Here is a 54,713-nt window from a genome sequence, read left to right on the forward strand (position 1 = left end):
CTCTTCTTACTTCCTCTCCTTCTTCCCTCCTACTTCCCTCTCCATCAGTCGGCCATTGTCTTGACCTCACAACCCATTTTACACCTCATGTTACTCGTTTAGCTGATGCTTAGATTAGAATAGAATAGAATACACTTCATTGTCCCCGAGGGAAAATTTGTCTTGGGCATAGTGCTACAATCTGTTGCTTCACAATACAAATATGTAACAGAGAAACCATTCTAAAATCGACATGAAATCAACAGAAAATCTACATGAGATCAACATAAGACATCTTAGGACATGAAGGAAGAACACATGACTGTACAGACAATACTACCTCTTAAAAGGTGGCTGTAAGAATTAATAATTCATTGGGGAGTTCAGGCTACATCTACACTATTACGTTATCATTTTTTAGGCGGTGTTTTGAGAAAAAAACGATCCCGGCACACACAAGAGTTTTAGCTCCAGTAGTAGAACTAATCTCCGTCCATGTTAACAAGTCTGACAACGCATATCACATGACCATTCTCATACACTGCGTGTGATCGTGGCAGTGTACCCAGGAAGCAGATTGTCTGACATTCCACGCGGTTGAAAATTATGGATGTATAAGTTGAGAATACAAAAAATACTTTGGAGAAAGAACAACAATGGCGAAAAGTAAGACCAGGGATTTATTTGCTTTGCTTTGCTGAGATGGAGCGGTTAATGAAAGGTGTGTAAGCCTACCTAACCGATAAGACTGACTGACATCATTGTTTCCCCCAAAATGGGGGCAGCAGTGTTTTCAAATGTCTTCGTTTCAGGGGCTCAGAAATGCCGGGCTAGTGTGGATAAACGTTACAAAAGATAATCGTTTTTAAACCAAAATGTGTAGATGTAGCCCACACAAGCACAGTGCCCTCCAAAAACACACAAAATATTTTATGCTGCAGCTAAAAAGTTAGCCTAAATGAGGTTTAATGACGCCATTTTTTTTATTTTGGTATGAAAGTCTTTAGTACACAAAAACACAGTTGCACACAAGCACTCACACAAAACCCCTGGGTTCTCTCATAAGTATAGAGTGAGTAGATTTTGGTAGTAAAAGCCAGGATCTCATGTCCCAGTATTCAATCTTGCTTAGATATTTCTTTTATTTTGAAAAGGGTATCAGAAGTAACATTTTGTTCCATGTTCACAGACACGTTTATACTTTAACAAAAGCTTTTAGTTGTATTTTTTGCCCCTTTTACTACTATTACTTTTAAATGTTCTTCTGGTTGCCTACCAGCTGTGTGTGTGTGTGTGTGTGTGTGTGTGTGTGTGTGTGTGTGTGTGTGTGTGTGTGTGTGTATATGGCTATTCTTGTTTACCTATATTCGTGGGGTCCAAAAACCGGGAGTCTAGTATACTTGTGGGGTCCGGACAGCTTTAAAGGGCTGTTTGAGGGTTAAGACTTGGTTTTAGGATTAGGGTTAGAATTAGGTTATGGTTAAGGTGAGGGTAAGGGTTAAGGTTAGGCATTTAGTTGTGATGGTTAAGGTTAGGGTAAGAGGCTAAGGAATGCATTATGTCAATGACGGGTCCCCACAAAGATAGTGAAATGCACTATGTGTGTGTGTGTGTGTGTGTGTGTGTGTGTGTGTGTGTGTGTGTGTGTGTGTGTGTGTGTGTGTGTGTGTGTGTGTGTGTGTGTGAAATGACAGAATAAGACGCTGCTGTTCTCAACACTTTTTTTCCTGGAGTCTGGCCTATCAGTGAGATAACCAGCAGATCTCCTTCGGCAGGTCTGTAACAGGAAGTGCTGTTCACAGGCGTTACACAGCTTTATCATCCGGAGGAAAACTGATAACTGACTTCTGCAGACCAACTTAGTGTTAACAGTAATTAGCATTTAAAGAGCTATACGTTCCAACAGATAAGTCTGAAAAAGAGACACCTTCTTTGCTTAAATTTTATAAAATAACTGCATATTTGATCCCTTGCTTTTGTAAAGATCTTTGGAATTGTTCCTTGTGATCAGTGCTATACAAACTTGAAATGACCGCTAAATGGTGAACTTCTGAATTTACCAACACTTTAGTTCTAGCTTTAGTCCTTTGATGCATGCTTTCATAATGAAGTGCTTTATACAGATATATTCAGTATATGAATCTGATTTTACCTGACCTGAGAGTAGAATAGAATGGAATAAAAAAAAGAAAAGAATAGGCTAGAATAAACCTCAATAACACTGGATTTGTACAGAATAGAGTAGAGAAATAAAAGTTTGTTATTTGATTCACAGTTCGGGAATTTCTGCCATGAATCATCAGTAACAAATATGTGCAACTGCGTCAATAAATATAATTTTTCTTGATAAAAGTCAAGAAGGTACATAAAAATAACTACGACTTCCACGGTGCCCTTTGGTAAGAGATATCCAATCACCGAGCTTAACATTTTGTTGTATACGGCGCTAATGGAAGCTAAAGACTACTTTATTTAGCACACTGGAAACACAATCTGCATCTTAAAAAGCTTATTTTCAGATTTAGACCACTCTTAGATGAATTCAGTAACTATGTCAACATATTTAACTTTTGTTCACAACTGCAACAACAAAGTAGTTTGAATTAGCAGCTGTGATGGTGACCAAGGCACATGGGCATTGTAGTATTTAGGACCGTCCTCAATGCCAAACTGATGGGAAAAACATGATCGACATTGATATTAACATTGAATTCATTAAAACTTGTGGCTATGACATAAATCTATAGGATTACTTTAGAACATTGATTCCCAACCAGGGGTACTCACACCTCAGGGGGTACCGCTGCAGTTAGAGAGAAGAAGAAATAACTAGCTAAAAGTAACAAATAAACAGTTTAAATGAATAGCAAAGTAGCGGAGAAACGGTTAAAACATTCAGCTTCACTCCTAGAAGTAGCCTAGACTGACTTGTACGATTGCTGACCAAACCAACCTTAAAATTGACAGTTCAATTGTATAAAAATGATAAACAACATCCACTTTTATACAGGGAATTGTGTTATGCATTTAGAATTTTTTGCCTGAGAAGGACCCAGCAGGGTCGAAACGTTGCAGCACAATAAACGTATGGGAGAATTAGCAGAGTGCGGGCACCTCATTCTTTTAAGTTGTATCCAGCCCCTTTTTCCCTGCACCTCACCGGTGGGGATGTGCACACTACCACTGCTCTATGCATTTAGAACATACACTGGGAACTGATGAAGGGGTACATGAGTTCATCTGACAGGGCTGTGGGGGTGCCTCAGACTAAAAAGGTTGGGAACCACTGCTTTAGTAACACAGATAGAAGCTACTGTATCCTCTCTGTCTGCCTGTCCTGTCAGCTCTCAGTGAGGGGGCTGATATCCCCCACTCATGGTCTGTGGACCCCCTTATCAGTCCCCCCCTCTCCCCCACACCTCCTGTCCCACCACGGCTCCACCACCAACCACATCCCCCCACCAAAAAACACTGATGTCCTCCATGTCTCAATCCTGATAAGTGTGTGTGTGTGTGTGTGTGTGTGTGTGTGTGTGTGTGTGTGTGTGTGTGTGTGTGTGTGTGTGTGTGTGTGTGTGTATTTGCATCTTTGTGTCCCGCTGTGGCCGGCCGCCTGTCTCCATGCCTCGAATGACATCACTGGACCAAAAGGGGAAGTGTGTCTGGAGGTAGTGGGTTGTCTCAGGGTTGCCGTGACAACAGCATCATCATCCATCCATCCCATGGGAAGGAGAACTGGAGGCTTATCACTCTGAAAAGCTTTTAAAACAGGAACGGGGGGGGGGGGGGGGTTGAGGCTGTAGGAAGCAGAGCCTGATGGGTAAATAAGTTAACCAGGATCCATCTCCGCCATTTAAGACCAGTTCCCGTATTCCCTGATTGCTAACCGAAAACTGTGTGAGTGAGTGTTTGTGTGTCTTTGTGAGGTCCAGTTTAAATTGTTTCAACAAAGGTTTTCGCCAGTGTTTCATTCCCCTCGCTCAATGTCTGTTTTTAATTTAAAAACCCTGCACTTCCACTCAGGTGCTTCCAGTCATTAGTTGATTGGACCTCTAACAAAAATATCCCACTAAAGACAAAATAGATCAAAAATACTACATGTGTTTCCAAAGGCACTGTACAGTTCTGAGGTTCTGACAAGCAGAGATGAAGATTTTCTGCTGGAGCTCTATTTTCAGGAGTTGGGTTGGGAACCGGTGGGTCTCTGGTTCAAGTCCCCATGTGGACCAAAGTCTGGTGGTGGACTCGTAGCTGGAGAGGTGCCAGTTCACCTCCTGGGAACTGCCAAGGTGCTCTTGAGCAAGGCACCGAACTCCCAACTGCCCGGGGCGCCTGTCCATCGACAGCTGCAGCCCTCTCACTCTAATGTGTGTTCTAACAACAGAGTGAAAACATTGTAATTTCCCTTGCGGGATTAATAAAGTATAATTATTATTATTATTATTTAAAATCCATGCACAATTTCACAGGTGTTTCCGTTATTCTGGCTATTCTGCTCAGGTTTAACGTTGAAGCTCACCAAACATCATCAGCAATAAGACAAAGGACCGGATTTGACCTGGCGAAATGAGCTCACGTAGTGGTGTGGTGAAAAGCAGCATCCCTCCTGCTCTACTGCTTTTATCATTTCACCATGCAGTAAGAACATCATAATAAAAATATTAACAATCCATATTTTCCTGAAAGAGGTTAGTCCCACTCCGTCTCTCAAACCGGCTGGACAATGGAGGGCCCTTGTCCCTTGTTTCCCTTGTCCATGTTGCATGTTAGGTATCACAGCCAATCAATGACAGTCTAGACACACCGACATAGTTCTTAGAAAAGGTCTGCTTAGATAGTCAAAGAAAGAACGTGAAAACACCTGTGTGAGTGGACCATGGCTGTGTCCCCTCAAAAAATCAATTCAATTAACACTACAATCACATTTTGAGGTTTTCTGACTTTTGGGAAATTTTGTTAGCTTTCACTTCTTTCTGATGTATGAATTAACTTAGAGTAACTTGCTACATTACAGAGTTATTTTTAATTACTACCTTGCTGATTTCTCACTCACCGGCTGCATGTGTCAAACTAATTCCTCTATCATTTTCTACATAAACTCACACAACCTTGCTGTGGCAAGCATCGGCCTGTGACTGAGTGTCAACAGCACTGTCCGGATTTTCAGCATAATTTTTCAAACTCTGTCCCTGTGTAGCGCATTGTGGATTCTGTACACTTACTTTTTTCACAACTATCAAAATGGATCATTCAAGGTGTCTGTTTATTCCTTTATGAATACATTTGTTCTTTTGGTAAAAAAGAGTAACCTGATTCCGCCAGATGATTTTGCTTGGCATATCCATCTGGGAACTTTCCGTTGGAGAACTTTTGGGAAGGGGCGAAAATACTGGTTAGCTGATTGGATAAACCATCTGTCTATCACCACCTATGTTGGTGATAGACGGGCCAATTCAACCAATCAGATCAACGTAATATCAAACTCTTGCCGAAACCAGTCGGGAGAAGAGCAAAAACATCTTTTCCTCCGAGAAAAGCCTTCATTGCCGTTTTTTGCTCTTCTTTCAATGAAGGAATAATAATCTTCTTTCAATGAAGGAAGAATTTGGATAAAACTTGCGCGACAGCTACGCTCATCTCATCCATGGAAGCTGCCATGTTGTTTAGACTGAACAGTCGCTTCTCGTTGCGTCACACCTAAACCCGCCTCAAAACTAATGCTGATTGGTCGGTCGTTTGGCGAATGGCTCCAAATTTTCTCTGTATGGAAATAAAAACTAATGACACCCAGTATGCATGGTCCTTTCCTTTCTCTACGTCGCCTCATGTCTCTCATCCAGCCTGCTAATGAAATCAGGACTGACAGCACGCCATGACAATCTGCAGCTCTGTCGTGTCATTGGCTGATAAACATATTTTCTCATTGAGTTTTTATAGAAAGTATAAAACTCTGATTATGGTTCAATAGGCAAATGAGGGGGGGGAAGTAATACAGTAAAAAAATACACCTTGAGTATGTGAACACACACTCACACACACACACACACACACACACACACACACACACACACACACACACACACACACAGACACACACACACACAGTCTGTTAAAGACACACACCATCCAGACGTCCCTCCTTATCTCTCAGCTCCTTGGCTTCATCTTGACACACTAACCATGTACAAATATGGAGAGAGCAAAGCACTGTCAACACCATCCCAGTACGGACCAGAGCACTGCCATTCTCCAGCTAACACACACACACACACACACACACACACACACACACACACACAAAATGCAACCTAGGGTGTTTTTGTGAATGTACCCAAGTCAAACTTTCGTTTAAAAGCATATTTAGGACGGAAGCGCCACTTTTAAGATGTACTGTATTTTCGTTTTTCGGTCAACTGGCCTTTTGAATGGGAGTAATAAGGGGCACTTTTACGCTAGCCTCAAAATAGCTATTTTTAAAACACTAAGAAGGCTCGACACAACATCAAACTTTGCTCCAAGTATCACCAGGGGCTCTACACCTTAACTACACCGGTGCACAAGGTATATACTAAATCTGTGGCTACTTGTTTTGAGATTGACTCGTTTTGACTGCCGAGGTGGTAGCGGCCGGAAACAACAAGAGCTACTGTGAGTTGTTCAAAACCTCTCTTTTTAGTAAATTCTGGGTACACAAACAATGTTCTCAATGCTCGAGTTCATGTGTAGAGCCCCTGGTGATACTTGGAGCAAAGTTTGATGTTGTGTCGAGCCTTCTTAGTGTTTTAAAAATAGCTATTTTGAGGCTAGCATAAAAGTGCCCCTAGCACTCCCATTCAAAAGGCCAGTTGACGAAATACAGTACATCTTAAAAGTGGCGCTTCCGTCCTAAATATGCTTTTAAACGAAAGTTTGACTCGGGTACATTCACAAAAACACCCTAGGTTGCATTTTGGCGAGAGTTACGCTTTAAGTAAAAGTTCTGAATACTTCTACTACCACTGACAAAATATGAAAACCAGCACAGAGGCCCTCCCTGCGTGAAACAGACTCACTTGGGTTGACTCATACGCACTACTTTCTCCTTCATGCTCAGACACTTTCACTCTCACAGTCATAAACACACATACACACACACACAGACACACACACACACACATACACACACACATAGACACACAGTGATCCAGACCTGCCCCCACTCCCTGGGAAAGGGGTGAGAGGACAGCAGGCCATCACTGTTAGCGTTACATACCACTCAGAGCGTGCTCAGATAAGACAAGCAGAGGAGCCGAGTCCTTCAAAAGACCAAGACCAGATCCTGACTGAGCTGCTGACAAGACAGTTAAAAATATGAAATATACTGCACCTAAATATTGGTCCTAATTCCTGTTGTTATTGAACCTTTTGATGTATCAGTAAAATCAGGCTCTTTACTGTCCAATCACCTGAAGAAAGAAACATATAATTCCCCAAAAATGATGCAGCCACGACAATTGCTAAAAAAAAAAATTTGGTCTGGTGTAGCCATTATAATATGTTTTTTTACAGCACGCCTATCCAGCTAATTAGAGTAAACATTGTTGATTGTGATTTTACAAAATACACCCAACTTCGTTATGCTGATTAATGAGTTATTTATTTTAAAAAAGAGAATGTTGTCTGGAGAAAAATACTGAACCCATACAAGAAAGTATGCCATGACAGTTTCTCTCAAATCATTATTTTATTTTGAAATTGGGGCAGCTCTTCCTTGACAAGAGCAGCTTCTCCTGTTAAACTGCAGTCTGCAGGGAACTGACTGACTGGGTTACTAATGGCGGGGGTGGGGTGACCAGTGGTACACTGATACAGGAGGGGAGACGTGTTGCGTTCACTTGTTTACTAATTTGAGACGTTGTATAATTGTGGCTCACTGATGGGCTTTAGAGGATCTACTACTAGGATCTGTGAGCTGTATACACTGACCTGACACATTTGGTACTTTAAGTATATTTGAAGTGTTTTACTTTGAAGTAAGATTTTAAAAGCAGGACTTTTGCCTCTTTTACATATAATTTTACACTGTAGCATTTAAGTAAAATATCTGAATACTTCTTCCACCACTGCCAGGCGTAATAGGCAAATGGTAGGTCTAATAAGCAAATGCTTCAACCTACACTTTTTCGGTCAGTATTGATTAGAAACGAGTTAAGATGACATCATATGAATTAAGGTGACACTTTGTTTTTTACCATTTATGTTATGAATGTGATGTGTATCTAATATGTGATCGAAATAAGCTAACTAAACTAACAAAACCATTGTTTATTATTGCTCATTGAACATGTATTTTCATTGTCAATGCCATTTGAAAAAGGTGATGTCAGACTGAACAATGAGGTGCTAATGAAATGGCCATTCAGCCTGAACATCGGACTTTTAAATCAGCCTCCGTGGTGATCCAGCAGTGTGGATCTCCGAGGGTTTATCTGAGTCCAGATAGCTGTGGAGGGGGGTCAGCAGATCACAGTGGGAGGTTCAGGGACAGGCTGTCTGTCTGTCTGGGAGCTAATCCTTGAGCGCGCACACACGCACACACACACACACACACACACACACACACACACACACACACACACACTCACACCTTCAGACCTGACCCAGACCTCCCATAGACTGGACCAGGAAGCATAGTAGGTGTTTATATCTGTGTCTCGGTGTTTGCATAAATCTATCCTTGGTGTCTGTGTGCATGTGTTTGTCAAATATGAGCTTTAAGATATTATATTTCACTGTGTGTGTGTGTGTGTGTGTGTGTGTGTGTGTGTGTGTGTGTGTGTGTGTGTGTGTGTGTGTGTGTGTGCGTGATGGCGTCCATCATGCGTCGTCATGCTGCTGCTGAATGGCTACAGACAGGGAGGCAGGGTGGGGGTCAGAAGTCGCAGAAAAACAGAAGTCCCCGGCCACATCCATCTATCATCACTCCATCATTTTACACCTTCTTTTTCAGAGCAGTGCGGAGGAATTGTCAACAAAGCTATCAACACTTTATTTCTGGAAAAATTGGCCTCTTTTGATTAGTTTATATCGGATTTTACACAAATTGAACTGAGTACACTTCACAGTTTGTTGATTGTTGATTTTAGAGGCTCATTGTTGTGTTTTTAATAGTTTAGTTTGTTGTGTAGTATGGCACAGAGGAATATGATGTACTGTATCAGTCTATTTATTCTTGGTTTTGGTCTTTTCTATGGAATTTTTGGCAGTAAGAAAAAATATAAAATACCACCATCCTTAACTCGACACTGAAACACAATGTTAAAAAAAAAAACATTATTCATTTCAGAAAGCATGTGAAGTCATTTAAAAGCATGACTTACCAATTTGAGGGATTGATTTATCAAATATCTCCCGTCTTACACTCAGCTCTGTATCTTTGGAAGTGGAGCCGGAGAAATCAATTGTGCATGTTTTAAAACCTGATAAAACATGATTCTTATGTACAGGATTGATTTTCATTCCTCAGCTCTGAGAGAATATGTTGTATCGGCTGACGAAATGGACACAATTTTTATTTGTGTCGAGAGTTGGGCTGCAGGGATGTGTGACAGTGTGTATGCGTCATGTGACAGACTGGGTTACAGTGTGTGTGTGTGTGTGTGTGTGTGTGTGTGTGTGTGTGTTTGTGTGTTCAGATGGGCCACCATTCAGAGGTGATACTCTTTTAGCAGCACTGTGTCCACTGGGTATCGCTCAGTCCAGAGCAGTTAGTGTGTTTCTCTGGAGGGTTGGAGACAAAGTGTGTGTACATGCATGTAGAGTACAGTGTGTTCAGAGTGTGCACATGCAAGTCCCACTGGACTGTGAGGACTTTTTTTTTTAAATGTTTTTATGAACCTGTAGTAAGACACTTCACTCTCCAAAATGTTGGACCCAATCTAGAAAGGTGTAGAAAACCAACCCAAAGCCCCAGAGGGGACCAGAGCACAGTCAGACCCCCACACAAATAAACAGGAGGAGAATAGGACAGGACCGTTCACCAATCATACACATTCACACCCTGATGGTGCAACATTGGGAGCCATTAGGGGTGCAGTGTCTTGCCCAAGGACACTTTGACATGTAGACTGCAGGGGATCAAACCCCCGACCTTCCGATTGGTAGACAACTGCTCTACCATTATAGTCTATATCCACGACATTCCACTTCCGGGATTGCTCCGGTGCCTTCTTTTCGGCCGGATGTCTGTCACCTTCCGCTTTCTTTGTGTTGGAATTTTAAACTCCGGTGGATTGGCTATTTTGCAGAGGCACCGTGGCTCCGTCCGTCAACTTGTGATTGGTTTAAAGAAATGCCAATAAACAGAGGTGGTAAGAATGGGCTGATATATGTGCCACCAGAAACTGAATTTGAATCATTTATATTTGAATTTGAATTGCTAAACTTGAATAATTGCATTAAAAAACTGAATTTGAATCACATAATTTGAAAATGAATTGTTTAATTTGAATCACTGCATTGAAAAACTGAATCTGAATAGTATAATCGATCGATAGATAGAGTTCAGTGGCGCAGATACACACCACTCCTATTCGGCCAATCAGCACCTACATTTTGGAGCACAGTACCAGCCATGAAACGAGGAAGAAGTGCTTGCCTTGCCTTGACCCAGACTGGCGTAAGCAAATACGGTAATGACAATTTAACATATATCTACGATCTAACGTAGGTGCTGATTGGCCGAAGAGGAGTGCTGTGTATGTGCGCCACTGAACTCTATCTATCGATCTGCGCTCGATTGCTCTTCCTTCATCCTTCAACTACCCGGATGTCTGTCAAAGTAACTTGAAATTGAATTGTGAGAACTGAATGTGAAGATATATAGAGAGTTGAATTTTCAGTGAGGATCAAATTTTATTGGACTTTCTTTTTTTTTTGGAGTTCCAAACAAATAAATTCAATTTCAAATTATACTATTCAGATTCAGTTTTTCAATGCAATGATTCAAATTAAACAATTCAAATTCAAATATAAATGATTAAAATTCAGTTTCTGGTGGCACATATTTCAGCCCATAGGAAAGTAACGAAATACATTTACTCACGTTACTGTATTGAGTAGTTTTGTTGTGTATTGTGTATTTTTCAAGTCGTTTTTAAAATCGGTAATTTAAAATGTAGTATTATTGCATTTCGCAAAATGCAAATATATATATATTTATATTTATAAATCCCATCCATTACTGAGTAAAAAAAAAAAAACAACGAACTAACAACCAAAAGGAAGAAAAAAATAATCGCGCCCGGAACCACTACAGTGACGAATGATCAGCATCTAGGCTGCCTACCAGGTGCCAAGTCTTTCTGTAGGAGATTGAGAACGAGATGGAGGTGATCAGGCGAGCGACAACGGTTCAGAGACTGTTTCAGTAGAAATGCTAGCTGAAATTCTGCTGTCCGAAACGACGAAAATCCTTGGCCACATTTGAAAGACAATGCAATGCCAGATGGGCCTGCCAATGGTGACTGAACTGGCAGCATTCAATAACTCCACATCTAATCTGCGGAAGCATGTTTTGGTAAGTATTTGTGCATTGGTACTTCAAATGAAGTTTTCATGACTAATAGCAAATTGTCAATTATCAAAACATGTTTTCGTGGCATTGCTAATTTTTGTCTAGCACTAGCAATCCGTAGGACAACGTATGTAGGACACTGGTTAAATCCCAGCCCGTTTTACTTTTTTTTTTTATGTAACTAAGTAACTTTTACTTAAAGTACATTTAAGTGAACTACTTATTACTTTTACTTGAGTAATTTTTCAGACAGGTAATTTCACTTGTACTTGAGTAATATTTCATCAAAGTATTGGTACTTTTACTTGACTACAATATTTTAGTACTTTTTCCACCTCTGCCAATAAACCAGAGAACGTTTTTCTCCCATCCCGGAATGCTGTGTGGACTCGCCAGACCTTCCATCGCAGCGCTGTGGAGGAAGGAATTTGAAAATGGAGGGTGCCCACACGTGAGATTTACTTAAAACACATCACATAATTTAACAGTTAAATAAATAAAAAGCAGTGTGGAAATCAGCAATGCATTGATGTGCAGCATGTGTGGCTGTGGAGATGTTAGGCTGCAAAAACAAAAGAAGCTGATGCAGGGTGGATGTCAGCTGTAGGAAAGGGTAGCCAGTGTGTCTTTCATTATGCTAACTGTCTCCTGACTATCCACACAGGCCAGCTTTAATAGCCTTTAAGGGTCCAGGTGAACCAAATCAAGCTGATCCTCAGCCATTTACCTGCTGAGGTTGGCCAGGACAGCCTCTGTTGTTTGAGGCATACTCCATTTTATTCAACTCTTTCAATTTAAAGTTGTAATTATTTGTGCCGTTTATGTATTGTCTTTGTTGTTTTTATATATTGTCTCAATACCTTTTTTATGTCTTATGTACAGCACTTTGAATTGCCTTGCTGTTGAAAGATGCTACAGTTTAAACATGCCGTGTAGCTGCCACTGCTGCCCTTCAATCAGATGATGTTTTCTATTTTCTACATCCTAAAAAGAGGAGATAACTTGTTGACTTTTGGTAGGTTATCGTCAGACAGAAACATCTCCCTTTTGATAAAGAGTTTTAGTTTGCAGGCCTTTGACAGTGTGTGGGATTTCACTTTTTGGAGGTGTAGGGTGGAACCTCAAGGTGAAAGCTGAACATCAGCTCGCTCGTCAAAAAGCCCAGCAGAGGATGTGTGCAGAGTGCAGCGCATCATCCGCTCTGCTGAGAAGGTGATTGGCTGCAATCTACCGGCTCTCCAGAAGGATTGTAGCCGATCCCTCTTACCCCGGACATAAACTGTTTGAACCCCTCCCCTCTGGCAGGAGGCTACGGTCCATTAGGACCAAAACCTCACACCACAAAAACAGTTTTTCCCCTCAGCAGTAAGCCTCACCAACAAGGCCCCGGAACCCCACTGACACTGACTCTTAACCCCCCGCCCCCCAATCCCACTACACTATAGTCACTACACTTGCACTAGTCTCGCTTTGCCAGACCTTCCTCCACAGTGCCGCGGAGGAAGGTCTGGCTAGTCCACACAGCATTCCGGGATGGGAGAAAAACGTGCTCTGGTTTATTGCCATTTCTTTAAACCAATCACAATTGTCTTGGGTGGCGCTTAGCTCCGGACAGAGCCACATTGCCGCTGCAAAATAGCCTCGGGAAGGAACTTGTTTTGGTGGAACATAGTCCTCATAAATCCACCGGAGTTTAGAACGCCAACACAAAGAAAGCGGAAGGTAACAGCCAAAAAGAGTGAAATCTGACGGAATTTTCGGTGGCTATAGGGCAGTCCTGAAAGTGAAACGTCGTGGATATAGACTACACTTGCACTAACATTCATCTGCCCATTGCATATACTATAAATTCTTTGCAAATTTTGCACTCAACCCATTCAGCCTTTTTGCGTATGCAGCAGTTACTTCGTAAGTATATATTTGTTTTTCTGTATTTATTGTTTATTTCATATTAATGTTCAATATGTGTGTTTGTTTGTTTATGTATGCACCTTTCTCCAAGGTAAATTCCACATAAGTGTACTTATTGTAGCAAAAAAACCCTTTTCTGACTCTGATTCTGAACCTTTTATTTCAAGTTCACATTGTTTGTCATTGCATTTATGTGTGTTCTTTGCGTATTTGTACACACACACACACACACACACACACACACACACACACACACACACACACACAGGTCCACTCTCTTGGGTCTGCAGCAGTTCTTAGCAGCTGCCTGGTGTTTATGTAACACCTTTTCGGGGGTGCTAATGCTGGAGAGCCGTTTAACAGCCAAACAGACTGCCGAGCCCTCGGCTGCTCCCCGCGAGCCAGGAAACAGTAATGGATGGTTGGATAGTGACTGAAGAGGGGGGGGGGAAGATGTTGTTATGAGGGGGTGTTTCTTATCCCGATCCCATGGCGGCTCCCCTGCTGTGCTGGATGAAAGCTCCCCGACCAGCCGTCGTCGCGGTAACTAATTTGCTGAGATTTTCTGCTCGACTGGAGGCACGAGGAAGAAGCCCCCCCTCCCTCCCCTACCTCCTCCACCTCATCTCTCCCTCAACACTCACAATCTTTCCATCTCTGCTCCCCTGGCTCCTCAGCCAGAAACACCTTCAACTTCAGAAATCTTAATTGAAATGATCATAAAAATGCCTTAATAGCATTACCTTTAGAAGATTTTGAAAATAAATATCTGTTCTGCATATTCAGATCCATCACAGTAACACAAGTTCATGAAACTGTCCTCTTTCCTTATTAACATCATATCCGATTAACTAGAAATATGAGCTGCCATTAGAGAAAACGTCAGCCTCTTAGAGGAAATTGTATAATTTAATGGTGTCACATTAAATTCCCTTTGTTTAAATTTTTTTGCTTAATTTTGACGTTTCTTGTTACTTGTTATATCTAGATTTTTCTCAACTGCAACCGCCTCTGTATGTGCCGGCAGCCAGGCAGGAGGGCCTATATTATTGTGAACATGATTATTTATTCATAAAAAAATCTATTTAAATTGGAATGTGACTCTGACTCTGACTTTTATAAAATACATTAGTGGTCCCATAGGTTTTGCTCTGTAGTAAAGATGGTGAACTTTGAGAGCGAGCAGTGTCCAGTAGTTCCAAACTTAACTTTTTGAACGCTATGACGGCACCATCCTGGTACTCAGAGTGCAATGCATTGTGCGATATACTTCTCAGTGGGAATGCAGTATCCACTCAAAATAGCAAGTGTAAGTACACAAGTACGCAAATTGTGACACAGCACATGTTCAGCATCTTATTGAACTACTTTGCAATGAAAACAAAGTTCAGCTGAGGCTGATGGGAATCATCATTAGTCCTTACTTTAGCTGGTATTGAGTCGTAAACTAAACTATTGGACAATAGTTGTTGAGACCTTTCACTCAAAACTACAAATGTCAATCTCAAGGAGGCGCTAGAGAAAAGGTCGCAGGATCACCAAAATCATTAGGATTCATTGTTTGGGAATTATAAATGTCTGTACAAAATTTCATGGTAATCGGTTTAATAGTTTTTGAAATATTTCAGTCTGAAACAAATTGGTGGACCGACCAACATTGCCACCTTTTGAGCCACCAGCATGGCTAAAAATGTACATACAGCAACTCGTTCAACCTCTCTCTCCTCTCTCCCTGTTATGTCTCAGCCACGTCACCTTGATAATATTCCCTAATCACGGCTGTGGCACCCTTCAGGGTTCAAACGGGTCATTGGCAAGAAGCCATAATCCTCTTCTTGAACTTTGGCCCACGACGGCCATTTTAATGGGGTCGAAAGCGGATCACATCACATCCTGACCAGCGCCGCAAACTCTGACGTATCGGATGCCTGAGGCGGGAGGACGCCAGCTCTTTGTGTATTTCACACTTTCGGGAATTCAGCAATTATGTACCTGGAGCGGATAAACATGAGGATTAAAACGCAGGAGGATCGATAATATTGATGGGGACACTTGTCGGTGGTTCATGTACTGTGTGAAAACCCCAAGAGAGGCAACATCTGCATGTGTGTATCGATTATCAAGACATGCGTGGGAACTGTGTGAAAATTAACACTATGTCATGTTAGAGTCTTTACGTGTGTTTGTGTGCATGTGCGTGTTCATCTGTGTGTGTGCATTGTGGTGTAACTAAGCGCAGGTAATTCCAGGCAATAACAACACTTGGACAACAATAGACCTTTTCTTGGGGCTCTTTGGCTCTCCTCCAGTCTCCTCTGTGTTTTTTTAGCAGTGATGCTAATCCCACTTCTAGCAGCGTTCACGTCCGGACGAACACAGGCCATGAGACTGCAAGATTATGGATTATAAACCTTGTTTGTTTTTTTTATCCCACACATAGTCCATACGAGTGTGTGAGAGAGGGTCTAACAGAATGTGAGAGTGTTGTGGATTTGGATGTTTTTATTTCTGGATGTAGTTCATATAATAAAAATACAAAAATGTTCACATTCCAAACATTTTTAGCTTAACTAGGGCTTGCCTTGGTCTCGGCCACTTCATTTAACCCTCCTGTTCACCTCGGGTCAAATTTGACCCCTTATTAAAGTTTCCATATCAGAAATTTGGGTTTGCATCAACCAAATTGCCCCAAAATAACATGAACGCTATCCACAAGTAAAATGAATGACTACTTTCATTGAATTTTGGGTCTTTTATTCAGTTTTATAGGATTTTATAGAAATGCTTAAATGGTTTCAAAACAGTATCCTGACTAAACTTTCACATAAACCAGTCTGTGATGCATTCAGCATCCTCTGATCTTAACTAGTCAAAATAAATCATAATTTCTGCTTTTTATCAACTCAAAAATTAGATTTCATTTCATATAAATGAGGTTTATTGACCATGAATTCCACAAAATAGGTGTAAAACTTGTGTGAACAAGTTGGTATTAGTGGTTTATATAATGGTGGTAGTGGGGGGGAAAAGCATTAAGAAAAGGACAAAAACGTGGATAAAATCGTCAAAAAAAGTGTATAAATTTTGACCCGAGAGGACAACAAGTTCATAGTTGACGGGAAGACAACACAAGGGTTAACATTTTCCTGGTTATCTAAATTGTTTTTTTTTCTGGATCTTTGGTTAATTTATTTCCTTCTCCCACACTATACGTTCACACGTGGCCGGCTATTTTCATAAACGGACATTTCAACCTCTCCGTTTTCAAAATTAACATCGTGCATAGCTGTCAGTTTTCAGAAAAGTGTTCGTTTACACGTACCCGTGTATATATGCTGTCAATGTCGTTAAGAGCATGCCAGACCTGTCGGTGGCAGTGTAACGAGAAGCTCAAGCCCACGTTAGCCAATCAGAATCCCGAAAATAGCAACAACAGCAACAAATCACTTCTTCTCTCTTCTCTTCCTCACTTCCTCGGCTGCCTAAACCTCCGTTTGAGACAATTTACAACCTCTAACCAGGCCTGGATGCACGTACAAACGGAACATTTAGCTGAGAAATCAATTCATTTCAATGAACAAAGCAGAGACAAAGTAAATCTGTGGATATCTTTTGCGTTAACTGAAAGACTGAGCTCATCATTTAAAAAGATCAAAGAAAAAAATGGAAAAAGTAGGTGCGAACCTCAACAATTGGGGCATCAAAATCCATAGATAGATAGATAGATAGATAGATAGATAGATAGATAGATAGATAGTTTTTTTTATTGATCCCAAAAGAAAATGGGAAATTACGGTGTTGCAGCAGAAAAATATCAGACACACAGCACACATACAGAATATACATTAAATAATAGGATACAATATACATTAAATAATAATAGAATAGAATACAAAAACAAATATTAAAAATATATACCTATATATTGTAAGCACAGAATGTACATGTGTGGAATAAAAAGTCTCCTGAGCAACTTTGCAGAGCATGAACAGAGCCTGGGCCGGGTGGGAATGAGGAGTAGGTGGGGGGAGATTGTTGGGGTTCTGAAGTGAATGAAGGTTAAAGTCAGTTCTACAAATAGGGGCTCTTTGCACTTACAGCGCCTTTGCCTCCCCTTGCTTCGCCGGCTGTTAGCACCCTGCACAGCAGCCCCTGCATCCCTCTACTCTTCAGATCCGGACACACACACACACACACACACACACACACACACACACACACACGCAAGATTTATTGATACAAATTAAGATAATACCAAGAAGCAACTACTAGAAAATACTGTGCATCGACACCCAGAAAAATCTTGTGATGTCAACCGAGTAAAAGCAACATGATCATGAACAGTACCTCAACAGATCTTTCTTTATTTTAACAAATTAGAATTACATAGTGTTTAAGATACTCTTCTCTGCTGCAGCCAATACCTGAAATATATTTTGGTAAGAAATTAAAACCTGTCAACAATTTCTTGCAAAGCTAACAAATCAAATTATAATTTCTATCTCTAAATATGTAGGTCATAATCTTATATAAAAAGTGTTAAAAATATTTTGAATCATGGATTTTCTTTAACCATCAAAGACTGCAGTAATCTAACAAAGAGACATGCACTGAATGTACTTTTTAAATATGCAGGACCAAATGCTTACCCTTGAACAGAGTTCTTTTTTGTAGTTTATTTTGAACAAAATATATATATATATATATATATATATATATATATATATAATAAAATTAAAATAACAGATAAATAAGAACATGTACATCTCAGCACAATCTTCCAAAATTATTGTAAGTGATTCAAATAAGAAATAACCATGTTCAAAAAGTAACAAATTAATTACTTACGTTGCTGTAATTGAGTGTTTTTTGTAAGTAGATTTTAAAATCTGTAATTTGACTTGTACTAAAGTGTTGTTTTGTTTACAGTATTGTACTTACATTTTAAATCACATTCGTTACTGAGTAAAAACAATTCAATAAAAAAGGGCTTAACTTTGTTTTGTTAAAGACTGCAATTTAATTAAATAACTATAAAAAGTATAAAAAGGAAAATAAATAAGTTGCCATATATAGCAAAAAGTAGTCTATATCCACAACGTTCCACTTCCGGGATTGCTCCGGTGCTGCAGGAAATTCCGCCGGATGCATGTCTTTTCAGCGATGTCCGTTTCCCTCCGCTTTCTTTGTGTTGGAGTTTTAAACTCCGGTGAATTTATGAGGACTATGGTTAACTGCTCCTCAGATCTCTGCAGGGTAAATCCAGACAGCTAGCTAGACTATCTGTCCAATCTGAGTTTTCTGTTGCACGACTAAAACAACTTTTGAACGTACACGTTTCACCAAAACAAGTTCCTTCCCGAGGCTATTTTGCGGCGGCTCCATGCGGAGCTTAGCGCCGCCCATGATGATTGTGATTGGTTTAAAGAAATGCCAATAAACCAGAGCATGTTTTTCTCCCATCCCGGAATGCTGTGGACTAGCCAGACCCTCCTCTGCGGCGCTGTGGAGGAAGGTCTGGCAATGCGAGACTAAGCAAAAAGTAAGAAAGTAACTTTACTCTGAGTACATTTTTAATGAGCAACTTGTAAACAAAAACTTTACTTTTACTTGAGTAGATCAAGTTCATCAAAGTAATAGTACTTTCACTTCTATATAATATTGTTATACTCTTTCCACCTCTGCCCTTGAAGGTACAAAGAAAGTAAAGGCATAGTTAAAAGAAAAACTTCCTACAACTTTACAAGCTGACAATGACTTTGACTTGTCCGCCTCGGTGTGATGCTTCTTTCCTTCCTCCTTCTCTCCCCTTGCCAAAGTGAAAATCTGTGGAGCTGAAGTGTGGAGTTCTGAAGTTGAGGTCAAACTAATAGAAGGACACGTAGGTGAAGTCCACAGTCTAACATGCACAGATGAGCCCCCCGTCGCTTTGGCCATATTTAGAGATGTGACTCTTGGCACATCTCAGAAACAGCCTCCCCCCGAGGGCTCAACCAGGTCGATGCGGTCTGCAGACTCACAACACAATTACAGCACTCCTCCTTAAAGAGCTGTCCAAGGAGGCTGCACGATGGAGGGGTGTATTACTAAAAAAAATCCCTCTGTTAGCTTTTAGCACCACCCCCTGCCGCTAAAATCTTCTGGTTGTCCGTGTTATGCTGCAAAAAGGGTTTGGGTGTTGCAGCGAGCGTGTTGTTAGCCTCTCGCCGTCGGTGTCTGTCACGCTATCTCAGGACGCGCAGCAGAGAGCCTGTACATGTGCATTAATCTGCCTTTTTTTAACCACCGAGCTCCTCAATTATTCAGGAGCAGTGTGGAGTCAAACATTCCCATTTAAAGATCTAACACTTGTTTGACCAGCTGAATGTCCGATAGTCGTGTAGAGACAGACAGGCCAGATGGCTGGGTGAGGAGGTGAGGAGGACGCACACAAAACACTTTCAGGCTTAAGACACGCCAACAACAACAAAAAGCCTGTTTGAAAAGCCTGTTTGCAAAAGACTATAAACAGATTTTATTCCGGAAAAGCCAAATAGACTATATTTAGAGCATTTTAGCATTATTCTACTTTCCGTACTTTCACACTTTGGTGTGTACACCTGACTCACAGAACATAAACCCTAAGACGATTCTGCCAAACCCTGGATTAACTCCAATGCTGATTTTCACAATGTGTTGAGATCAATAGCTGCCTGGAAGGTCAGAGATTTATCTAAAATGTAGTTGGCAGTATGTTGTGTAGTTCCTCTAAATAAAGTAGTTGTGATGTTAAATGACGTCTCTTCTCTTGACTCTCTCCCAAAGCTCCATCTCACACTATCACAGTGTTTGTGGCTCATCAGTCCCCTGAGCCATCACATCCTCGTCCCCCCTCCTCCGCCTCTTCTTTCTTTTCATTTGACCTATCCTTCACCAAGGCCCAGTGTAATCCCATTGAGTTTGAGAAAAACAGAGTTTAAGGGGGAGGGAGGGAGGGAGGAGGGAATGAGAGGGAGGGAGGGAGGTTAAGGAAAAATGCTCTATAATCCAAAGGTCACAGACTTGATCCTGCAGCTACAGCTGTGTATTTGACAGTCTTGAATGGCACACAAGGAACTCTGAATATTTTGTATCCGTTCAAAAACGTAACATTCAGTCTTGATATTTTGATTCTTCATAGTTTTCAGTTATAGCAGTAACACTGTGATCTTTAGCTCTTTAGCACTGTGGTTTCAGCGAACATTCAGATGGAAAACAGCAAATGGCCCTGTGTTAAAACCACACAAGGGGCTGTGTTGGTGATGGCTTCAGGTACCCAACGAGACATGAAACACAATCCACGAAGTCCAGTTTTCAGAGTAACAGATCTTTGAAGGCGTTCATATTGTTGCACTTGTTTGTGCACATGAAAAGTGATAAAAGTAATTTGTTAAGAAAAATGTTTTCAGGCTACATTTACACTAGCCTTCTACATTTATTCAAAAACGAATATCTTTTGCTACATTCATGCCTTGCGTCCACACTACTCCGGCATTTCAGAGCCCCTAAAATGGAGACATTTGGAAACATCCTAACCCCTAACCCCAACCCTAATCCAAACCCCGTTTTAGTTTGAAAACTCTGGGGTTGCTTTGTAGTCTGGACGGGCGCAAACGGAGACCTTTAGAAACGACAGTTTAGTCTTATCGGTTAGGTAGGCTTACATACCTTTCAGTAACAGCAAGCAAATAAATCCCTGGACGGAGATTAGTTTGGCTACTGGAGCTAAAACTCTTGTGTGGATGGAGATCGTTTTTGTCTCAAAACGCTGCTAAAAAAATGAAAAACGTAGTAGTGTAGATGTAGCCTGAGCGAGAAGTTTAAACCCTGCCTGCTAACTCACCTAGCCAATGTCGGATTGTCAGTTTGAGAAAGTTACCGAAATAGTGGGTGAAATGTTAACAATGTAAGGAAGAAATAATGTAACATGCACTTGTGTTTTGCTCTTACTCAAGTGGTTTATTAACATTTCCGTCCTTACATTCTCTGTAAAGCATTTTGTGAGAAACTAGTTTGTTAAAGCTCTTCATGGGGGAGATGAGTAGAGGGGCGGGGAGGACTGTCAGGGGGGAGAGAGAGAGAGTGGGGGTGAGTGGAGACGTCGATCCTGCATTTGAACTTAACCTGGCTGTGGAACGGGTCTGACGCAGCAATTAGCACCAGGGATCAGCTTCAAAAGGAACGGCGCAGTGTGAAGCTGGTCTAATTAGTCATATGAACGGAGGCAACAGACCGATCACTGCATGCCTCAAGCTCTGGAGGGATGTGTGTGTGTGTGTGTGTGTGTGTGTGTGTGTGTGTGTGTGTGTGTGTGTGTGTGTGTGTGTGTGTGTGTGTGTGTGTGTGTGTGTGTGTGGACTCTGGTCAACAGCAGGTGAATAAGAGTCTACGTTGGTGAAGACATGCTTCAGATCAAAGCTTAGTCATATCCGCTAATGTGTGATCTGATATGATGTTGTTTTTGAAATAAAAGGAAAACATCACCACTGCTTCTCTGCATGAAGATTGTTGTATTGGCATACAACAGTGTTGTAGTGGATCCCATTAACAGCAAGATATCAGAAACTGTTTTAACGTTTGAGATGTATAAAAGATATAAACCTGATGAATCCATCAATACATCAGAAATCACATTTACTTTGAGACATATTTTAGGGCATGTTCACACTAAGAAGACTATGTACTGATCTTTTCCTTTTTATTAGAAGCTTTTTGAACACCAGCATACCAAATCACATTACATGTGTTGTTACTGATCTGTACTTATGTTTTCTGAAAATTCTCCAAAATGATTTACCACAGCGGCAGAGAGAACCAGGTCTTTATTTGGGCCAATATTATAGAGACAGAAAAAAAACACCCACGTAAGTTGTTTTTTCTATTACTACTCATGTTTACTTTTACAGTGGCAGCAACCTCTAGTGGCCGTAGTAGTTTTAACGGGAGAAAAGCAGGTGACGAAATGAGAGCGACAAATTTCTGTACATAGTTGGGGACCCTGAACAAACACTGGACTTTCACCCAGGAGACCGGAGTTCTTGTCCCGTTTTTTAACTTTATGGAACAAACGGAACAAATACGTCAAAGTCCCTGTAATCTCGCTTTGCCAGATCTTCCTACACAGCGCTGCGGAGGAGGGTCTGGCTAGTCCACACAGCATTCCGGGATGGGAGAAAAACGTGCTCTGGTTTATTGCCAATTCTTTAAACCAATCACAATCGTCTTTGGCGGTGTTAAGTGGAGCAACGGTGCCTCTGCAAAATAGCCTCAGGAAGGAACTTGTTTTGGTGGAACGTGTACAATCAAAGGTTGTTTTAGTCGTGCAACAGAAAACTCAGATTGGACAGATAGTCTAGCTATCTGTCTGGATTTACCTTGCAGAGATCTGAGGAGCAGTTAACCATAGTCCTCGGAAATCCACCAGAGTTTAGAACGCCAAAACCAGTGTTGCCACAGTTACTTTGAAAAAGTAACTTAGTTACTTTACAGATTACTTGATTTTAAAAGTAACTACGTTAGATTACAAGTTACTTTATTAGTTACATTCAGCAGCTGCTGACAACACCCCCACAGCCTCAACATAAAAATAACAACCGGTTTACTGTGAGGCAGCTCGGCATTGCCAGTAGTAGGGATCTTGTTTATTATCGCACGAAACGAAGGCGAGTCAACCGTGTTTAAGGGCAGCATTTCCGCTACAACATACTGCCCGACCAACTTCTTCAACTCTCCCCCACTTACTGGTTTTGCACCAAAGTCCAGCTTTTGTTGTTTGGGTGGTGGGGGACCTCCTGCTCTCTGCTTCGCACCACCTGGTGGGACTTGCTCTGTAAGTTTGACTGCAGTGCTGCGACTCCAAATGTTTCTTCAAATTTGACGTAGTATTTTTGTAGCTAGATAGCACTTTGTCGCCACCAGCACAGAGTGTACAACGAACCTTAATATTGCCATCTTTAGCTGACACAAGCTCAAAATAGTGACTGTATTTCCAGCTAGAAAACGCGCATCTCTCGCCTCCCTCCATTGTTGTTTACGTTTGTGTCGCTGCGTGGTACACGTGACCTGTCCACATGCTGAAAACGTGACCTGTCCACATGCTGAAAACGTGACCTGTCCACATGCTGAAAACGTGACTTGTCGTCGCAGACGTGACTTCACTCCCCGAGATGCAAGAAGAAAGTAAAAACAATATATATTTTTACTAAGGAAAATGACAAAAATAGTAACGCACAGTGACTTGGATAAGTAACTTTAATCTGATTACTGGTTTGGAAATAGTAACGCGTTAGATTACTCGTTACTGAAAAAAGTGGTCAGATTAGAGTAACGCGTTACAAGTAACGCGTTACCCGGCATCACTGGCCAACACAAAGAAAGCCCAAGGTAACGGACATCCAGCCTAAATGAGGGCCAGCCGGCGGAGATTCTGGCAGCACTTGAGCAATCCCAGAAGTGGAACGTTGTCGATATAGACTATATTCCCCGTCATGTGCATAACCTTAAATAAAGTAACATCTGATTTAAGCCCAAACCATGATCTTAACCAAACTGCGACCGTTTCACAACATTAACAACGTCTTTAAAACCGCAACCGTTACATTCTCTGGTTTAAATATGAGTTTGTATTTCCTGCCACGGCTGGGGTGCTAGTTTATAAAATGCTTCTGTGGGTCGTACTGTATGTGGGGTAGGAATAAAAAACGGATATCGTCCTATGGTTTGGAAGAATTGCAATTTTTTTTAAATTCCTCCAGTAAATGCAAACTCAAAACTTCGTCCATGTTTACCTTTTTGGGAGAGTGAATACAAGTATATTCACACAGGCAGTGTAAGAAAAATTAAACATTAAAGCATCTAAACATGCTCTAGTAGAAAACCAAATACAAGTATGAATCTGAAAACTAGTAAAATATGGGACCTTTCCGTTTTTCACAAAATTTCATGGCAATCCATCCAATAGTTGTTTGAGATATTTCAGCCAGGGCCGACCAACGACAGATGGACATTTCCATTGCAGACATTAGCCGCTAGTGTGGCTAAGATTATACCTGTAGTCATGAATCTCTCTTCTCAGATACCCCCCCCCCCTGTGGCCCCGTCAGCCCTGCAGGTGAACGCTGACATGTAATATGCACAAGTATCTGTGATAATGGGGATTTACATTGACAAAACAAACCTATGCACATATATTAAATGTCTTCCTGTAGGCAAATAGTCGCCCCTGGTGCCTGCTCTGTAATCTGGTAAAAAAAATCGTCAGGGAGTTGAAAAGGGTCGGGTCACAACAACAGCCATTTCATTACTGTGGCTCAAATGTCCCAGGATGCAATTCAATCATGGGGCGATTATTTTTCCTCAGATTCCACTCTGCGGGGAATTGGCTGTCGTTTGTTGCTGACCTTTTCACGCCGCGGCCATTCATCCCGAGGAATAATTGTTGAGATGGTTTCGTCGTCATATCCCTGAGTGCTGCAGCTTGTAGTGTGGTGAGCTGTCACATATCCTGTTATCTGCTGCTGCTGAGAAATACTCATGTGTGGCAGGGAGAGCAGCACACACTGCAAAATACAGGTCTATTGTAAAAAGTCATTTAATCCACTCAGATTGAAAACAGCACAACCGAAGAGTCTCTCAGTTTTTCCAACGTGAATCATTATTTCCAGACGTTTTTCTTGAATCGAGTGTCATGGTTTTCATCATTTCAAGACTTAAATGGCCTGTTGAAAGAGACGTGTTTTCCAGGTAGTACATACATTTCAACCACACCAACCTGGGAGAGTGAGACACTGCAAAATCTGTCTGAACAAGTTCATATTTAATCACTTTTAATGACCTGCATGAAATAACTTCACCTGCTTTGAATGTAAGTAAATCTGTTTCAGGACTGTCCTTGATGCTGGTGTCTTTTTGATCCTGATATTAGTGGAATTATCTGCCTCAATCTGCAACATTTATTTCTAGTATAAAAAGTTAAGTCATCTTGACTGATGTACAGTAAGAGAAATAATACTTCAAGACTTTACACAAGAACTCACGATTCACATGTTTAAACCAAAGCCAGTAAATTAATTGATCACAACCAAGTGAGTAACAGAAGAAATGTTGAGATGAAAGCGTTATAAAACCATACGGATAAATACAGGCAGGGACGGATTATCACGACCACGGGCCCTGGGCACAAAAATCGGAATGGGCTCCCCTCCTTCCCCCACCCACACACACGCACGCGCAAGTAGTAGCCTACACGTCCACTACCACAAAGAGCGCACAGTGCTTTACAGCGCATCACAGACAATCTAATAGGGTACAGATATGTATACAAACCAATACATTAAACATGGTGGATTACTATTTTGAAAAGGTGTGAAAACAAATATCCTACCTACAATTTATCAAGGTTGATAATGAATATAACAGCCGTTCTCGTGGTGCCACTTGTCCATTAGGCAATCGGCTGCACAACATGTCGTTAAGTCTAAATGAATAAGTCTAACGTTAATGCTAGCTAGCTAAAGTTTTTAAAGTGTCTCCCCCATACACTAGTTAAAGGTGCAGTAGGTAAGACTTATAAAACTAACTTTCTGTCATATTTGCTGAAACTGACCCTATGTTCAAGTAGAACTTCATGAAGCAGGTCATTTAAAAAAAAATCCAGCTCCTCTGGCACCACCTACAGCCTGTAGTGTGATTTGCAAAAGTCCACCGCTCCCTGTTCAGATGCACCAATCAGGGCCAGGGGAGGGTGTCTAACTGCGTGTCAATCACTGCTCATGCACATGCATTCATTCTCCCTACAGCACCTTTAAGGCTAAATAACAGCATTCAGACAGTTAATGTTACACAACATACTCTTCATGATCTGCTATTCTTACCACTGTCTTGCTTTCTTTTCTCATCATCCTTCTTTTTTCTCTTCCCTTTTTTACTCCCAGAAGGATAATTCCTCTTCATTTTCGTTTGACTTAAATCAATTCAAAAGTTTGGTTATGGTGCTTCCAGGGAATGACATGGAGCCCCCTCGGGGAGGTTTCCGACTGAGATGTCATTGCAAAAATGTAATTTGTGTGTTTAAGGGGGAGGGGGGGTTGCGGTCACTGTGGTTGTCACATTTTGAGCCATTGCTGTAGAGTTAAGTTTGTTAGGGGGCCCCAAGCAGTTGCCTGGTTTGCCTGTTGTCAAGCGTCGGCTCTGCTCATACCGTGAATGAATTTTTGGCGTTGCACAATGATAGTAAAATTTCAATTCATCAGATCGTTAGGGGCCCCCCTGGAGCGTCAGGGCCCTGGGCACGTGCCCACTTTGCCCATGCCGTAATCAGTCTATGAATACAGGAACCGCCTTTTTCTTTTTTTAAACAAAATATGGAGGGCGGAGAAAAATTGTGTTGCCCAAAGTCCTTGCCCATTGAAGGCTTTTTTTGTATTTATTTAAAAAAAAAAAATCTATTTACCTATTGATGGGTGCTTGAGCCCCCCTAAAAAGGGTCTAAAATCGCCTATGGCCTGATTCCATGTCATAATAATAATAATAATAACTTTTATTTGTATAGCGCCTTTCATGAAACACAAGGACACGTTACAGGAGGTTGTAGGCTGTGGTAAACAGGGGGTGTTTCAGGAGTTTTTTTTTAAATGTCCAGGGATGTAGCATTTTGGATATCTGCAGGGAGGGTGTTCCAGAGGGATGGGGCTGCAACAGTAAAGGCTCTGTCTAGATATAGAGAATATGATTGGTACAGACCCACAGCCACTTACTAAAGATGGCTTCTCAATGTCTCAATGTAGTACGGAAGCATTAATTGTATCTTTTTGCAAGTTAGAGTATGTTTGCAAAAACAAAATGTAACCATGATAAGTCAAAGAGACCTTATAGCTGAGATTGTGCTGTAAAAAAAAAAGGATACAATGCATGTGGGGCTCTTGCTCAGCATCACAATGTATTTAAATTATTTACAATTTATTTTCAAGTCTGATGTGATATTTTCCAACGCACCTGCCTCTTAGAATTGTGGGATGTGCGAATTGTCTCTTTGTAAAAATTCATGGATATTCGGTTTTATCCCAGTAAAACAAAAAACATTCTAAATCTCACCCCTGTTTTTGAGTCAGTCCGCTGTGATTAATAATTAGTCAACCACCAAAATAGGAAATCTATGCATCCTCCAAAATCAGTTTGATCTGTGACTCATCCTGTATTGAGCTGTGAAAGGCACCCACACTAACCACCATCTGTTTCCCCCAGTTCACTTTCAGGCCGGCTGTTTCTTTAAGGCTGCACTGGCCCCTCAAAGTGTGAATAATATTCGGTAAGGAGTAACGCTTAAGTGGGAAAGCTTTTAGCACATTATCCACTGGCAATTGCAAACGTAATCTAATTTGCCAGCACAGGTCTCTTATTAAATATCTGCAGCAGCAGGATTTGCATTCAGGAGTCTCCTAATGGGTTTAGCTGCTCCGCCGGTCTCTGGCTCGGTGTTTATGTGAGTCTCCATCTCACAGAGAGGAGAGAGAGTGACATTGAGGACGAGAGGTGATCCTGTTCACCTCACACACACACACACACACATGCACACGCACACACACAAACACACACACACACACACACACACACATACATACAAACAGACACACACACACACAGTAACACACATACACACACATACACACACACACACACACACACACACACACACACATACATACAAACAGACACACACACAGTAACACACATACACACACATACACACACACACACACACACACACACACACACACACACACACACGCATACACACACACACACACACACACACACACACACACACACACACACACTGACACCTTTACAAAAAATCTGAAGTCAGCGCTTTGGAAACATGATGCCTTCAGGTGCTCCTCGTAAGCTTCTACTTCTTTCTCAGAATCAAATGATAAATTAGTCATTTAGTGTCAGTACACTAACATTAAAACACCCACTTATGTAGGCTATATTACAGTAATGCATTTTAAAATACACACTGCTTTGTATCCATTTAATATGTATTTCTTTACACTATTTGCATTTGTTTACAATGTACAGAAACACTTGACATTGTATGTTGTTGGTGACTGTTGCGTTTTATATATATTTACACACACCTATTTTTCACCTACTTGTATGAACATAATAGTTCAATGTTTAGCTATCGTTGTTCAGGTTGTTCTCATTCACTGTTCGTAGGCCTACTAACTAACACAGTACATAACAAAACTTATTTTAACACAATCTTTCTGTTGTTTATTTTATGATGTTGATATGTTTTCATGGTAATCAAATGTGTATGTAGCTTGAAACAAACTGCTGATTAGCTTAACGCTAGGCATTCGGGGCACTGGAAGAGTAAAAATAAATCGTTATTTTACCACACTTCCACGGTAGCATAATGAGGGTCCCTACATGTAAACTGAAGCATTGAGAACTTTGTAAGTGTACAGACAGTTTATTACAAAGATAGTTTATAAAGACAGTACCGTTCAAGTATACAGGCAATCGCCATCTTGGGAAAACAGACACGATCAGTCGAACGACGAACGCCATGCCTGAGCTATGTTACTGGTTACTGGTTACACGGCGTTCAGGGTTCGACTGGTTGAGACTGCTTTCCCAAGATGGCGATTGCCTGTATACCCGAAGGTATTGTCTTTATAAACTATCTTTTTAATAAACTGTCTGTACACTTACAAAGTTCTCAATGCTTCGGTTTACATGTAGGGACCCTCATTATGCTACCGTTGAATTGTGGTGATATTTTGAGCCTTATTAGTGGTATAAAATAATGATTTATTTTTACTCTTCCAGTGCCCCGAATGCCTAGCTTTAAGCTAATCAGCGGTTCGCGCTAGCTTGTTTCAAGCTACATACACATTCGATTAGCATGAAAACATGTCCCAGAGAAAGGTTGACTCGGTACACATGTGTTATTAACCCCTAGGTTCATTTTGCACCGGAATTGTCCTTTAACATAACCAGGGGCAGATGCATAGTCTGTATAAGTGAAGCCAAAACATCTGGATCGCCCCCTGGTGGCTGGCTGCAGTATATGTCATAAATCCCCTCCATGTTAGCGGATGGGACATGGCCCAAACTAAAAAAAAAAAAGTACACCTCCAATAATTTTTTCCTAAAGATGGTTTCGGTCATTTTAGGCAGTTCTGATGACCCTAATGTTTTTTCAAGTTTTCATTTTTCTGATAGGTTAGGTTTTTATTAGTTATTTGATGCTATAAAAACGAGGTGAAACGTCATGATTGACAGCTGTGATTGACTCGCGATTGGTCAGGAGCGGGTGTGTGGGCTGAACTTCGATAATGCAGCTCCACCGCTGATCACTACTACACAGCATCTGGCTCCAAAATTACAAGATGGCATCGCCTGTATCCGGGATATTTTGGCTTCACTTTTGTACAGTGGGAGGAAGTGGGGACATGTCGTCCATCTTTTTCCATCAGTAGTTTTGTTGCCTAAACAGGTTTTGCACTGCAGGGATTGCACAGACGCACTGGTCGCTTGTGTTGCCGAACATTCATAAGATATCGTAAGATGCATATGAAAAAAGGTGGATGAGGATATTTGCTTTGTTCAGCTGCATGTCTATTTTTATCTTTATGTAAATTGGAGGTAACATTGAGAGAAACAAAAAAAAAAAAACACACCAATACACATACGTGTCCCTGATTCTGATTCTCTGATTGGCTGTTGTAAACCAAACAGTGAATATCAGTCGTGTTGAGGAAGAAAAAACATTTTGCCTTGATAAAGATTACTTCGCTTTAGGCGACGCCTAGATCGGACTCAGACCATATCAAGTTACAGTTTTTTCCAATTGCTAACACACTAAAGTAACATGCATAGCACAATTATTTAAACTGACACACAGAGAGCAAAACCTCTTCTCAAGTCTCCAAAAGTCTAAAAATCTTCTGCTTTACACACATTTTCCAGCTCAAAATGGCACTTTTTAAATGCACTGAACACGGTTCTCTGCATAAGACACAACAATCTGACATAAAGTCACATTTAAAATTACACTACATGAGCTAATTGGCCAACATATGCGCCACCTGGCCAAACACCTCTATGGTTAATTGTTACCACTTCAATCAGGAAGTAAGCACAGGTGAGCACCTTTTTTTATATATATTTTTTCTGCACATTTTTTCTGCAATTTTCTTTTGCAGTTTACTGTTTTTTGTGAGCATATTTTTGTTCAGTCCAATGTAAATATATCTGCTGTGCATATGTTGCAGTGACTTGTTTGGTGAAAAATTAAAAAAAATAATGTTTCAACAGCATGTGTGTGTATCTGCAAATATTTCTGTGCATGTGAATTTTCTACAATTTGAACTTTTTTAGTATTATAGCAAAGCATACTAAATATGAGAGTGCTTTTCATTATGCCCAACAGTGTGTAGTTGGTTAGACAAAAATCTGGTAATATGAATGAAGTGTGTGCCATTTGGTGCAAATGTTTGATTTTGATAATGCTATATGTAGTTTAGGTTGCAGTGCTTCATTTTGCAGGATATATGAGGTATTTTGTAGTTTGGGTGTTTGGTTTTGTGAAGTTTTTTGATAAAACCAGTCTGGTTTGCAAAATTGTGTTTTAGCAATTGGAAAAAAAACTGTAAAAGCAAAGAAAAAAAAAAGATTTATTTAATCCATCTTGAAAGCTTTCTTCTTTGATATCAAATTGAATGAGTAACTAAAGACAGTAAAAACTGATAACAGCTGGGAAAACCTACAGTACAGACTGCAGGTCAGCCTGCTGTCACCATTAAAACCAACCAGGCTGCTACTGTTTATTACTATAGGCCTCATAGAAATAATGTGCATTTCCTTTGTTTGTGTGTGTGTGTGTGTGTGTGTGTGTGTGTGTGTGTGTGTGTGTGTGTGTGTGTGTGTGTGTGTGTGTGTGTGTGTGTGTGTTAGAGAGAAAGAGTGAAAGATTAGGGCTCACTGGTGTGTGTCACAGAACGGATTAACCCAAGACTGCTGCTCCTGCACTCTATAAGGTGTGTGTGTGTGTGTGTGTGTGTGTGTGTGTGTGTGTGTGTGTGTGTGTGTGTGTGTGTGTGTGTGTCTGTGTGCGCGCGCATATGTGTGTGTGTGTGTGTGTGTGTGTGTGTGTGTGGTAAAGGCATTTCTCACACACTTCACACCACATAATGAGGACAAAAAGCAGAATCACTGTTACCTTTTTAATTGAGACATTTCATTTTAAAACAATAAAGTTGGAAACCATCCATGCTATGGGACAAAACAAATAACCAAAATATAGCACAACCGGGAATTGTGTTGTCTTTTTCTGCCCGAGTGTTAACATCAACACTACTCTCAGAAAAGCAAGCACACAATGCAGAAAACAGCCCTGCAATATACTTCAATTAAAACAACCTTATGTTGTTGAGAGTCATTAGTGTGTTGATTCTACTGTAAGTTGTGCTGTTGGTGTGTTGTGTTTTTTTTGTTTTTTTGTTTTTTTTTATTTAACCTTTATTTATTCATGGGAGGTTCACTGAGAGGCAGCCTCTCTTTTGCAGGAACGCCCTGATCACATTCACACAGTTACACATTCATACCTGGAAGCTGCCCAGTACAACCCCAGTCTGATCTGCTGGCCACTGAGCAGCTCCACTGCATTTGCATTGCATTTGAAAGATTTTCTAGGAGTAAAAGAAAGCACTCTTTCCATCACTTGTACTCCCTTTTTTATCAGACAAACAGCACCTTACATTACACAAGGCTGAGAGAGGTCATAGAGGGGCCTTAATGAGTGATTATATCTGCAATGTGTCTACATAACAAAACACAACATTCGACCAAACAACAAAACAATTATGACTAACATATATTACACCGTCATTATGAGTAAGTGGCTGCAGTGCAGTACATTTAATCGCAGAGCTCAGTCTACACAGGGACACTGAGGACCCCCAACTCTCATTAACAAATTGACAAACTGAGGAACAAAATCTATTCTGATGTGAACCTATTTTCTGTATAGACTGTGAATTTGTATATTTACAAATGGAAAAGCTCAATATCGTGTGTGTTTTTATATTTGAAGAGCTCATTGATCTCAAGGTGTACCTGAAAGCGTTCTCTGATTGTGGAAACATCAGAGTACAAGTGATGGAAAGTGTGTCAGATTCTAGTTCAAGAGTTTTGATCAAACTATTGAAACGTTTTTACACCTCATGTACTTTTATGTAAAAATCAAAAATATTACAGACATGGTGACAGTGTTGCCGTATAGCTCTACAGCTCAGAGCTACTGAACCCTATATTGCTCCTGATGTGTTGGGAATAAAACGTCAATGTAATATACCTTTACAGTATAACACCAGAAGCATACAGCAGCCGAAATGACCCAGTTACCAAGTCTTTTTTTTACACAATATTAAAAATAAAGACAAAAATATAAGCTTTGCTTACATCGTAGCCTATTTATTACAGAAAATATTGAATCACATCATAGAAGGCTAAATGTTCAAAACAGGGCAGGGGATTGTATTTTAGGACATAAAGATCATGTGCATATTAAATCTTAGTCTGGACTTTACAAAATGAAAATATGTGTGTGTATGTGAGTGTGTGAAGCTGTCATCATCACCTTCCTGCTGCCATTAATTATCAAATAGCACCATCTTGGGCAAACGTCTCTGCTGTTGACATTCTGGTTTTTCGGTTCCCAACATGTGGTCTGGGGCCCCTCCAGGGGTCCATGAGAGGGCTCCAAACACAAAGTAAATTTTACTTATTTCCTTCCTTTATATTGTGCAATGAGTGCAAAGAGTTATATTTTCCTCACCATATGGTTGTCATTTCCCACTCTCATCGCAGACAGTGTGAAGTCATGAAAATCTCACATATGATTTCTCCTAAACCGCACACTCTCCTGGGTCTTTGGAAATACAAAAAATAAATTAAAAAAAAAAGCCCCTGACAGCTCCAGGTTTTTTAATTGGCTGCTCGGTATCAGAGCTGCTGTGGGACAGTGGGAGTGTGACGTGGAAGCAGAGGCAGTGATTGGAGGGCAGAGTGGAATTATAAGGGGAGGGTGAATCGGACTGAAGCTTCCCAAAGAGCAGCCGGCCTCAGATCTGGCACCGCAGGACACGCACAAGTCACTGGAGTCAGTCCGCCTCCTTCGCCCTTCAACATGCAGCCAACAAGACTTACAACTCGGCAGTGACTTGTGTGTTTCCAAAGTGGCGAGTACTGACCCGTTTGAGCGAGCAGATTGTGCGCAAAGAGCGAAATCGAGGACAAACTGTGCGTATTTTTCTTTTCGTCTTTTTCTTGGAGCCAAAAGCAGGCAGAGTTGAGCTTTTCTACAGGATTTTTTATTATTAGTATTATTATTATTATTATTTAAAGGGGACTATTTTGGTCAAAGCCTTTTCACCGACATGGAGTATACGTCATCCCCGAAACCGCAGCTCTCGTCCAGGGCGAACGCTTTCTCCATAGCCGCCCTGATGTCCAGTGGGAAGCCCAATAAGGACAAGGAGACGGAGGAGAACACCATCAAGCCTCTCGGTAAGGATGGAGGAGGGCCGGACTACTGGGAAATTAAATAGAAAAGTGAATTCGATTGGTTTGATTCAGGTGAATCGGTGCGTAATATTACAGCTGTTAAAGTTGTTTTACGCAACAACAACAACAAAAAAACCCTGAAAGTTAATGGAGGAGTTGAGGAAACTGCAAAAGCAGAGAAGAAAATACATAGGCTAGAACTTAGAATAATAGAATAAATAGTCTACAGGAGGCTACAATACGAGTGTTACAACATGCTGAGAACACCAAAATAGGCAAATGAATTAGGACGAATTCTGTCAGATGACAGCGAGGTAAAAAGCGAACGATCAATGCTTCACAATATACAGGCAGGTTAAATACATTAGTAAATAAGGTGACTGAAAACATCGCAACATCACCATCATTTCACAAATAAATATTAAAAGCAGCACATTGTTATTATTATTTATTTTAATTTTTTTTACCACTGAGTAATTGTTTAAATTTGAGTCTGGTTAGAAATTAAACTCGATTTTTCAAGATGATAATTGTGATTTAAAACACAAAATGTGTAGTAATTGAAAAACTGATTGAGAAGTGACTGAAGTGCTCGATTGACACGGTGATGTGAATTTGTGGGGATCATCTCAGTTTTACATCACATAAATAGTAGCATTTCACTTCGCTGGATTTTGGAGCAGAGCTCTGCAACTGTGAATATCAATCATTCTATTTTCTGTCTTATGAGCGAGGGTTGCCTGGGTAACAGAAATCCACTCAACATGGGATGCTGCACCAACTTTTTTGAGAAGAAAAAGAATACAAAACTAGCAGAACAGTCAGTTTTTATTTATTTTCCTTTTCATATTTAGAATTTCAGTGAAATCATAAGCAGGTTTCTTTCCCCTTAAGGATGAACATGTTTTTTAGATGTATAGGCCTACATAACAAAAAGCTCAAATGTTATTCAATTTTATTTCCCATTACCATGGAGACATGGGACAGTGTAGATAATCTCGTAATAACAGGATAATGATAACAATATAAGGATATGTTTTAATGTGTAAGCCATTTTATTGGATTGTAAACTAGGCGTCATGCAGGCTCGCTGACTTTACTAACGTGTATCCTTGGTGACACAGAGCTGCTGCTCTCACTGATGACAATAATTGAAAATGAAATAAAAAATATTCTCACACTTCTGTTTATTTTTTCTGATAAAAAAAAAAAAAAGAACAATTTGTGGAGAAGTCCTCCTGCAACCAGCAGTCTCTGGCTGACCTGTCCTCCCTGGACGGACACGGGGACTTCAGCGGGAGCGCGCCCGCGGTGTGCACGGAGCCGCTCATCCCTACCAATCCCGGCATCCCCAGCGAGGAGATGGCGAAGATCTCGTGCAGCTTGGAAACCAAAGAGCTGTGGGACAAATTTCACGAGCTCGGCACCGAGATGATCATCACCAAGTCTGGAAGGTAAACGGTTGACTTGTCTTTCATTTATTCTAATTAGTATTATTATTTTATCACAGTCCCGTATAGGCCTACAATATGACTTAACAACAACACTAATAATTAAAATAATACGAATAACAATAACATTACATTAACATTATACAAGATAAACAGGTTTATTTGATGCTTATGATAACCAGAAGTACAATACAATACAATCTTATAAAAGGTCATTTACTGACTTTAACAGACACATTTTTCGCAAAATGGTGTATGCTGTTATGGCAAATAAACGGGGGGGAAACAATCAAAACATGTATTGTCCTCTCATGGTGTTCAGATGTGCACATCTTCAGTTTGCAAGCTTAAAAAGTTTATAAAATGAAGAGTATAAAGCTCATGTGGGTTTTCCTCAGTCAGAGCCACGACTCAAACAGTGAACTCAGACACACTGCAGAGTTCACATGAACGGGCCGTCGCCTGATAGCTGCACCTTAATCTCATGTTTACTGACCTTACAGTCCTGTGAACAAAGAACAAGCTGCTGATGGCCATAAAAGGCTACACGCATGCACCGCGGCTGGATGGCCACTTAAAACGAGTAAATTAAAGAATGTAGCCTATATGTAATCATATCCTGAAATAGAAATGCATATGGCTAAGACGTTGTATTTGTTTCATAAAGTTAACATACTGTATGTCTGCATAACGTGGTGATACAACAGTGGCCTACATGCAAGACATAACAGCCGGGCTGCAGCACTGAGGACAATACGGTCATGCAGTTTTAATAACCTGGAGGGGGTTTGCAATCTATAGGCCTACAGTTAAAAAAAAAAAAATAGCCTAATAAATAAAACCATTACTAAATAGCCAAAGAGATTTCCCCACCAGAATTTGATTAGATTTACGCATCATTTTCTTTTGGTGTCTGGTCAGAATTTTCTTTTCTGAGAGGGGAGATTGGATGCATTGAGGGCGACATGACCTATATATATATATATATATATATATATATATATATATATAGGTATAGCCTCATAATGATTTGATTTGATTCTGCATAAAGCAACATAAGACTACACATAGGCCTATATATAACACACTTACCGAAATACGATTATGACTATTAGGCTATTATTATCAGCCTTATATTATTGTAAATGTTAAAACGGGCTAATAATAATATAATCTATCACTTGTCCATCAGGAGGATGTTTCCCACCATCCGGGTCTCTTTCTCCGGGGTGGACCAGGACTCCAAGTACATCGTGTTGATGGACATCGTCCCAGTAGACAACAAGCGGTACCGGTACGCCTACCACCGCTCCTCCTGGCTGGTGGCCGGCAAGGCCGACCCTCCTCTGCCCGCCAGGTACAGAGACTCGCCCTGCACACCTGTCAGAGCCCTCCTGGACAGAAAACACTCAGTAAATCCTTAGTAAGGGGGCCGTGAAGAGCTATAGCCTATAGCCTATTGCTGTTGCTTATGGTTTAAACACCATGGTCTTACAGGTGACATGAAGATTATAGTCTTTTTTTCAAACAATCTAAAGGGAAGCAAATTGGCCAAGAAAAAAAAAATCGGAAACCTCAAAATTTGAATGATAATGAATGCATATAGCCATAATCTGTAGGGTAACTGTTGTGAACATTTTTTTTTTTTTATCGAACATCATCAACAACTCGTGAAGAATAACTGGGGACCAAAGAGCTGTGCGAGGCCACCACCGTAATGGAGATCGATGAAATAATTGGATATTTACCAGGCAGCACCTGGGAACATTCATGCCATGCTGATTGATGTCATATGTAATGTCAATTCAGAGAATAGTCCAGCTGAAACCCTTTTTTTTAGCATTATGGTCGCTATATGCCATGCACCCAGGACAGGTCATGTCCTCTGTATTTTTTATTTCCTGAGAATTTTTTTGGTTTAGCTAAGGGAAGATTTTTTTAGGCCAAGATGTATAGCCTAACACACGATGGGTATTTTATGGGCTGATTTAAGCAGTTAAGACAATACACTCAAATTTGACCTTAGCCCAGCAAGAAATAGGCCTAAATAAAGGAGTCACTGTTTCTCAACAAACGTGTTATTCCTGACTTTATGTTGGCAAAAAATAAATAATTAAGACTTATTTTTTGTGCCTTGGTGACCTTATTAGGGTCTCCTTAGTAGGCCTATTTCTTGAATCCTGATCTGCATACATGTAGGCCAGTCTACACTTCAATTCCGAGCATATAGGTCAAAAAATGCTTAATTAGCTAAATCAAAGCTAATGGGGAAAAGTGAGGAGTAGCCTAACACTATGTAGATCAAATAGGCCTATTGTTTGGGCAGCGATGCCTAGCTATATTTTGTTAATGTTCTATTTTAATCCCCACACGCAGACACAAATACTTTTCTTCATGAATTAAATGCGTTAGTGAGAAAATGATTTGCTTTCAAATACATGTATTGCATTTCGATTTTGTTCTTGTCTTAGTCTCCAATATTAAAACACCCTAAAAAATAAAAACAACTGAAACAATTCGCCATAACATTTAGCCTACCCGTTATTTTACAGAGCGATAGAACGTGGTTGCTAAGCGACTTATAATTTTCCAGTTCGCTCTGTTCACAGCTGTGCGTTGATTGGGTATCAAACGTTCGCTTCGAACGCCTCTTAGCCAATCACAGCTGAGGATGTGATCCACCGTTCTTCTCCTTCTCCTCCTGCAGGTTGTACGTCCACCCGGACTCACCGTTCACTGGAGAGCAGCTCATGAAGCAAATGGTTTCCTTCGAGAAAGTCAAACTGACAAACAACGAACTGGACCAGCACGGACATGTGAGCACTTTATTCCTCTTTTGTCTCTAGAAATAAAAAATAAAAACAACGTCACGTAGCCTATTAACCCACGTTATCAGTAACACATGCTTACAGAGACATTACTTTTACGAAACACTGTGAAAATACTAGCTAATTAGCTTACAATTCAGGTGATAACTTAGCTGACGTTATAGCCTAACGTTACCAGAAAGGCAATTGGCTTGTGCCTGCAAACATTTTTCAATAGCCTAGCCTAAACTGTATCTAAAATGACAAGACACATGTTAAATGTGTGTGTAGGAATTCGTATTCTGGATTTGTTAACGTTAGTTATTAAACAAATCTGGATATCGACCACATTGCATGTAAAAATATTTGTAAAAAAGTTGATGAAGTTAGTAAGCTAAGTCATATGAAAGCTAGCTTGTCTCTCCGTCAGGTTCAAAGGCCGCTGTGACATTGTAATTACTCCCCTGACAAGAGCAAATTGCTCCTTTAACCCACCTTTCACTAAAGGCAAATAGCCAAGCACATTAAGCCGGGAGCAGAAAAACATTTCGCAACCAAAAACACATTTAACGTGTATCCATTCATTAGCCAACAGTAAAGATACATCCTGGGAAACAAGGTCACTATTATCTTAGAGGGCGTGTGCCTGTCATCTTTTCTTTTTTAAGCAAACATAGCGCCATGACTACTTACTGTGTAGCCTATATCTCTTTATTTATTTTACAGATACATACACTTCTTATTTTATATTCTTTTTTTATTGTTAGTAATTCCTAGTGGATACAGTAGTTTGTAAAAGAGAGATGTAGCAGGTTTTGGATATTACATATTAAAATGTATTTTATAAGGGAAAAGTTTACTAAAGCTGCTTGTTTTAAGGAGAAATAATGTATCCATAACAAAAAAAAAAAATAGATCATGATTAAAGGTCTTATGCATCTGTATTTTAAAGAGCAAAAATGCATTTCTCCCCCCACCCCATTAAATGAATGTTATCGTTTAAAAAATTCGTTTAAATATGAATAAAAATGCAGAAATAACATTTCCCATAATGTGATGATCAGACAATTGTTTGTTTTATTGTTTGTGTAATTATCGTTGCTGCTAAAGCCTTGAAATTTGAAAAAAATGTATAATTAAATCTATAGTGGCACAAAAATAAATGTATTACTGTATCCAAAATAAAAACACCCCACAATATCCTAAAATGTATAATACCATTCAGAAAAAAAGTTGTATGGATGACTTATTTGATAAAGGAGACACACTCTTTTTAATACTAAAAACAATATTACTTATTTTTACTTTATCAACTGAAATAATTTGCTTCACTGGCAATCACTGGTGTATCCTCTTGTAATTTAACTACCTAGAAAGCCTGCATTATGCTGCACCTAGTGTTAAAAACACAAAATTCTGCACAAACATTACATCTGTATATTACTTAATAGGGGTGTGCAAAAAAATCGATTCACATTCGTTTCGCGATTCAAGCTCTACTGATTCAAAATCGATTCATAGAATTCCAAAAATCGATTCATATTTAAAAAATAAATAAATAATTAAATTATTATTATTATTTTTAAATTGTATGTCTACTGCAATCGCATGGGAAAAGTAACTACATTTACATACTGTGAATCGTTTTTCTTAATCAATCATTTTTGAATCGAAAATCGATTTTGAATCAAATCGTGACATTTTCTGAATCGTGCACCCCTATAACTTAATATTTGGTGTCCCGGGTCAGTGGTTGAGAGAGCTGTATAAACTGTTTCCTGCGCTGCAGCCACACAGAACGGTCGGATAGAGGAAAAGTCTGACCTGCAGCTGCTGCAGTGTTAACAACTTTATCTGTTCACACTCCTCTCTCTCTACATTCCCCTCGTTCCGCCGCTGTCCTTTTTACTCTCCGTCTCTCTGCAATGCATCCCAGTGTCTCTCACTGTCGTTTTTCAAACTCAGTTCTTTTCTTTTTCTTCTCTCTTTTTTTTTCTTTTCTTCATTTTCGTTGGGCCTTCCCATCCCTTTCAATCAGACCGGTAAGTCGGTCCGATATGAAGGCTTTCCATGTCAAACATATTTGCAAAACTGCGCAGAAGTCAGGGAGCAGTGAGTAAACGATGAGGCATTATGCCATGCTCAGTGTATAGCTTCTCTAACTTACCATTTTTTACACATTTTTCTAGGTTACTGTATTTATTTCAATATTTATTTATAGGTTTATTTTTCTTTTATACTGTGTTTTTTATTATTTTGGAGCAATTTAAGGATTTTTTAAGTAGAAGTTTGAAATATGTTTAATAAATGCAGAAATAATTTCACAGTTGATTTTAGTCTATTTTTATATATATATATATATAATGTGGAACATACTGTTAGGTAAAACATCTAACTTCACTTTATGTAAACAGGGTAACAAGTATATTTTTTATATTTTTTCAATAATTTAGTTTATAGAATATGTCAGACAATAGTGAAAAAAAAACCTACATAATTTCCCAGAGCGCTAAGGGATGTCTTCAAATTGCTTAACCCTTGTGTGTTTTCAATGTATTTTATATCAGAAATATGGGTTTATTTCAAACAAATTGCCTAAAAATAACATGGATGCATGGATGTACGTTGTATGGAACCCATACAACATTCTTCACAGGTAAAATTAATGATTGCTTTCATTGCATTTTGGGTGTTTTATTCAATTTTATAGCGTTTGAAATTTTCTTTTTGAATGTTTTCAAAACAGTATCCTGACTAAACTCTGACATAAACCAGCCTGTGATCCACTCAGCCTCCTCTGATCTTAACTAGTTAAAATAATTCATAGTTTCTGCTTTGTTTAAACTCAAAAATTAGTTATAATATCATATAAATGAGGTTTATTGACCATGAATAAAAAAATTGTTGAAATAAGTGACAAAAACGTCAAAAATTCCATTTTGACCCGAAGCACAAGTTCATGGGTCGACAGGACGACAACACAAGGGTTAAGATATCTAAATTACAATGATATAAAACATGTTTCATTACCAAAAAGTGATGCGTGGTGGGGTATGCTGGCTTCCTTTTCCTACCCACTTCAGCACCTGCCTGACCCTGATGTATTAACGCTGGTTAGACTGGATGTCTGTTGGTTGTTGAACCCATCCATTTCCCATTGATTGTCATTGACCCCGGCTCTGCTTGTCCCCCTGCAGATCATCCTCAACTCCATGCACAAGTACCAGCCGCGGGTCCACATCATCAAGAAGAAGGAGCACACCGCCTCGCTGCTCAACCTCAAGTCCGAGGAGTTCCGCACCTTCGTCTTCGTCGAGACCGTCTTCACCGCCGTCACGGCCTATCAGAACCAGCTGGTGAGTGATAGACCACCAGTGGGCCTTAGAGGCCACGTGTTCTCTTCTTCTTCCTCTTGGGACGAACTGCCAAAACTCTGCTGTTGGTTCCCATGACATTTCTTAAAACAATAAAATAGCTACACGCACCGTTTACTAGCTTTTCTGGAGAGAGATTTACACTTTTCTCTCCCGCTGTGTTTCCCAGATCACCAAACTGAAGATTGACAGCAACCCGTTCGCCAAAGGTTTCCGGGACTCGTCGAGGCTGACGGACATGGAGAGGTACAGGGGATTCTGGGTCCTGCACTGTTTGTTAACCATTGATAAAACGATAAAAAAACTCAAGGAGGGAGGAGTGTGTGTGTGTGTGTGTGTGTGTGTGTGTGTGTGTGTGTGTGTGTGTGTGTGTGTGTGTGTGTGTGCGTGCGTGTGCTTGTTTTACTATATTCGTGGGGTCCAAAAACCGAGGAATACAGTATACTTGGGTCTGCACAGCCTTGTGGGGCCCAAAATGCTGGACCCCACAAGTTTAAAGGGCTGTTTGAGGGTTAAGACTTGGTTGTAGGATTAGGGTTAGAATTAGGTTATGGTTAGGGTGAGGGTAAGGGTTAAGGTTAGGCATTTAGTTGTGATGGTTAAGGTTAGGGTAAGGGGCTAGGGAATGCATTATGTCAATGACGGGTCCCCACAAAGATAGTGAAACAAACGTGTATGTGTGTGTGTGGGTGTGTTAGATATCCTGCTGCTCATTAGTAAATACAGAAGCTACTGTATAGAGCTGGGCAATATATCGATATTATATTGATATCGTGATATGAGACTAGATATCGTCTTAGATCGTAAATGGCTTAAGTGTTGTCTTTTCCTGGTTTTAAAGGCTGCATTACAGTAAAGTGATGTAATTTTCTGAACTTACCAGACTGTTCTAGCTCTAGTTCTATTATTTTTTTACCTTTACCCACTTAGTCATTATATCTACATTACTGAAGATTATTTATCTTAAATCTGATTGTGAAGATATTTTGTCAAAGCACCAATTATCAACCCTCTAAGATCGCCACAATATCGACATCGAGGAATTAGGACAAGAATATCACCATATCTGATTTTCTCCGTATCGCCCAGCCCTACTACTGTATTTATGTTTTTCTATTTGTGTCAGAATGAATCTTATCTTTCTTATTCTGCCTTTCCTTCTTGTCTTTTGTTTCTGTATTTCCTTAATTACTTTGCTTCTTCAAATCTTTTCTGTCTCGTCTTTTCTTCTTCCCGTCATTTTAGCCTTCTGGGCTTCCTATAGTTCTTATCACCTTTCTTGTCTCTTGAGGCCTTCTTATACTTCTTGTCTTTCTGCTCCTGCTTTCATTGTTTTCTCTTTTACCCAGTCTTTCCTTTTTTTTGTTTCCAACCACTCTGTCTTTTATTCTTATTCTCTTCCCTTCATATCTTATTGTTGTTATCTTATGTTTTCCCTGTCTTCTTTCTTCATCTGTTTCACTGTTTTTTTCATTCCATCGTCCTTGTCTCACGCTCTTGTCTTCTTCTCATTTTCCCTCGTAGTCGCCGCATTTTTCTGTCATTTCTTTCTTTCTTTTACCCTACACTATTGTTTTGTACGATATTATGCATGAAATGCCACACACACACACACACACACACACACACACACACACACACACACACACACTTACAGTTACAAATCCCCGTCCAAAGGATTTTTATTGACGCTGCCAAAACACACACTTCTCGTAATTCCTGATTCCGGCACTCCGGCCAAAATCAGCTGACAAAATCAAACCATCTGCCCATTTCCCTCAATCAAACATCCCAAACCAGAGACGTCAGAAACACAGCCAGACACCCCTCCCCCGCTCCTTCTTTCTTCTTCTCTGTCTTTCTCTTTTTGAGGGCTGTGAATTAGACCTGATCAATTGATCTTTGGGGAGCTGCAGAAATCACATTAGTCTGGAGTCGGCCACTGCACTAAAACACACAGTAATTCAATTGGCTGCAGTGACTGATTGAAACCAGCAAGGCCCACATACCCACCCGCTCCCTCCCCTCGCCTCCTCCCGGCCTGCCGTGCATTGTGGGAGTTTGCTTTGGCCTCTGTGCCAGAGGGGCCCAACGCTGATAAAAACACACACATTTGTACTCCTCTGCTGACAGATATTGCACTTTCCTAACCTAATTGGAGGGGCGGGGGCTCCAGAAGGGGGGCTGCTAATGTGGACGCATGGCGCTCATGAAGCAGACCACTTGCCTTTCCACCCACCGTAACACACACACGCACACACGCCTACTACCTCCTCCAACAATTTGTGTCTCTGTGTTTGAGAAGTGCTATCTGACAAGACTCAAATGAGCTAATGCACTTTGTGGGATGGTCAACATACAGACAAACGCACATATACACACTTACACCAAAATCTACGTGCACAGTCTACACAAACATGATGAAAACAACTACACACAGAGTGGACACATATTTTCAGACAAAAATATTACATGAATGTACGGAAATATGCAAACAGAGACGTAGTCAGTGAACAGAGCAAAATACTGTGGTGTGATGCTAAAGTGTTACCTAAGGAAGAAGCTATAAACGAGTGAGGCTTTGCAGGTTGACATACAATTCTCGATCATTTCCAAATGTTTTCATATTCCGCAATCTTTTTCTCTTTTTATATTGGGGTGCAACTCTAAAATGGAAAAAAAGAGATTTATTTTGGGGCTCTCTCTTCGGCTTTTGCTGCAGGGAAAGTGTTGAGAATCTGATCCACAAGCACTCGTACGCCCGGTCGCCGATCCGGACCTACGCTGGCGACGAGGAGAACCTGAGCGAGGACGGACACAGCGCACACACCAGAGGTGAGTGGCTGTGGCGCCCAAAGCAGTCAGCACGGATACAGGAGATGAGAGGGATCCTGCAAAAAGTACAAAATAAGAACTTAACGTAGGATTAGGCTGGTGTTATTTTGTATTTTTCTTATTGTTAACAAATAACATGAAAAGATCTAAAACAATCCGTTTGTCTCTCGAAACTTTATGACCTGCTGGCACTCACGTTTCAGAATATTAGCAGCTTTATCCTTTAACCTAAGTATGTATCGCCCTAATATTTTACATCTCCCCCCCTGTTTCCCGCAGGCTCTGCGTTCACCGCCTCAGACAACCTCTCCCTGAGCTCCTGGGTCACCACCACTTCGGGCTTCTCGGGCTTCCAGCACCCACAGTCCCTGTCGGCCATGGGCACCGGCGCCGCCTCCCTGCCCCACCCCATCCAGGGCTCCCTGCCCCCCTACAGCCGACTGGGCATGCCGCTGACGCCCACCGCTCTGGCTGGAACCATGCAGGGCAGTGGGCCGTCCTTCCCTTCCTTCCACATGCCCCGCTACCACCACTACTTCCAGCAGGGGCCCTATGCCGCCATCCAGGGACTCCGCCACACCTCCACGGTCATGACGCCCTTTGTATGACTCCGTCCTGGGGAGGAGACGGCCGATCTTCGCTCTGATCCCCAATCCAGCGCAACCAGTTATTTCTCCACTCCGACTCATCACTCCTCATCCTGTTTGTATCTTTCCCCCCTGGTCTTTGTAAATAGTTCACCTGCTGCGAGTGAGGTGTGAGAAGAGAATGTGGCGCACTGATCCAGAAAATCCCCCCCCCAAAAAAAGGACTGTGGCGCCTCCACAGGACCTGCGGACACATCAGCAGGGCCTGTGGTTTCTATGAACCCTTTAGTGACGTTGTACAAACACTTACAACCTCAAAACAAACTGTAAAGCCTGACGTGAGACGATACAAGGAGCATGTTTGGTCTTGGCCCTTGGAGAACAGAAAGTGGATCCTCAACCTAAACTTATTTTAACAATATTTAGAAGACCCTCTACAGGTGTAACAGTCCCTACAGGGTCTCCACCGGGGCTTAAGAGATGGCAGGTTGCTGTGTGATCCACCAGTGCAACCTAAGATGAGGATTTTTGGAGAGACTCATCCGATGCTGCAGTATGTTGGACGCCGAGGCATAGTCGGAGTCTGTGAACATTTCAGCATATCAGAATCTCAGCTTTCCTCTGTTTTCTAGAAACCAGCCATATGTACAGTTCAGACTTCACGCTCTGTTGAAAATAATGTCAGAAACACGTTAAAGTGCATTGTACAAACTTGAAAATGCAACATTTACTCACTGTAGAGTGCAAAGAAAAAAAATAATCATAGGACGCATGCTGACCGCAGTAGACAAACACGCTGGACTTTATATGGAATAATATGGGATGAATAAGCTCTTACCTGCAACAGGGGTGAAGGCTGTTTGCATACTTTAAAGGCCCGGTCACACCAGCATTTATAACGGCGAAGTTTGGCAGTAAAATGTTGGAAGCTATCGTAGCTCATAAGCTATGTTGCTCCACACAATTTTTTATTTAAGCTCCTCTGCTGGAGTGTTAACTTCTCCACAAAGGAGGAATGGATTGCAGATAGATATGAGACAGCAGTTGATGGTACAAATATGTCTTTGAATTATCTGTGTGTTAGCAAACTCGCCAACGAGCAAGCTAGCTATTAAAGCTAGCTAGCTAGCTAGCTTATATAGCTTTTTGTGCTTCTTCTTAATTGAAATCCTGAGAACAAAATGCCAGGGGGGGGGAGTTAACTGTCCAATACAGAGAAAATACAAAGAAACGCTGAGGGTTATTGTGACTTACTAGCACTAGCGTGTTGGCCGTTAGCTCGCAGGTCTCCAGGTCTCCAAGCCTCAAACACCGCCCATTCTGCAAGAAACGTGCGGATGAATTTCGTTGTGTTACTTCCTGCTGTGACCGGGCTAAGAGGGATTCAACTACAAAAATGTGTTAGAATCAAATCATCAGTTTTAAAGTATCATATTTTAATATACTGTGTGAAACCAGCCATAAATGGTAGCCATCATACATCTGTTCCCACTGGTAGGATTTGAACTCAGTGGCCATGCATTGTAATCACTTTAATGTTCAGAAAACATTTGAAGGGTAACAGCAGTGGGACTTCACAGCATAACAGACAGCAGCGTCTGGGTAGAAACGCCAGGTTTGTCTCCACGCCGTTTTCAGTTGCCGACTGTCGACCGCAGCCTTCTTAGCAGTCGGTCTTTAGCAGGTGTTACCGAGCTGATTCATGGCTGCATCAGAGCGTGCCAACAGGGCGTCCACACCTGGAAATAATGGCTCTCTGCGGTCTCATTTAAAACGTGCCGACAGGAAGAAGCTGGAAGCCGCCGGAGTCGACTCACACTCCGTATCGGTGCAGGTGCATAAAAATGGCAGCTCACTGGTGGAGTAGTAGTCAGAGTAATTTATTTGAAAAATAAGAAGAAATACAAGCTACACACGTGAGATGGTCCTAGTGACAATTAATGCTGTTGTTTTTGAATACATTTTATTATGTTTAATATATTGTATACACTATTATAAGAACTCCACAGCAAAAACTCTCCATTTTATCAAGCAACTGTGGTCTATAATTGAGTCCTAAAACCTAGAGCTAGACTTATATATGGAATGATATTAACAGTATATATATATATATATATATATCTGTGTTTATGTTGGCTGATACAACAACAAACTGCAGTGCAGAAATGCCTAAATAATTTAAAAACAGTTTCCATTGAATAGTCTGTCTCCAGAGAGAAGATCATCTTTCATCTGTAAACATCTTTTGGGGCTGCAACAACTAAACAATTATTCTTATTGATTACTTTGCTGCTATTCTGATTTTTTTTTATTTATCTTTTTAATAAAATGTCAGAAATTAGTTAGAAATATCTGTTAGAATTTCTAAGAGCTAAACATTGCAAATTCAAATTGCTTGTTTTTTTCCGACCATTACAGTGGGATTTATTCAGCCTGTTTCCAACACAAATCAGCCGTAGTCTCAATTCAAGTAACACTCAAGTTACTTGTTTCATGATAGAGACTCAAATTTCTGATTTAGTTGGATTATATTGGAAACAACTTCAAATCATCTTACCACAAGGGAACATTTAAAATAAAACTGGTTGTGATGGAGACGTTTTTGCAGTGAGGCTGTCACGTTTTATGCACACAATCCAAAGAAACACAGTTAAATATTTCAGCTTCTTGAGTCATGAAAGCAACAATTTTGACACATCGTAAGTGGAGCGTTATGTGGATTCAGGCGGTGTGATGGATGATGACACTTTCAATGCTGTGCAGAATTCAAACAAAATGTATGAAAGTGATAGATGAGCTGGTTTCACAAACACTGTCAATGTCCCAGTTTGGCACATTTTTACATCATATGAAGTCCGTTGCAGTGAAATATATGGACATAATCTTTCTGTTCTGACCCCTTGCATATCCATAATGTGCAAGCAGTTATTTTTCATCATCGGTTTATTGAGGAAATCCTGTATTTTGAACTTCCTTTTCTTTGCTTTGGAAATCAAATCTTGTTCCTTCACTGATGTGCAACCTGAACTTTGTTTGTACAAACTTAACTGAATGTTGATTTCCATCAGTATGTAAAACACTTTTTTTAAACAGAAAGCTTTCTTTTGTATGCCATAATATACGACACCGAAAGAGATTGTGTTTTGATGATTTTTAAGTGCAATATATTTATTTTGCTCTCTGGAAATAATGTGTAATGTACTATGCCGCATTTAAAAAAAAAAAATAGTTATTTGTAAACCTTGAGAAATATATATCACCACCCAACCTCTTTGAGTTCTTTTTTTTCACTGACTGCCATTATGTTCACTTTTCTCTCTCAATGAATCACAGATTGTCAGAAATAAATGAAATCATGAAATCGTTGGATAAACAACTGAAACATATTCATAAAAGGTTTCTGTATCACGCATTCAGTGATGATTTTCTTTCAGCCAAAGCAGATGCTGAGACATTTTCTTCTCTTCTACTAAGCCATTCAAGGAATTCAAGGGATGAAATATTAAAACATAAAAAGCCAAAAACATAATAATCAGTTGTCTAGAAGTTAACAGAGAAAAGAAAGAAAAAAAACACAAACGGTATTGTTCTGTGTCTAAAGTTTCATCGGGATTTAAAAGGCTCTGAAAACCCACACAGGTGTTTTAAGTTAATCTGGGTGATTAGAAAAAATTATCTTTAAACAAAAAACAACCTCTGCGCCACATCAATCTGAGGTCTAATCAGCCAAAATAACTGAAATCAGCTGTGTGGGTGCTAGACTTTAAACTATCACAAACATATCCTACAGCACCACCTAGTGCTCTGCTGTTGTAATGGCTATTACCCCAATTATATCCATTGTTCAGGAACATTTGACAAGTTATCCCTCCAGATGTTTTCGCATCACATCAGCAGGGATATTGATCTGAAACTATTAAAGATGGGCCATCAGATAAACCATGAGTCTGAATAATATTTAACCTTTACAGACCTGTTTGTGCAAAACATGAGAATTATTAGATTCATTTTGAAAACATGCAGAGCTGCAGAGAACCTTGCAGACAGTGTGTGTGTGTGTGTGTGTGTGTGTGTGTGTGTGTGTGTGTGTGTGTGTGTGTGTTTGTGTGTGTGTGTGTATTTACATGTATATTCTTCACAAGCTCAACCTCTCATTGTATTCATGGCTTTCCAATTTACAGTACATCTACTTAGTCCAAAATTATTCAAAAAGCATTCAGACCCCTTCACTTTTCTGAAATTTGTATATGTTGCAGTTTTATGGTAAAATCCTTTTAATTATTTATTTTTTTACCCCTCATCAATCAACAACTCAATCATCCCATAATGACAAAGCGAAAGAAAAAAAGAAAAGAAAAAAAACGGGATTTTATAGAGTTTTAGCAAATTAAATAAAAGGAAAAAGGGTCCTAAGTATTCAAATTGTCTTGGCTGTGTGTTTAAAAGGATAATGGAGGGCGCCGTGCTCTCGGGAACCTTCAGTGCAGCAGAAATGTTTCAGTAGCCTTCCCTCAGATGTGTGCCTCGACACACTTCTGTCTCTGAACTCTGCAGGCAGTTACTTCCACCCAACTGTGCTTCTGGAGACAGGGGTGTAGCACAAAATTCTGGGCCCTGTAGAAAGGCATTTTCTATGGGCCCCTCCACATCCGCAGCTATTCATTAGCATCTTTTTGGGCCCTCGTCACATGAGGGCCCTGGGTACTCAATCCCCTTCCCCCAGTCCGACACCTTCGCCTGGAGAGCTGCTGCACTGCATGCTTTAGGCGTCTCCCTACTCTAACACACCTGATTCGAATGATCTGCTCGTTATCAAGCTGCTAGATAACGAGTTAAGAATTAGAATCAGGTGTGTCAGTGTAGGGAGCTACAAGTATCTGGGCACTATGGACCTTTTCCATCAAGTGTCACAGTAAGCTATTTCAGTGAGTCAGCATGCACAACACCAGGGCCTCTCCTAAGTGGAATGCAGCCATCATTAATGGGTTTGAATACACTTGTGGTTTTCCTGCTATGACATGTCAACATGTCTGCCGTGAAAAAGGTCTATTGTTGATTACAAACTGCCAACACGTTAGCAAGATACTCGAAAGCACAGCAACGGCTCTATTTTTTAAAGTGGCCATATTATGCTCATTTTCAGGTTCATAATTGTATTTTGAGGTTGTACCAGAATAGGTTTACATGGTTTAATTTTCAAAAAACACCATATTCTTGTTGTACTGCACATTGCTGCAGCTCCTCTTTTCACCCTGTGTTCAGGTCTCTGTTTTAGCTACAAACTGAGACCTCTCACTGCTGTAACATCTTTGTTGGCAGTCACACATGCGCAGTAGCTAGGTAAGATCACATCATCTAGCTAGCTGTTTGTTTCTACAACTTCAGGAGTACAAAGCAGGATTAGCTGGGAGACTTCTTTTAAACGAGGGCACACTTCCAACTTTGCGTGGAATACCTGCAGAACAGGGACATGTAAGTAGTTCTTTTGTAGATTATGGTGAACTAGTGTGTGTTGTAGCAGTGTTTTGCCATTCAGAACGAGCTAGCCACCTCGTCTCGGCTAGTGACGTAAAAAGCCGTGCCGATTTTGAACAGCTCACCCAGAGACTGAAGGCAGGACGCATTCAGAAACTGTATCTCACTCAAAACAGCATGGATGTTTGTTTTTTTTTCAAAGTTTGTATGTGTGTGGAAGCACCAGAGACACAAAATAACACCCCAAATCCCAGAAAAAGTGATTTTTTTTTTTCATAATATGGGCACTTTAAGGAAACTGCGTAGTTTTAATGCAGACACAACAACTCTGACATTGTTTTATTTAACTTTCATTCATGCTATGTTTACACGTGGCGGCTATTTTCATAAACGGACATTTCAACCTCTCCATTTTCAAAAATAACATCGTGCATAGCTGTCAGTTTCAGAAAAGTGTTCGTTTACATGTACCCGTGTATATATGCCGTCTGGCCAGAGGTTTTAGAAAGAATTGTTTTCAGAGGCGAATTCTCCGTATGCGTGTAAACGAAATGCACAAACAAAGGGAAATGTCTCCATTTTTCAAAATAACCATGTACGTGTAAACAGGGCCTCAGAGTGTGGTGACTTTCGCCATCCAGTGCTGGTGTGGGGGGGTCTTTCTGTCCAGGACAGGAACATGCTGGACAAGGTGACTAAAAGGGGCAGGAAAATTACTGGATCCGTTGATAAAAGCATCTCCAACCTCACAGAACAGTACACCCTCAATCTGGCCCTGAGGATGCTGGATGATCCATCCCACCCACTTTTCTCAGAGTTTTCCCCCCCTCCCCTCTAGACGTAGATTTCAAATGCCCCTAACAAAAACCAAACATGCCGTTACATAATTTGTGCCGAGGAGCATTCAGTTACTGAACAGATCAGACACAGGGCACATAGACATGTTATAATGTGCACTATTGATTATTTATCTAATTATTTATTGATTCATCTTAGCTATTGGACTGATGATTGCATGTCACCACCATTGCTGTGTTGTTGCTGTTTTCTGTATCTTCTACATCTTCAATGTTGTTGGATGTTTGGTGTGGTTTTTACTGTTATTGTTATTTACTGTTGTCTGTGCTCAATGTTCAATGTGGCTCCCTTGAGTGCAAAACAAATTCCCCTCGGGGCAATAAAGGTTTCATTCATTCATACCTAAAACATGCAGGGCAGTAGCTCTGCGGGAGCAGGGCTGGACACCACCAACACACAGCTGTGTGCTTTTACAAATCAGGTCCAATCACTTGAATTGACCACAGGTGGACTCCAATCGAAGGTGTAGATACATCAAGATCAAGGATGATCAAGAGAAAAGGGAGACACCTGAGCTGAATTTCAAGCGTCATAGCATATTGTCTCAATGTGATATTCCTGTTTTTTCTTTTTAATAAATCCTATTTATAGTCATACAAATAATAATTAGGTTTTTTTCCTTTAAAGGTCCAATGTGTAGGAATTTCTCCCATCTAGCGTTGAGATCATATATCGCAATCAACTCTCTTGCACCACGCAGTTCAAAGTACGTATTACAGCTACGGTAGCCTTCATGCTTCAAAAAGCCGGTCTCTTGCTCTTTTCAATCTCCTTTTTCTTTTTCTGGGCTAAGAAGAAGACTCCTGTTCCTGAAATTTGGATTTTGAATACGTGTGGTCCTCCATGTTTCCTTCTTCAAACTTGCGTTGGCCGGGAAGCTACGATACCCATTAGCAGCATTAGCAGCACCTGTGAGTTCATCATGTGACAGTGAAAACGCGAAAGGCGGAGCATTATGTCCTGTATGTCCCTTACCGGCTAACGTATTTCAAGATGGAGCATGAATATGGAGCGTCTACCCCAGTTCATGCAAATGCAAATGTAAAATTTCAAGCCAATAGGAATACTTGGAATTGATGGTGGTGGTAAATATTCATGAAAAAGGACAAGTTTGTGAACGGGCAACACAGATTTTGATAATGAACAACTAAACACGTTACACACTGGACCTTTAAATATTGAAATGAAAAGCCACAAATCTGACACAGCTATTAAAGGTGTGAAAACATGTCACAGTGACGAGGCTCATCAGTCATACTTTGTACAAACTCTCGAAACTGTTAAGTAGTACCTCAGAACAGCACATATACTTCATATAAATATGAAGCAATAAATGACAGATGCCAGATTTGGACCTTTTTTCACGAGAGATTAATCAACAGGATAATTATTACTAATGGGTGGGAAATGGACAGCGTATAGCTCACGTTTGGAACAAAACAGCATTAAAAAACATCTCCACTGACAAAAAACAAGGTACACAGAACAAAACCTCATTTTCATGGAAGACATTTTGACTTGTCACAAAGGAAAAGCACAGGCGTAGGTCATAAAATTAATGATGGCTGAATTCCATTTAGCTGCTTCACTGTCAGGGTCCTGGCTAGTGGTAAAATGTAACTAATTATACATTTACTCAAATATGGTACTTAAGTACAAATTTGAGGTTGTGCTTCCATTTTATGCAACTTTATACTTCCGCTCCTCAACATTTGTTGGAGATTAGTCTCGCTTTGCCAGACCTTCCTCCACACGCTGCGGAGCGGAGGAGGGTCTGGCTAGTCCACACAGCATTCTGAGATGAGAGAAAAACGTGCTCTGGTTTATTGGCATTTCTTTAAACCAATCACAATCATCATGGGCGGTGCTAAGCCATGGAGCCGCTGCAAAATAGCCTCGGGAAGGAACTTGTTTTGGTGGAACATGTGTACGTTCAAAAGTTGTTTTAGTCATGCAACAGAAAACTCAGATTGGACAGATAGTCTAGCTAGCTGTCTGGATTTACCCTGCAGAGATCTGAGGAGCAGTTCACCACAGTCCTCATAAATCCACCGGACATCGGCGAAAAGACATGCATCCGGCGGAGTTTCCTGCGGGACCGGAGCAATCCCGGAAGTGGAACGTCGAGGATATAAACTAGTCGTTGATTTACTTTTCAGTTTGTTCGTCCTCTTCCTGTCCGGTGAAAACCACGTATCTCCAAATCTGGTGATTTTGAAAGTTTAAATAATTATTAACACCTAAACTTATTGCAACCATGGCCATTTTTCAGTAGTTATTTATTTTTTTGACAATCATCATTTTTGTTTAACCCTTGTGCTGTCTTCCCGTCGACCGTGCAACTTTGCTTTTCTGTGTACAAATTTAAACTTTTTTCAATGTTTTGGTCGTCTTTTTTGACACTTTTGTCGCTTTTCCCGATGGTTTGGAAATGTTTTGACGTTTTAGTCACTTTTTATCAAGTTTTTTGTCACTTTTCTGATGTTTTGTTGATTTTTTGCGACGCTTTTTCTGACGTCTTTTATGATTTTTTTTTCAAATGCTATAAAATTGACTAAAACACCCAAATTCAATGAAAGTAGTGAGCTGATCATTTAATTTACAATTACAGAACCATCCACGTTATTTCTTTTGACAATTTGGTTGAAAGAAACCCACAGTTTAAATTCAAGTTTGACCCAAGGACAACAGGAGGGTTAACTATAGATGTGTGCTGCAAAAACCACGATAATGTTAAGTAAAAGAGTCTGTGATCCTTCCTGAAATGACTAAATGAATGATGAACTAAATTAGACCAAAAACATCCACTCAGAAACCCTGAGGAGTTGCTAAATTATTAAAGTTAACTCTGAGATGATAAATCCTAATGTTCTGCAAAGCTAATAGATCTGCATAACAAATGTCTTCAAATGGAACAACGGAAGTGTTGAAGATTTACATTTTAGGCAGTTTGCCGATGCTTTGGCGAGCATAAACATTACTGCCAAGCAGCAGCACTTGATGTAGATGTTTGAATGAATCCCAAACTGTCCATTCCCTTCTAAAGATAAAAATAAAACAACAATGTCAGAAATTAAATCAACTCAAAACTAGAAGGGCACTCGGAGAGCGCAGTCCTCCACCAAGGCCATTATAGTCTTCTCTGATATGCAAATCTGCAAGGGCAAACCACTTTATATGTCTGGATATATTTCCAAAACTGTAAGAAAATATGGTTGTGCACAAAAAAAACTTATTGCATAAGCCATCTTACAGACAATTAACCTCGTATGGGAGTAAGAGTTTAA

General features: G+C 40.4%; 1 protein-coding gene across 2 annotated transcripts; it reads left to right on the forward strand.

Annotated features, from left to right (window-relative positions):
* The first annotated feature begins 33,589 nt into the window (after window positions 1-33,589).
* tbx20 (T-box transcription factor 20) lies at window positions 33,590-45,841 on the forward strand. Of its 2 annotated transcripts, none has more exons than XM_031279581.2 (8): window positions 33,590-34,042; window positions 35,256-35,493; window positions 36,683-36,847; window positions 38,198-38,306; window positions 41,495-41,653; window positions 41,841-41,917; window positions 44,391-44,506; window positions 44,786-45,841. In XM_031279581.2, the coding sequence occupies exons 1-8, from the start codon at window positions 33,913-33,915 to the stop codon at window positions 45,112-45,114; spliced, it is 1,323 nt and encodes a 440-aa protein (XP_031135441.1). In that variant the 5' UTR covers window positions 33,590-33,912; the 3' UTR covers window positions 45,115-45,841. The 2 variants fall into 2 exon arrangements, with proteins under 2 accessions (XP_031135441.1, XP_031135443.1); XM_031279583.2 differs by having other exon boundaries at window positions 44,394-44,506; window positions 44,786-45,114.
* Window positions 45,842-54,713: the final 8,872 nt, after the last annotated feature.

This window comes from Sander lucioperca, chromosome 10, assembly GCF_008315115.2.
Source record: "Sander lucioperca isolate FBNREF2018 chromosome 10, SLUC_FBN_1.2, whole genome shotgun sequence".
NCBI lineage: Eukaryota > Metazoa > Chordata > Actinopteri > Perciformes > Percidae > Sander > Sander lucioperca.

Coding starts and splice junctions, on each gene's coding strand:
- tbx20 (XM_031279581.2), top strand. CDS start 33,913: ATGGAGTATACGTCATCCCCGAAACCGCAGCTCTCGTCCAGGGCGAAC. Junction 36,848..38,197: donor GACCCTCCTCTGCCCGCCAG/GTACAGAGACTC, acceptor CTCCTCCTGCAG/GTTGTACGTCCACCCGGACT. Junction 41,654..41,840: donor CGGCCTATCAGAACCAGCTG/GTGAGTGATAGA, acceptor TGTGTTTCCCAG/ATCACCAAACTGAAGATTGA.